Source organism: Eimeria tenella, genomic scaffold (genome assembly GCF_000499545.2).
Source record: "Eimeria tenella Houghton genomic scaffold, Eth_scaff13, whole genome shotgun sequence".
Lineage (NCBI taxonomy): Eukaryota > Apicomplexa > Conoidasida > Eucoccidiorida > Eimeriidae > Eimeria > Eimeria tenella.
In genome coordinates this window covers 41,161-103,147 of record NW_013541502.1, presented here as the reverse complement: position 1 = coordinate 103,147, position 61,987 = coordinate 41,161, and the positions used below count along the sequence as shown (strand labels likewise).

The 61,987-nt window shown below is 54.3% G+C and overlaps 7 protein-coding genes across 7 annotated transcripts; 3 read left to right on the top strand and 4 right to left on the bottom strand.

The window, feature by feature from the left end:
• Window positions 1-1,457: 1,457 nt before the first annotated feature.
• ETH_00001085 (uncharacterized protein) lies at window positions 1,458-2,897 on the bottom strand (the record flags this gene model as incomplete). Its single annotated transcript, XM_013373290.1, has 1 exon — window positions 1,458-2,897. One exon carries the CDS (start codon window positions 2,895-2,897, stop codon window positions 1,458-1,460), a length of 1,440 nt encoding a protein of 479 aa, XP_013228744.1.
• Window positions 2,898-7,968: 5,071 nt separating this feature from the next.
• On the bottom strand, window positions 7,969-8,535 carry ETH_00001080 (60S ribosomal protein L7a, putative; the record flags this gene model as incomplete). Its single annotated transcript, XM_013373289.1, has 1 exon — window positions 7,969-8,535. One exon carries the CDS (start codon window positions 8,533-8,535, stop codon window positions 7,969-7,971), a length of 567 nt encoding a protein of 188 aa, XP_013228743.1.
• Window positions 8,536-9,361: 826 nt separating this feature from the next.
• On the top strand, window positions 9,362-14,306 carry ETH_00001075 (regulator of chromosome condensation domain-containing protein, putative; the record flags this gene model as incomplete). The annotated part of the gene is made up of 9 exons (XM_013373288.1): window positions 9,362-9,475; window positions 9,630-9,672; window positions 9,783-10,309; window positions 10,887-11,001; window positions 11,534-11,581; window positions 11,927-12,138; window positions 12,667-12,742; window positions 12,859-12,995; window positions 13,728-14,306. The coding sequence occupies 9 exons, from the start codon at window positions 9,362-9,364 to the stop codon at window positions 14,304-14,306; spliced, it is 1,851 nt and encodes a 616-aa protein (XP_013228742.1).
• A 2,924-nt stretch (window positions 14,307-17,230) lies between these two features.
• ETH_00001070 (iron-sulfur cluster assembly accessory protein, putative) lies at window positions 17,231-18,577 on the top strand (the record flags this gene model as incomplete). The annotated part of the gene is made up of 1 exon (XM_013373287.1): window positions 17,231-18,577. The coding sequence occupies one exon, from the start codon at window positions 17,231-17,233 to the stop codon at window positions 18,575-18,577; it is 1,347 nt and encodes a 448-aa protein (XP_013228741.1).
• A 223-nt stretch (window positions 18,578-18,800) lies between these two features.
• Window positions 18,801-20,879, bottom strand: ETH_00001065 (nucleoside diphosphate kinase 7, putative; the record flags this gene model as incomplete). Its single annotated transcript, XM_013373286.1, has 4 exons — window positions 18,801-18,976; window positions 19,291-19,375; window positions 19,667-20,144; window positions 20,359-20,879. The coding sequence occupies 4 exons, from the start codon at window positions 20,877-20,879 to the stop codon at window positions 18,801-18,803; spliced, it is 1,260 nt and encodes a 419-aa protein (XP_013228740.1).
• Window positions 20,880-23,402: 2,523 nt separating this feature from the next.
• ETH_00001060 (Midasin, related) lies at window positions 23,403-52,939 on the top strand (the record flags this gene model as incomplete). Its single annotated transcript, XM_013373285.1, has 21 exons — window positions 23,403-23,934; window positions 24,307-27,123; window positions 27,394-27,753; window positions 27,960-28,261; window positions 28,528-32,159; window positions 32,380-33,292; window positions 33,600-34,119; window positions 34,395-40,453; window positions 40,596-41,035; window positions 41,237-42,335; window positions 42,505-44,120; window positions 44,320-46,792; window positions 47,049-47,444; window positions 47,577-48,255; window positions 49,112-49,226; window positions 49,381-49,872; window positions 50,169-50,215; window positions 50,361-50,753; window positions 51,103-51,219; window positions 51,496-51,704; window positions 52,337-52,939. The coding sequence occupies 21 exons, from the start codon at window positions 23,403-23,405 to the stop codon at window positions 52,937-52,939; spliced, it is 23,814 nt and encodes a 7,937-aa protein (XP_013228739.1).
• A 928-nt stretch (window positions 52,940-53,867) lies between these two features.
• On the bottom strand, window positions 53,868-60,909 carry ETH_00001055 (uncharacterized protein; the record flags this gene model as incomplete). The annotated part of the gene is made up of 7 exons (XM_013373284.1): window positions 53,868-54,048; window positions 54,205-54,642; window positions 54,867-55,114; window positions 55,490-56,822; window positions 57,073-57,140; window positions 57,289-58,641; window positions 58,882-60,909. The coding sequence occupies 7 exons, from the start codon at window positions 60,907-60,909 to the stop codon at window positions 53,868-53,870; spliced, it is 5,649 nt and encodes a 1,882-aa protein (XP_013228738.1).
• Window positions 60,910-61,987: the final 1,078 nt, after the last annotated feature.

The window sequence follows — 61,987 nt, the reverse complement described above, 5'->3', positions numbered from 1 at the left end:
TGACCTTGTTTTTTTCTATATCCAGGGAAGAGGGGCAGTGTGTCATTTCTCGTTCACATACTTCCATCTCTCATTTTTACTTTTGCCTTGGTTTTGCTTCATTTTCTGTGCTTGAGGTTCCACCTACTTTTTGGTTCTCGTGCCTCTATGGAGAGGAATGTGTTGGAAGTTGTCGTTTCCTTACCGGTTCAGCTTTCCGCATTCAGTTTTTCTGCATTATACTTTATGCCTTTCAACTTGTGTGCTCCCATTTGTGCTATCTCTGCTGCATAAGTTTTCGGTGCGTATATCCGCATACTTCATCTGCTTTTTCGTGACTTCTCCCTCACAGCAGAACATAAAATGTAACAAGCCTTCTATTGGTGCTTTTCCTCCTGTTGCTGCAGCAATTGGTGTTATTGTTGCTGACACCCACTGCGCCCTTGGTAATTGCGACTGCACGAAAACCGTTATTTCGGCCCACCAAATTAATTTACTTCTTACGAGTTGAAGAAACGAATGCGCCTCCTGAGTACCTCTCTTCCTGTCCCTCATTCAGCAAAGCAGTAAATAATGCGCCTTTAGCTGGTCCGGCCGCCGTTTCGGTTTTTGTTGCACTTGCCTCTCTTGCTGTGTTGATGTGGTTGGGGTTTTGACATATTACGCAGAATTGTTGCCGATAGAACAAAAGACGGAATGTTTTTTGCCCTGCTTAATTACTTTATCCATATGACTTTGAGAAGGATCCGATTTTCTGCCGGAACAGGGCCCTTCTTTGTTATCAACCCTCTATGTGACTCTTAGAGGAAGTGAACGTAGGCGCACGCCCGTGCATTTTGGTGCAAGGACCGAACCAACAGCCTCAAGAGTAAACATTACTAGATGAAACACATGCAGCAATTAGCCAAAGTGGAGTGTGCTCGTTGCTCGTGAGAAACACTACTTGTCCTGGACAGCGTCCATGCGCACACAGCAGAGGATTGCAAAGTTCGTCCGGCGGCCTCCCATGAGAATGAGTAGCCATGACTAGCTAGTGGAGCGCTGGCGTGCTCTTTCGGGCTCCCGAGTGTACAAAGTAGCAGAGCGCAAGCTCAGGAGGCCAAATACAGGCGTTTACGGTGGATGAACAGTGAAAGTAACCAGGCAGCTGCGTCTGCGCGGCACCCCTGATAGCACCATTCACATGAGGGGAAGCCTCCGCCTGTTCCTATCCTTCAATGCCTGTTGCTCTTTCAGCGTGTACATCTGCAGCCTTTCCTGTCTAGAATTATATCTACTCTTCAACTTTCACGTCCGTACAGCATCGTGCATTTTTTCTCGTCGTTGCGTGCATATCTATGTCTGGCTGTGCGTTCATGCTTGTATCTGTTCATCTCTCTCTGCGCATTTGTATCTCTATGTTTGTAAGTCTCCGTTCTTCACCAGAAAAAACGTCTTCCCCGCACTGCATATGTGTGTCTGGTTGATGAATGCGGCCGTCACTGCCCTTCCAGAAAAGCTTGGTCATCATTTCTCCAAGGATTGTATGGGCTGTCGGTGAATGGCTTGGGGGCTAAAGGGGAACAAAACAGCAATCGCTTTATTTCGATGACCTCAGGTAAAGGTGGGCGATTTCCTTGCTTATAGATGTCGATCACTCTAAGCAGCCGATTCGCTAGCTGTGTGTTGAAGTTACGGAGCCGGGGGCGGCGAAGGCCAGATCCCTTGAAACTGTAATTTGTCCTGAAGGCACTCGCAAATTTCTCCCACCACATATGCAGGCGCATCTCATCTCTGAATAGCTGTATGGCGCACACAATGAAATCCAGCGCCAGGAAGTCCCGCCCCAGTGCGGACACAGCCAAAGCTGGCCGAATCTGCCGGGCCCTGCAGCTCGTCTGGGTCCACGCAACATCTGCTAAATCTTCTATCGCATCCATAATGGCATCTGCGCTTCCTTTGTCAAGCGATCTTCGCAAAAACAGCTCTCTCAAAGTGCTGAAATAGGCATAGGCGGATACATTGGTGCGCTGGTGCAGAAAAAGCCGGGAGGGTCGAAGCTTTCGCGGCGAGACTCCAGCCTCCACAGACGGCAAACGCACAAAAGGATGCATAGGCAAGCGCCATGCTTCTAAAAAAACCATATCCAAGTAAAGGAACTGCTGCGTACCCAGAGATGGGCCGGTTAGCGAACTATCCGCCCTCGGTTCCATGCCCATCGCTCCGGTCGGTGTGGCAGTGTGCAGAAATCCGCTGTGTTCGCGCTGTAGAGAACCTTTAACATACTCACCTCCCTCTGCATGCGTCAGTGAATAAGGGAAACTCGAACTCCCGCCCTCATTGTCGGATAGATTTGCAAACGAACCGTTAAGCGCTGGATTGGCAGAGTCCTCAGAAGAGGGATACATAATAACTTGGGGCCCACTTAGACACTCCGTTCCTTCCGTACGTTGCTGCTCGTGGGCCTCTGCCGCTTCCTGCAACATGGCCACAAGGCTTTCTATCATTGATGCGGATTCTGCGCCAGCAGTGGCTTGTGCCGGTGGCTGAGCTATACCCATGTCTGCTTCCAGCTCCAGGCAGTGTTCCGCTATCTGGCAAAGTTCAGCACTTTCGTCTGGTAGCCAGCCAGAGGCCAGACGGCGAGGTGTTGATCCTGGCTGCCTCTGCGGAACCTCTCGGGCAGCTTTGCAGATGACCCCAATGACCAGAATGGACAGGATTAAAGCCGTAGCAGCTAGAAACCGCGGCAATGAGTTTCTGCGCCGATCTTGGAAGCGGCGTTGTGGATGACCTGAGGTGGACCGAAGAGGCCCATGTGCTAGGCTAAGATGTGGAAGAGAAAACACTGTTGTCTTATCATCACCTAGAACTCGGTAGTCCTGCGCGTCACCCCACTGCTGTCGCTGCTCCTTGTGAGCAGCAGTTGAAGCCACCATTGGGCTTTTAGGAAGCTAAATAAAAAGACTTCAGCAGCGGTGAGGGAAGAACAGTAAGCCTGTCTGTAACTGCGCACGCTGCAGCCCGACGACAGACACTTGTTAACTTTGAAAAAAAACGGCAGTGTTTCCGTAAACAGTGAGTGCCCCGTGAGTCCAGAAAGGTTGTGAACAGCATCAAAACGTAACTTATCTGGTATGTGTCGATCGCGTGGCAAATCAGCGCTCGGCGACGGTCTTGACCACGCCAGATGGGCGGAGGCGCATCAAGGATGTCATCAGGACGCCAAATAGAAACCCCCCAATGCAATGAGCTTGCAGATACCCCCAATTGACTCGAGAATCTGCTAAAAAATAAAAGCGATACGAAAAGAGACAGGTAAGTGTATGTTTATGCGGACCGTTCAGCTGCATTGAGGTAGCATCGCCATAGTGGGTGCTCCTAGAGCCCGAGGGCACAAAAAGGGACGAAATGAGACGTGAACGACACCAGCTGATATTTGCATTGTATGCCAAGCTAAGCTAAGACGCCGGCATCTCATCGAGCCTCTTCCGGCCCACTGTCGAGAGAGATCGTGGACACCGGACAGAGAAAGGCTCCGCTGATTTCGAACCAGTGCCCGAGTTTTGCCCCTCTACATGGTGCTTGTGGCTGGATCACGTGAGACTCAGTTCCGAAACGGACAAAATAAGACACATTTCATCCAAAACAAAGAAAAATCGGAGAAAGGCGTGAATTTAAAGCGACGACAAGACATAAGAAAAGCGCTGGAAAAACGAGACGAAACAGAAGGAGGTAAATTGTAGGCTTCTGCAGCGCTCATGAACGCTAAAACGTACTCATTGCTTGAGCAACTATAAAACAAGATAAAAGAGATCATCTGTGATTAGATTTAGAATATTTCTCGGTACAGAGGATTTGGTGCCCACATCAGTTTTTAGATTGCGGATCTTGGTGTAGTGAACAGTGCTCCCCGCTGCTATTATGTAACTTCCTTCGGCGAGGTGCACCTCTAACGAATTCTCTACGTTCCGCACATATCTCATGAAACAGCATCAAATAATAAATAACCAGTCATCCCTCAAGTCTGCCAACCACATAATCCAAAAATCATATTTCTGGGTCAGTGCCTCGTCGCAGTGCCGGCGTCACCGCCAGCGCCAGGTTTTGGATATCAGCAAACACTCCCAGTCTGCACATACTATCTCGCATATAAATTGCCTTGTTTCATTACTGGTAATAAGCTATCTGTGTTATTTGGGGATGCTAACCTCTAGAGGTCACCAGCAAGCTCTATTATATTATAATGCCTGCGCACTACTACAACTGGGTTGCTGAGGGGTTCGGTGCTACAGTGAGGCACGCACGTTGCTCTAAGAAACCTAATACGGCAGCCTGATCGCATCTACCCAACAGATGCACGGTATTAAAAAAGGAAAGATTTACCTTTTGCAGTGGCATCTAAACCGCGAATGCTCCAGTTGCAAGACCCACGGCTACGCACTAGTTCTAGAGTAGCATTGTCTTTGTGGAAGCTGTTTAATCAGATGTTGGAAACACAATCTGGCTCTTCGTTTCTACTTTCTAGAGTTTGTGACTATTCAAAATAGTGTGCGTTTGTCGTGTATTCAAGGAATGATGGTAATTTTGCATGTTGCAGGGAAATGCGCAAACTGTTGGATGGCTGGCGACACTAGGGGGCTTTCCTGAGTGCTGAACCCGCCATTAAAGGCATACTGCATATGTAGCGTGGCAAGTAGCAATCTTGGTAAATACTCCATTGCACTCGGGATCGTGAAATATTAAGTACAGTGCTGCATACTACACTCCAGCGCGAAAGCGGTCTTGGGACAACATACAAATCACAACTGGCAAGCCCAAGAAGCAAATCAGCTATATTGTTTGACAGAGATGAAGATGGCTAAACCATGCATGCTCTGATGAGAGACGCCGATTTGGATCTGCTATCGACACTGTAATGTTTAGGGAATCTGTGGATGCCGCAATGTCACAGTCAAAAACAAAACCCCTCCCTGCCCGGGTCTTTTGAAAGTATCTTTCTTCTCTCTAAGAATTTACGAGAGTTGCGCGTGGTATTGGGCGTATTTTTAGGACGTGTAAATAGCCACAGAATATGACAATATAGCGCTTTGCACTCGACAACTGACGGCTACTCTTGAGATATGTGAGCTGCCCCCCATACGCCACATAAGAATCCTACCTCACACTTGAAACACACCAGGAGGTCTCGCAAGAGTTATGCATCAGCATCCGTCGCCAACACGATAGCAGATGCTGGCTCAGTACTCAATGTGTGTGAAGGATGACTAGCTACGGAGAGGAAGCTGGACGCTGCTAGGTTACGCGCAGTGGAGAAGCCTTATTCTCTTAATCGGGGCAAAACATGGCGCGTCGCTTCCAGTTTTGAAAACCTTCTCTCTTGGAAGGAACTGTGTCATGACATACGGCATTCAGGATAAATATGACAGCTTCGGTACATGCTGCGACAGGGCTTCGTAACTGGCTTGCTCACACTTGGTGCGGGCCAAATTCAGCATTATAGTGGAGCGACGGAGCGCGTACGACGTGCTAGAGGGGTTATAAGTATTTCCAATATCCTACGGTTTTGTAGGATTGGGCGTACTATCACGCCCTTCAGTAGCTAGGTACCCTGAAGAGTGTCCACGAAACGCCATACAGGCCTCGCCACCAGTAGTAGCTCCAAAGAGGCTTATCTCATTCCACTTTACCGGGAGCAGAATATTAAGAACATTCAATGTCTGCCAGAAAAGCTTGGCTAGACATAGAAGACTTTGCTGTGTCTCGATGTTTCCTAAATATTTCCTTCCGTTATGGTCCTACGGGTCATGAATAGGAAATCTGAGGACTGAACGGACCGAACGCCGCATCGGCCAGGCCGCCGAAAGTGACATAGCGCCGCTAATAACCGTCGGAATTTCACTGAAAATATGTTTGGGGCTGGTTAAGGAGCCACCTGTTTTTCTGACTTCCTTGGGCCCACCTGTTGTCACCGAAGGCACCTCTTGGGCAAACACACCTGGTGTGTCTTGCCTGCAGGTCGTGCTCCATTTATTAAGGCAGACCCTCGATCTTGTGTGCCGGCTATAAAATGAGGGGAAATAAGACGTAAACGCGGCCGCTGCGGCCGCGTTTACGTTTTATTTTCCCTCGGCCTGTGTTTAAAAAAGTCCTAGCGGAGGAGGGGCAGGGTGCTTGGTGGCCTGGAACAGGGGCCACTTGAGCTCAACGAGAGGCTGTTATGCTGCCCTAGGCACTTACTAATGCCGTAAAGCATACTGTTGCCATTTTAGGGCGAAGCATTGCCATAATTGGACAGATCAGAAGAACGCCCGTTTCGTGGCCTGTAAAACTCCCATACTGTAGACCTGGCCCGGATGAAGAGAAGCGATATTTGAGTTAGTCCCTGTAATTGATTATAGAGTTTGTGAATAACAACTTAGACGAGTAATTGTGCTTTTGATGCTCGAAAATACGCATTCCTTGTCAAGTCGCGCTACTACACTCACAACTACACGCTCAGCTCAGCAAGAACGGGGCTCGAATACAACACACAAACATCCCTAAACGGTGGAATGACAGAGCCGTCGAAGCCCGCATCGAGATTGCTGCTTCATGGCATCCACAAACGTCCCTCCCACCTTTACCTACTGGAAAACCTATAAAACTGCCTGTCTAGTGTGCCTGCTAGCGCGAACCTATATATTAGTTCTTATGAATCCTAACAGTGTTGGATTCAGAGGTGTCTGTAGACTTCATAGCCGGCAGCCCAACGTCATGAGTACTTGAGATAGACCAATACACAATCTGCGTTCTTGACTCGATGTGTCTCCGCATGCCTTTTTGTTTGTCTCGTTCGCTTTCCTCTATATTATCCATTTGCTGTTTTGATTCTTACTCACTTCAGTTTGTTTCCGTCCCTTCCCTTCTTTGCGTTCTTGTGTCTCAGACCACGCTTCAACATTACTAGCGCCATCTGCCTGCCAATCTGTTGTCCTTATTTGCTTGTTTTTGCCGCATTGCGCCTTTCTGTGTTCACACAGGTCTGTATTTATCCACACTTGTTAGACTGTTTCCTTATGACGTGTTATTCGATGTCTTTACTTCCTTTTGCCTTTTTTCGTCTTTTCCTGCGCGAGTTTGTTTCCACTTGCCTCCGTTTGTGCGATCGCGCCGTTTCTTGTGACTACACCTCTTGGCTGATCTCATTTTCCTTTTTCCCGTATTTACCCCCTCCAGACTCTTCCCGTGTGCCTGCGATTCACTTTGTTTGCAAGTTTTTTCGCCTCTGCTCGTCGCCCAACGGTTCTTCTGCAATTTTTCGCTCGTGGGTTTTTGGTATCATTTTATGCTTTATTATGGACCTTCCTATTGCTTTTTCTCACCCCTTTCTCTATCCCTCCCCATTGTTATCAGGTTACTCGATCAAATGTTCTTCATTTTCCAATTTGTTCACTCTACTTCACCCCTGCATGCACCGGATATATGTGTTCAACGCCGTACATGCTTTATCTGTTTCTTCTTAGTTTCCCGCTTTTCGCGGCTCCCTTTACAGTGCCTAGTGGCATTCACTTCCCCCTTGTCTACTACTCTCTCCATTTCGTAGCGACAACACAATGATAGTAGTTCTACATTTCCTGCGGTTTCTGCTACCGCCGTCTTTTTCCCCTGAACACTTAAAACAAAAGACAAGACCGTTTTGTCCACTTTGTTGCCTCCTTGAAGACAGAAGTACACTGTGGGACAACCCACCTCCCACGACGAGCTGTACAGACACCTCGGCAAGTGAGCCGCAGCCTGGCCAGGGTCCCTGTTTGTTGCAGTTTTATTGAGCGCGACAAACAAATAAACCCGGAAATATGTACTTAGCATATATATATTATACATATGCATATACATATTACTCAAACACGCGCGAATGCATATGCAACCTGCCTGTCTTTGTCTCGTGTCTCTGTGTAGGCAAACAGTAACGACGTGGATGAAGATGCATGCGCATATATGAACTAGAAATAGCGCTATTATGTTTAATCAAAGATAGGGGTGATTTTTGCGAATTGTCTTCTCGAGTTTGCTGTAGGCCTCCTGCAGATCCTCTTCCTCCGCTTCGTTTGTTTCATCGTCATCTCTATTTTTGCCGCTGTTGGGAGGCGGCGGGGCTAGCATGATAACACTGGCTGGCCTCTTTGAATTGAAGGCGTGGCCTAGAGTCTTTTTCGGCCCCAGGTAAGCGTAGGCAATGTTCTTGTCTTCGCACAAAATAGGTATGTGTGCTGTTATCTCTACTGGGTAAACATCAGAAGCAATGAACACAAGGCCAGACTCTCCCTTTCTCAAGCTTTTAGTCACCTCGTGAACCCCTCTTCGCAGCAGCTTCAGAGACTTACGTTTAGTCCCGCTGCTGCCGCTGCTGGAGCTGCTGCCGCTACTGGAGCTGCTGCCGCTGCGGCTGCTGCGGCTCTGCCGCTCTGCTGCTGCTACTGAACGGATCAAACGCACAGAACGACGGTATGCCTTGCCCTCAAGCAGCGGCACCGCGCAGGGAGACACGTAGGCAGCAGCAACAGGAGCTGCTCCTGCTGAAGATTCTCCCTCCATTTCACAAGGCCCTTCTGTTGCTGCCGGTGCTGCGGTTGTTGTTGCAGCGGCAACTACTGTTGATTTTAAAATCAGAAAGCCTCAATCGATACTGAGAGGCCAGAGAAAAGAACAGCCAGCGAAGAGGGCCCCGCAACAACGGCAGCAGCAGCAGCTGCAGTGCGGGGAAGGCGTGTTCGCTTGCCCCAGAGGCCTTCCTGGGCACTCAGTGATTTGTGAGGCAAGTTAAAAACGAGAAGATGGCAGAAGGTAAAGAACATCAGCAAAAATAAGGCCTCTAGAGACACTGCCACCCGGCGTTTCAAGAGAGATGGTACACCACGTTCAGCTGCTGCTCCTGCTGCAGCCGCTACAGCCAGCCTGTTGCAGGTTCTCGACAGCATGCTGCGGTGAAAGCGCAGTTAAAGCTCAACAGCTACTAAAGCAGTCAAAATTAATGATAAAAAATAATTAATTAACTATAGTTTTTCGAGATCCACCTAGCGTTTGCCACTGTAGCCTTAGGTGCATGCGATACGAGGGGCCCCAGCACCAGTTGCACTTCGGGTGTAGATACACCCGGGCTCTCTCTAATAAAAGGCCCATCAGACCCCCACACATTCCCCTGAAGTGACCAGGGCCTCACGACTTGCACTCTATCCCGCAGCAAATCAGGCGTACACGCAGCAGCAGCAGCAGCGACAGCAGCAACGGCATCAGCAGCGCAAGCTGTCACTGCACAGGCTTCAGACGATCACGATTTTCTCTCTCGGTAGTGCCGCATCAGCGGAGACAGGGCTGCCCCAGTTGGTGCAGCAGCAGCAGCTCCTGCTGCTGCTGTTCCCTGATGGCGGCCTTCCACCAGGAACTTGTACTGAGACGGAGAGCGTCTGCCCGAGAAGCTCTTCTCAGGCAGCAGAAGCAGCAACTGCAGCAGCAGCAGCACAAGGGGCAAGACACAGTAGGCAGCGCCCAGTGTCCATCCAGCAGAGCCACGAGGGGCCCCTGGCCTGAGGCCTGGAGTCAGCGAACACAAGGCAGCCGAGAACAGTGAGAAAGGATAATAGGAAACAATAATAAAGAGGATTTTCTTGTTTTTCCTCTTGTTTCTGCAGCCTCTGAGCGGGGACTGCGTGCCTGTCATTTCCACCGATGCGCGTAAGCTGCAGGGGTTTAGGGTTCGGGGTTTAAGGTTTGGCGCGTGGCATCAGTAGCCCTAGGGTTTGTGGCTGAGGGTTTAGGGTTTGGCTTGTTCTTTTGCGCCGCAGTTGTGGAGCCAACATACAGAGACACCCGCACAGTAATATATATATGGGGCCGCCGTCTTGTACGGGAGGAAGCCGAGGGGGGGCCCTTGCAGGATCTGGGGGCCCCCAGTGGCAGTTCCCCCAGCAGCAGCGCGCCGGGGGCCCCATATGGGGGCCCCCCAGCTGCCTTTTCAAGAGGGACCTCTGGCGAGCCGTTTGTGGGTTCGTCTGGAGACCTTTCTGGGTCTTTTCCCCACTCCTACCTTAGCAGCAGCAGCAGCAGCAGCAGCAGCACCAGCTTGTGCCAGCCTGTGGTGCTCCGGTGTCTCTACGACACAAGGGTGACAGAGGTTGCTGCAGGAGAAACACATGCGCTGTTTTTATCTGACAAGGGGATTGTGCATGCGTACGGCACTGGGGTGTACGGACAGCTCGGCCTGGGGCCCGTTCTACTCACAGCCAAACAGCCACAAAAGATCCATGGACTAGGAGGGCCTGTAGTTCAAGTTGCTGCTGGGGAATACCATTCTGTGGCTCTTACAGAAGACGTAGGCCTGGATTGCGTTATTGTGGTTGTTTCTTTTCGCCTGTTTCTATCCCTTTCTTCTTCTTGTCCTGTTCTAGTTACCCTCCTTCTCCCATCATTTCAGGTTTCTTTGTGAGCTCTCTGCTTCTGTTTGCTCTTTCTTCTTTTTTCGTCTTTGCGTTTTCTTTGCTCATATTTGCCGCGCCTGGACGCCGCTGTTCCTTGGCTACGTCCTATCGCGTTTTCTGCCTTTCGCTTGCATTTGCACGTCGTCAGTTTCTGTTTAATCTAGAGCTGTTTGCTTCTTTTGTTCAAATAAAGATCTACTTTTCTTGTTTTTCTTTGATGCTCATATCCGCCTTCATGTGTTAATTCGCCTCTCAGAGTTTGTGTCTTGTTATCCGCTGTTTGTTTTATTTTTCATTTATCCCCAATGTGCATGAGGAGCGCATGCATTTGCGACTGCACACATATCTGTGCACCTCTCTGGGAGTTTCAATCGTTATAGCATTTATTATTACCAACTAATGGAACGGGACTTGAATGGACAAGTAAATGCAATGCTAGAGTGATGAATTTCTCTTTTTTTGCCTCTGTAGGGCTCGGTATACTCGTGGGGTGCTGGGGACTCTGTGGGCGACGGCAGCGGCAGCTGCGCATACAGCCCCAAGGAGCTGCTGCTGCTGGAGTCGCTGCAGGCCTCCCATTCTCCAGGTGTATGTACACCTGTTTGCCGCCGCATCGCTGCTGCCTACGGCCAGTCTCTGGCCCTCATGGCCGGGGGCCAGTTGCTCGGCTGGGGAAGGCTCTTGCATGCGCGTTTCTCGCTATTTCCCCGGCTCATATTTTTCTTCAATCACATGCAAAGAATCAACCAAATAGCCATCGGAGTAGCATTTGTACTAGCTCTCACAGGCAAGTAGGCGCGTTGTGCTGCTGCTACTGTTGCTGCTTGGTGCTGCTGCTGCTGATGGTTGTAGTTGTGGCGTTGCTGCTGCTTTGGCTGGGTTGGGGCGTATTGATGCAGCGGCACTGCTGTTGCTGTTGTAGGAGCTGTTGCTGCTGCTGCTGCGGGATATGCGTGGGACTGCGAGACATGTTAAGGGTTCGAGTATATGACATACACAGCTTTTCGCATACATTTCTGTACTGTCTAATAATATACATTCATATATACAGGAAAATGGTTTTTAGATGCACACTGGTTCGGTTGATTCATCGTTTTTGTTTATTCCTGGGTCTGCAGACAGAGGGCAGGTGTTGGCATGGGGCGACGGCACTTACGGGGAGCTAGGTGAGTCCATCGCCTCTAAGGTGTACATACACTGCGTCCCTTGCAGCAGCAGAAATTGCTGCTGCTGCTTCTGCCGTTGCTGCTGTATTTGCTATTTCTGGTGCTGGCCGTGGTGTACCCGCAGTGTCTGCTGAGCTCAGTTGCAGTTCCCCCTAAGGGTCACGTAAACCATTGATGAATCTTTGCCCCCTTCCTCCGGTCTACATTTACGTTGAAAAGCCTGACCCATACTTAACATATTTATCGCCACCTGACTTTCGAAGCATATATGGCTTTTCTCCTAGCTGCATATATACTAGCACACAAATAAAAACGTAAACGCTTTAATTTGGGATGTACGTACAGCTGGGAACCCGTTCGACATCGCCTCTTCTGCTTTTACCCCCTTGACCCTTAAAGACGCCGGCGGGCAGTTGCTGCCTCCTATCATTTCTGTTGCTGCTGGAAAGAGGCACGCGCTGCTGCTGACTCAGGATTTGCGACTATGGGCCTTCGGGGACAACCTGGCAGGGCAGTGCGGCCTGCCCGGGCACCAAGGCAAGCTGGTGACCCCCAAGGTAATCTTATTTTTAAACATAAGGCGGCTAGTTTCTTTTTGTTCAGCTTTGCGACTTATATTCAAACAAATAATTCACGGGTCTTCTCACATAGTTTCCCCAGTTAACAATGGACCAGTCAGTGCTTGTAGGCAGGAGCAGTAACGCTTAGATGCCCAATGGATCATCTTACCAGTTTTTGCTCTAAGCCGGAATTCAGGGTATTGATTGCGGCTGCCGAGCTGCTTACTTGTGCTGACTTGTATGTTGCTCTTCATATGTTGGTCGGTCCGTCTCGGTATTCAAGAGTTGAATTGGCTTGATCATGATATCTGATGATCTATTTATCACTATATTAGGATAGATCTATTTATATATTTACAGACTCATTGTTTTCTACTTGACTGGTTAAGGTTGGGGAAGTGATAGCCAGACTTACACGTGCTTCTTCGTGGCGTTTGCTCACATATTCATCAGTTGTGTACGTCGATAATATATAAACATATATTTATTGATATATTCACCGGCTTATTATTCCTTTGTGCTTAGCTAATTAAAGTTGGGGAAATGAGAGCCAGAGTCGCCAGAGTCGCCTGCGGCCACAGACACTCGGGGTGCATTACACGTAAGCAGCTTATCTTTTTTCGAATCACCACTGCATTTACGATTAATTCAGCCAATTGTTTCTCATTTTGCGCATTTTCCACTTTTTCTTTGTTCTCTGCTGCATTTGATTCTCAGCAAATCACCAGTTGTATCTGTGGGGCCACTCGTCAGATCACAAATTGATTTTCACAGCAGCGACAGAGGCTCTGGTGGCTGGAGAGACTCAAGCAGGAGTAGCCCTGAAGTCGGGTTTGAAGAATGCTTGCTGCAGGGTGAGATGCAATCCAAAACATTCTTTCTTTTTCTAGTTTGCGTTACTTTTTGTTTTTGTTTGTTCGCTTTGAACGGCTGTTTCTGCTTTTCTCATTTGCCTCGTGTGCGTGTCTTCCTCCTCATGCTAATGCTTCAGTTTGTTTGGCTCGCTTGTCTTTGTGGCTGTTCATTGTCTATTTGCGTTTTCGCTCATTTGGTTTTACTCTGTCTCGGGATTGCATGCATATCTCTGCTGGTTAGAGCAATCTTGTAACTTTGCAGCTGTATTGGTTAGCTAATATATTGTTTCTGACCTCGCCGTTTGCTTCCTTTTGCCATTCGTCCCTTCAATCCAAATTGCATTTTACCTGCCTATCTCTTAGGCTATCTCTCAGTTTCATCACAATTCTCTGTTACTCCTTGCCGTTTTCTTCCCTTGATCAGTAAAAGGCGAAATAAGATTAATGGTCATTTTATTTTGCCTTTTACTGGAATTTGTATTCGCATACATGTTTGTCCTTTGATCTCATCGTGTGTATGTTTAGTTGTCTGCTAATGTCTGGGTCCTATCTTTTTTTGTGTTCTCATGGGCTTGTTTACTTGTTGCTGTGTAGGTTGCTCGTCTCTTTTTGTTCATTTGTGTATTTATTAGCATGGCCTGACATCTGCCTTTTCTTTTACCTGTCCTTATGTTCGTTTTTGTAGTGTATTAACCCCCTCTCTTGATCTTTTTGCCTTTGCCTGCGTCTCAGCCTCGCCTGATATATTCGTTGCTGCACGAAAAGGTGACATGTTTATGTTTGGGCTCTTCCTTCACAATAGTAGTTACGGGAGACGGGGAAAAAGAAAAGCAAAAGTCTTTTCTAGACAGCAACCAAACGACCCCCGTTTCCTTTAGCTGCTGTCTAAACTCGCCCCACATAGTCACTGCAGCAGATCTGAAAATCAACACAAACACTGCAAACGAAGAACCTGCAGACACACAAGCTGCCATGTCAGGGGATCTAGAAGAGCCTTTTCAAGAAGAGGCGCAGAAAATGCCCGAAGAAGGCCCCCACAGGTTTTCTCAAGCAAATCCAGAGGCTCAAGAGGCACATGGACACAGCGAGTCACAAGAATTGCCAGAGACACAGAGGCCCCTAGGGGGCCCTCCAAAGCTACAAGGACCCACAGATCCACAGCGGACCCCACGAGAATCCTCACAGGCCCCCCTAAAAGGGTCTCTACAGGGGCCCCAGGGTCCTCGTCTGACTTCCGGTTGTGTGCCGGTTGCTGCTCCTTCTCCTTCTCTGCCAATATGGGCAGAACACGTCAATGATGGGGGCGCGTAAGGCATGCTGCTGCTGCTGCTGCAGCTTGTTGCTGATGCACCTTGCTGCTATTTCTGTACTGCCTGCTTTTCATCAGGGACGTCAATTGTGTCTGTCTTTTAACTGTGCCTGTAAGGCGTAGAGCTTTGAGCCCTAAACCCTTGTCTGGGCCTCATTTAAGTCACTGAGTCACTTCAGGATTCCAGGTTTCGAGTTTCAGGTCTTGATTAGAAATAAAGTTTGCGTTTTCCGCTAAAGGGCTTTGACGCCTGTCAAGTTTCGCGCCAACCTCTTAGACTGTTTGGTGCCTGTAAACTGTAGCGTACGCTATTCAAGAGTTAAGATTGAGGGCTCAGCTCTTAGACGTATGGTTTTAGGATTTAGGGCTAAGCACACAAAATTTAATGGCAGTCATTGTTCTTCTGTTCTTTAAGGATAGACGCAAATGAAACTGCAAATAGATGAAAGCAGAAGACAAGGGCAACTGGAAACGACGAACTGCTGGAGAAGGGAGGCAGGAGCTGTCCGTTACTGCTGAATGGAAGAGTTTCAGTGTCGAGATTTTCGACTGCAGCCTCTACTGCAGCAACAGCAGCGCCCGCTGCGACTGGTGTCGTCTTGCCTGCCTTTGCTGCAGCAGCGGCACCTACGACGTGCAGCGGGAATCGCGGCTGCTGCAATAACTGCAGGTGCGGCTGCACGTATCTTTGCCGCTGCAACAGCCGATGCAAGCGTCAGAGGTGTTCCAGCTGCAGCAGCAACAGCTTCAGCAGCTGCATGAGGTTCCCTAAGTGTTTCTAGCGTGCGTTGCCGGTCTCAATGCCGTGCATACGTGTATGTCTTCTTACACTTTGGAACAAAACCAGGAGAAACCGCATGTTAGAAACATACAAGCACAAAGTAGGCAAACGCTAGACAAGTAGATGTAGGTACGATCTAAGGGGCTTTATATGCTTTGAACGGTGGTAATTTCTGCACATCAAGGTGTGTTGAAACACATAAGTGTAACTGTGTGGGCGAATGCACGTGAATACATGTATAGGTGCATAATTGCATAAAGCACAGACATGAGTTTTGGGTTTTGGGGCTATGAATCCGGGGGGTAGAGGTAAGCGTTGCCTTCCATCCACTGGCTTGCTTAGCACAGCTGCGCAAGTTGAGGCGGCGCTTCTGCCTACGAATTTGCATACCGTGGCTAGTTGGGACCTCTTTCTAGCTACATACGTTTTCTAGCTGCCACTAATTTTACCCAGCCACAGCCAACTGCAGCTTGCAGCAGCAATCTACTTGTAGCAGAGGTACGTACCCATTGACCATGGCCGTGGAGTAAAACTACTGAAGATCCATTGGCCACAATTTACTCCTTTCAAGTAATCTACCTAGAGCTACCTACAAGTGGCTGTGGCCAGCTGCAGCCAGCCGCCACCAGTTTGATGTGCTGTGCCTGACTTATGCGTTGGGCGTCTGTGTCTTCTTGGATGGCAATAACGTGAACAAATAACAGCAAGATCAGTACGTGGAGACGAAAAATAAGGTAGTCCTTAATTCAGCACCATTTACATGAGTGCGAGTAATAAATTGATGCGAATAGAACGAAATGCATTCACATGAAAGGAGCACTTCAAACTCCAGCAGTTCAGATTCTTCTGGAAAGCGGGGTGAGCGAGGTTCTTTGCACACACTGAGCATACTTCTTGTAACATGAACATGATCGAATTAATTTGAATAAAACAATGATTGGAAAAGATGCAATGAAACGGGCTTATGCATTCGAAGACTGCCTGTCGCTGCTTGAAGGATGACAATGGGCTCAGAGTCAATGTTCCCAACCACCAGCAATGCGCAGCCCTGGCCATAATCTCTGGGCTCTAAGGCCTACACCATCAGCTTGTGATTTAGCAATACATAAATTAAAGTTTACGAAGAGCCAAAGCAAGCAAAGTTGCTGGCTTAGACCCTGGACGGCAAACTCCTAGAAAAGCCAAGGAGCTTGGCCACCTTGCAGGCCCGCGCTGCGCCATAGATTCCAAGCGCGTTTCAAGCTGGCGCGCACTGACTTATCATTAGTTTGTTGAGTGAGCATTTAAGGAATACTAGTACTTCAAGGAATAGGAAGAATGCGTTGTTGCAATAGTTGAAATTCCGTTGCGCTGCTTCTGGGGCTGTGTGGGACTGGCAACACTGTTTTGCACTTGCCTTTTGTGTCTCACTTTTTGCGAAATTTCTCATCCTTTGAAACTTGACAAACTTTATCGTCTCGGCGCCGTTTTTGGCTGTTTAAACATTTTCGCGTTTCATCACCATTTCCTCCCCCTTTTCGTTGCGTTGCTTCCCGCCACCTGTCTCCTGATTATCGGGGCCCCTTAAGCCTTCTAGAAGCCCCAGGTGGCATCTCTCACTGAGTTGCACCGTACAGAGGCCAAGGGGGGCCCCCTTGTCTTTCACGATTCTGCATCTCAGAGGGTCCCGTAGAGCTGCTATCTGCTGTTCGAGGGGGCCCCCAGCCCCTTCATGGCCTTCCCTCCGCCCTGTGGCTAGCGCTGCTTCAGCAGCAGCAGCAGCAGCGGCGGATTCTGCATGCTTCTGCTGCTAATTAGCCCAACTGTGCTCTTCCTTTGCTGCTGCAGGGCCAGGCCTTAAGTCGTTGCCCGGAATTCTAGACTTCGAGCCCTGCCCATGGCTCACACTTTCAGTCGGAAAAAAGGAAATAAAGGAACACGCAAACAGTAAACGGAAAAGCAAGAAAATAAAAAAGGAAATAAACAGCCAAGTGAAGAAGAGAAGAAGTGAATGTCGAAATGTACGCAGTTTTCTGAAGCACACTGCCGCAGGCTGGGGAATTGTGTTTGTCTTCCATTTTTTTGTGTTATCTCGTCTTGTCTATCTTGCTTTCTTTACTTTGCTGCTTTTTATTTGCATGGCTTTTATATATATGGGTCTTCACGATGCTTGGCGGCAAGGGCTTTGCTGCAGTTGCTGCTAGGAGCTGCTGCCTCTGCAGCAGCCCCCAGGCGCAACAGCGCCCAGCAGCAGCAGCGACAGCAGCAGCAGCAACAGCAGCAGCAGCAGACCCCTACAGCTGTGTGTCGTGGAGGAGAGGCACCAGGTGCTTTGCGAGGGCATGTGGCGACCAGACGCGGCGCTTGCACCTCGCAGGTAGCCCCGCTGGAGCAGCAGCAGCAGCAGCAGCAGCGAAAGCTGCAGCAGCAGCAGCACCTACAGCAGCAAGAATAGCAGCAGCCCTTGGCAGCTGCCCAGGGAAAGCCCGCAGGCTTGCGGCTTCGCCTCTCTACAGCAAACTGCCGTGGCCTGCTGCACCCGCCCCAGAGGCCCAATATGCCTCTTCTGCATTTCAAGTTATTTCTACTAAGTCCAGAGACGGGCAGTTAAATAGACAAATGAGGGCCATGCATGGGCCCCCAGCAGGTGATAGCCCACAGGGGGCCCCCGAGGAGCGGCCAGTGCCGGGGCACAGCAGCAGCAGCAGCAGCAGCGGGAACAGCAGCACCAGCATGGACAGCAGCAGCAGCAGGGACAGCAGCAGCAGCAGGGACAGCAGCAGCAGCAGGGACAGCAGCAGCAGCAGGGATAGCAGCAGCAGCGGTGGGGCTGCCTTAGACTTTGCCGAGGTGTATATGCCTCGGCGTTCTCCTGGGGAGCAGTCAGCAGCAGCAGCAGCAGCAGCAGCAAAGCTGGCTTTGTACCCTACCTCGGGGCGTGGGGTGTCTAGACAGGCCACACAGAGCGAAGGCGCAGCAGCAGATTCGGGGGGCCCCAGGGGCCCCCGAGATCGCCAGAGGCCCCCACTTTTGTCTGCAACAGATGCTGCTGTTGCTCGCATCAAGGAACTGGTGCAGCAGTACAACGAGCAGCTGCAGCAGCAGCAGAAACAGGGGGCCCCTTTGCCCAAGGCTTCGGGGATCCGCATTGCTCTGCGGCGCCAGGGCTGCAGCGGAATGGCCTATGATGTCACACTCTACACAGAGGGGCCCCCCTTGAGCAGCAGCAGCAGCAGCCCCAGCAGCGCAGCTGGTGCTGCAGGCGCTGCTGAGGGGCCCCCGGTGGCCCCCCGGGCTGCTGCGGGGGGCCCCCGCTCCCGCAAGGGCAAGGACTGGGGGAAAGACGAAGTGGTTAAAGTTGGGGGAGTTGAAATTCGAGTTGCTGCTGATGCAGTTATGATGCTGGTGGGGACTCAGGTTGATTTCGTTGATGAAGATGTACAGACTGGCTTTGTTTTCAACAACCCCAACCAGAAACAGTCTTGCGGCTGCGGGAAGAGCTTCATGGTATAGCCTGCAGCCGCTGCTGCTGCAGCCGCTGCAGCTGCGGGCGCAGCAGCAGCAGCAGCAGCAGCAGTAGCAGTTTGCTCTCCGGGCCAGGCCTGGGCACAGGCCTGGCGGGGCCAAGCACCGGCGAACGCATGCATTCCTGTTTGGGGCTTTTGGAATTTTGCATGTTGCTGTTTTGTTTTTTTTCATTTTTAAAATTTTGTCTGTCTCCAGGTGCTGCAGCTTCTCACGCCTCGGCCTGGGGGGCCCCCGCTGCCATCAATTCGAAGAAGTAACTGCACTCGAGGGCCCCATCTTCCTTCAGGTCTGTACAGTGGAGGCCATTGCGGGGGACGTCGGTGCCCAGTTTGGCTCGCAGGGTGGAGGGGTGCAGGTAGCGGCAGATTTCGGGGTCGTGGGGCCCTGAACACGCATATGTGCATGCATGCATGCATGCGTGCATGCGTGCATGCGTGCATGCATGCAGGCGTGCATGCGTGTATGTGTGTGAATGTACGTACGTGTTCATTTATATGTGTATATATTCAGCTGTACGTACACCTCGACAATCAAGGCAAAGAGCGCAAGACCTAGGGAGCCGCAGTGTGGTATGTCTGAGCTGCTTTGCTGAAGAAGCTTTGTCACGAACAAAAGAGGCACAAAGCTGCTGCTGCAGCTGCTGCTGCAGCTGCTGCTGCTGGCGGTGACCCTGCTGGCCGGCAGTGTGTTGTTCTCACCCGCTAAGCGTCTGAGCCTGGCCACTGCGTCAGGTCCTTCGAGCTGCAGCGCCACGACAGTTCCGTTTGTCATTTCCTCAACAATCTGCAAAAAAGGAACACAAGGCGAAGTAAAAGGCCAACTCCAAACTTCAAGTTCAGAGCTGCTGCAGCAGCTGCTGCAGCTGCAGCAGCTGCAGCAGCTGCAGCAGCTTAGCTGCCGCACGAAGAAGTGACAAAAACGGGAGACATTGCCCTTTCCGACTTTGCGGGGATAGCCTCTTGAGGGTCTTTTTTAGGGGCCCCTAGGAGTCCTTCTAAAAGGGCCTTTTATGAAGGTTTTGCTGACGTGTTTAAACGCTACCCTGGAGGCTCCCGGGACCCACAGGGGCCCTACCTGTGGGTATTCCTTCAGCACTGTTCTGTAGATCTCGAGGAACTCTTGGGCTGCTAAATTGGTCAGGCGAAATGACTGCATGTTGGAAATTGCAAAATTCGCATTTATTATTTCTTCAAGTATGGCGCCAGTTTGCTGTATGGCATGGGGCTTCACGACGCAGCAAGTGACCTCAGGCACTGCAGTGGCCCCAAGGGCCCCCACCCCAAAAGGGGCTTCAGGGGCCCCAGCAGGGGCCCCAACAGGGGCCCCAGCAGGGGCCCCTGCAAGGGTCCCAGCAAAGGCTCCACCAGGCGCCCCGACAGGGGCCCCCGCAAGGGTCGCAGCAGGGGCCCCCGCAAGGGTCGCAGCAGGGGCCCCTGCAGGGGCCCGTGCGCGGGGCGTAACCCTCTCACAGAGCTCTGCAGCCAAATCCTCGATGGCAGCAGCGGGGGTGTCCGCACTTGGGTGTAGCGACTGAGGGGCGAGAGTGGCAACCCTGCGGAGGGGAGAAGAGCAAAGAGAAGACAAAGAAAACAGGTTAAGGGGCCCCCCGGGATTTCTAATGAGGCATTTTTGTTTCCAGAGAGCTTGTGAGCAGCTGCAGCGACTGCGGGGAAGCGGATTTAGATGGGCAAAGCTGAGCTGCGAAAACAACCAGAAAGATCTGCTAATGGCACTCCAGAGTTGCGGATTAAGAGAGAAGTGCCCACTTATTTGCTGCGTCTCTTCCAAGTAAAGTGAAAGCCACAATGGCAGAGGAAGATAAGACAGAAAGGTCCCCCTGCATGCATGTATTCGGCGAATGGAGGGCCAGCAGATCAGCCAAAGAAGCCTCTAAGGCCAGCTCTCTGCAGCTGGCCAGCGTGAGCCCAGAGTCAAGCAGGCCCTGAAGAGCTCGAGGGTAAACGTGGGTGTCAGTTGCGCGCCAGATACAGAGGGCAGGCTGCATGCACAGTGCGAGGTAAGCAGCAGTCTGGTGGTTGGCTGGCTCGAGGATTCTTAAATGTCGGGAAAGAAGAACAAGCTGCGCCCCTTGATACAATTTCTGAATCGTGGCGTTGGGAACCAAAACCCGTTTCAAGTTCGTGCTGCTGCTGCTGCTGCTGCTGCTGCTTCTTTTGAGTTCTACTGTGCTGTCGCCGGTGTAGTACACCAGTATCAGTTCCTTTGTGTCACCAGCACCCGACGCGTCCCACGACGCGTAGAAAGCAAGTCGGGGAGGGGTGTCCATTTGAAATATATTTTTAGTAAATTAATTTCAATTGAAGTTTATTAACGAGCGACGATTGCCGCTTCACTGCTGTAACCGCACAGCGCGCGCGTATAGATCTGAACAGTCGGCTGCAGGCCACTGCAGCAAGAACGACAGAGGGCCAGAAGGATGCCATCCAGGGCTCTAGTCGAAGAATTTAATGCAAAAAGAAATCCTTTTAAAAATATTTTCACTAAAAGTGAATTGTTTTTAGAGTTCCGGAAGGGGTGCGCATGCTAGCAGGTGTCTTGTGGCTCATCGGCTCGGTATGCATCTGCTTCTCAGTTCTGTAGCCTTCACTTCGAAAGATTATTGTTGAATAAATTTCCCTAAGTCGATCCAGTTGATCTGTGTTTAGTTTGAAGGGGAGAAGAGGCAGGTTTCCCGTAGACTGCTCGAAAGTGGAACATGCAAAAAGTCGATTCAAAACTTGAACGGAAGAGCAGCGGGAACTGTATCAGCAGGTTGGGTCCAAATGCGAAACAATATATCTATTTTTCTTATTATTTAACTTATAAATCAGTTTAAATGCAAAATTAGGCAATTTAACCTTATTTCTCTGTCCTCTTCAGTCCCATCAGTCAAGGATTGCGAGTTTCTGAAGAGGAATACAGGGCCTGGACCTCGGAGTCATTGAAGATCGGGTATACCTGGTTGACTTCCCTCAGTTTGTAGGCGACCTGAAGGAAATAGTTTTAGCCCGTATTACATTTGAAGCAATTTAGAATACTTTGCAGTGCAAGAAAGACAGACATTTATTAGTTCCTGCATCATGGCCTGCAGCCTGGTGTCCGGGCTTGCGGCCCTGTCCTGGTTGCAGATTCTGCAGTCTCGCATTTCCAAAAACTACATTTGATATTTGTACTTTCTGTTCCTTTTCAAGTGCCGCCTTCGCCACGGCGTCTTCGGCGTTTTCCTGCGGGGCGGCCGTTGCTGCGCAGTCTCCAGAAAATGTTGAACAGGAGTTAAAGCCTCACTTCAGCAATCTCAGCGTCCTCAGCTAAGTCTCGGGCGTGCTCTAGTTTGCGTTCAAGCTGGTTATCTCTGAAACTCGTGGTGAAACTGAAACGCTATTGTTGCACAGCAGTGGCACCTCTCTGTCTGCTCCTCGAGCTCATCCGCAACCTTATTCACGTCATCTTCCCTTTCTTCTTCCTGTAGTCCCGTAAATTTTAATTTCGTGTTTGCTGATCGAACCCCAGAACCCAAGGCTTACGCTTAACTCCTCGCCTTCCTCACCCTCCGCTTGCAACAGCCGCAGAGCTGTGCAGGATGAGCTTTCGCTGCATAAGGAGACGAGGAGGGAGGACAAAGCTAGGGACAAAGGCACAAAAAAAATCCTCATGATTTGATGATATGAAAATACTGTTTCAGGTTTGATTGCTGCCAAAGCCATAAATCTCTGAAGTCACTATCGGGTGCTTGAATGTGCATTCCTGACACCTGCGTATACACCAGAAATCTTAATTCTGACATTCACTCCAAAAGCATCAGTAACAAAATAAACCAATACTTGTTGGTCAGGTAACTGTTTTGATATTAATTTAGTTCAAGACTTGAAGAAGAACCACTTTCGATTCATGAGTTTACATGTACACGGGATGTCACAATCCTTAGCGCCACTGGACTCCAAGCTGTTTAGACCACCGAAGGCTACGGAGAACAATGCTTCCGTAATTTAACTACAAACTCGTGTACGTGTCGTGAATTCAAGATTTACGGGTGGCCTGGGCCGCAGCCGAATGCGACATGGCGCAGCAGAAGGAACTGTGGCTGATTCAGCGTCACTCTGGGTGACCGTAAGGGCAGGATTAAATCTGTGTGCGGCGCCATATGGATTAAAAGTATAATTTAAATATCAAAAGAAGCCCGTATTAAGTATCACACGAAATCGAAGCATCGTGAGACTGGGGCCCCACTGTGCCCCACAAACTCCCAGCGCCAGTTACCAGCGCGAGGCGACGCAGCCATCTACGCAATATTCCCCTGCCTAAACCCGTCTTTTCAAATTAGTTGCATTTAAATTAATCTTTTCTTTTAATTGGGAGAAGCACAGTGCGCGGAAGCGCGTCTAAAGCCCCCGGCGCGCTGCCGTGTGGGCCACCCACGCAAGCCAGTTGCTATTTCTCTGCCTCTGGGGATCCTGAGTGGAATGAATCATTGAGAGTCTTTTAATTGTTTTGAATGTACAAAGTCTTGTCACTAGATTAATTTTAAGTTCCTTTTTTATTGACTCAGGGGGCTCTCTGTGAGTCGATGCTGCTGTCCTTGGGAGCCTCGCAAGTGCAGAGGACTCTGGGGAAGCAGCAGCAGTTCTGTGTCCCTTCCCAGGCTTAGCTGCTGCATCTTGGCACTACTCCATCCTAGGGCGGCTGCGCCGAAGAAGTCCCTGCTTTTGCTGCTGCTGCTGCTGCTGCTGCTGCAGCCGCTGTGCTGCTGGACCCTTCTGGTACGCAACAGACTCTGCAGCAGCAGCAGAAAACTGAATTTTGGGCGGAGAGGATGCAGAGGGAAGGCAGCAGTGCGCCCAAGCGCTCCCGGCGGTCCCGGCGGCGGGCGAAGTCCAGCAACGAGGCCTCAGCAGCAGCAGCAGCAGCAGCAGCGTCGTCTGCTGCAGCAGCGGGCCCCGCGGCAGCTGGACACACGGCGTCCACAGGAGCAGCAGGAGCAGCAGGAGCAGCAGCAGCAGCAGCAGCGCCGTCTCTGACACTGGCGGCCCCCGCAGCCGCCCCTCCTCCCAGCTCGGGGGCCCCCGAGGCCCCGAAGCCGGAAGAAGCTGTGGGGAGAGAAAGTGCTGCTGCTGCTTCGAGTTTGCTGCCGCTGGTGGCGACGCCGCTGGCGCGGCGTTTGCTGCAGAAGCTGCAGTGGGCCTACGAGGCGCAGCGGGGCGGCGTGAGGCCCCCCGTGCTGCTGCACGGATTTCCGGGCAGCGGCAAAAGCTCTTATGTTCGCTGGCTGGCCCAAATGGCTGGCATCAAGGAGCCCCCCGTGAGTTTATTTCTGGACCAGCAGACGGAAGCAAAGGACCTCGTTGGTGAGCCCCCAGCGCCCCTCGCAGCAGCGTGCTGCTGCTGCCGCCGCCGCTGCTGCTGCTGCAGCTGCTGCCGCTGCTGCTGCTGCAGCGGCTGCTGCAGCGCCAGCTGCTCCCACTGCTGCAGCTGCCGCTGCTCCTGCACCGCCGGCTGCTCCCGCTGCTGCAGCTGCCGCTGCTGCTGCAGCTGCCGCCACCGCTGCTGCGGCTGCGGCAGGGAGAGCGCTGCAGCGGGCTGCCTGTAGCGACACGGACCCATTCTTTGTGTCTTCTGCGGCGAGCGATCTGCTGCTGAAGAGCTGCTGCAGGCGGCCGGCGGGGTTTTAATTACTGTTCTTTAATTGTTTTCTTTTATTTTCTTTTTATTTGCGTCAGGGTCTTGGGTCTGCGGCCGCCGCGCGGGGGAGTTTGAGTGGCAAGAGGGCATTTTGCTGCGCTGCGTGCGCGAGGGGCGTTGGGTGGTAATAGAGCAGCTGCAGCAGCTGGCGCAGGACGTGCATGCGCTGCTGCATGCGTTGGCAGCAACGGGAGTTCTAACAGTTCACGAGCAGCAGCAGCAAATCAAAGCTCACCCGAACTTCGCCCTCTTCGCAACGCTCGCTGCAGCGCCGCCTGTGCTGCGCCCGCGAGCTGGCCGCGCAGCAGCAGCAGCAGCAGCAGAAGCGGCAGCAGCAGCTGCAACGGAGGAGACGCTGGACGTCTCCTTGACAGCGCCGCCCCCCCGCCTGCCGCCGCTGCTGGCCTCTTGGGTGCTGCTGCATGTGCCTTCTCCCTCAGCAGCAGATGTTATGCAAATAGTGAAGACTGTGTTTCCCTTTGTTTCCCCCGCTGCCCACACGCTGCAGCGGGCCTTCCGTGCTGCAGCAGCAGCAGCAGCAGCAGGCCTCTCACGGCCGGGACAGCCGCCGCCCAGGGCCGTGCGGCTCCCGCAGCTGCGGGACTTCCTGAAGCTCTGCAGACGCCTCGACAAGCTCGCGAGAAGCAGCAGCAGCAGCAGCAGCAGCATTTTTGAGGGCTACTTGACGGACGGTCTGAAGCTGCGCATTGTGGAAGAAGGCGCAACTGTGCTGCTGGGTCACCTGAGTGACCGGCTGCTGCGGCTGCGTGCTGCTGCTGCCTTTGGCCGCGAGTGGGGTGTCAGTGAAGAACAAGTGGGGGCCCTTTTGTTTGGCCAGAGGCCCGCAGTCACTGACACGCCGGAGGCCCTAAGTGTGGGGCCTTACCTGTTGCCCAAGCTGCGCAGGCCGGAGCCCGCGGCCTGTGCAGCCCCCGAGGACGTCTTCGCCACAGCAGCGGCAGAGCCAGCAGCAGCAGCAGCAGCGGGGGAGCGCGCTGCTGCTGCTGCTGGCATGGGAGGCTCGGGCTGGCTCACGGGGCAGCAGCTGCGGCTGGTGCAGCAGGCTGCGGGGGCCCTGCTGGCTGGAGAGCCGCTGCTGCTGGTGGGCGACACCGGCGCAGGCAAGACCTTCATAGTGTCTTACTTGGCGCAGCAGCTGGGGGTGGGGTTGGTGGTGATTAATCTGCACCAGCAAAGTGAAGGGGAGGACTTGCTGGGCCGCTGGGTCCCCAGGCACCCCCCACAGGAGGCTACTGGGCTTTGGCGGCAGCTGCTGCACATTGGCGAGCTCATGCTGGGGCCCCTGGGCCAAGAAGGGCCCCCGCAGGGGCCCGAAGCAGGTGCAGCAGCAGCAGCAGCTGCTGCTGCTGCTGCTTCAGCTGCAGGTCGAAAAACAGGGAGGGATGAGGAGGGGGATGGCCCTCAGGCGAAAAGGCGAAAGCAACAAACTGAAACGGGCAACAGCATTATAGATGCATCTAGGCAAATGCTGCTGCAGGCACGGAAAATTGGTTCGCGGCTGCTGCAGCGGGAGGCATATGTGGCGCTGCTGCGGCTGGCAGCAGCAGCAAACACTGCCCTGCTGCAGCTGCTTAGGAAGCGAGGTGATATGCTGCCTGTCGTGCGGACTCCCCAGAAGCAGCAGCAGCTGCAGCAGCGTGTGACAGCAGGGGAGCTGCTGGCGAGCTGCACTGAGCTGCAAACTTCTGTGTCAGATCTACTAGAAGATCCAGCCCTGGCGGACTGCAGCGCAGCGACGCCTCGCAAGTTTGAGTCTTTGTTGGATACATGCGGGTTGAGGGGCTTCTTGCCCCAGAGCGGGGGCTGCGGAGCAGCAGCAGCACAGGGAGCAGCAGAAGAAGCAGCAGCAGCAGCCGGCGCAGAAGCAGCAGCAGCACACCCGAAACGCCGCTGTCAGCTGCACTTCGCCTTCACAGAGGGGCCACTTGTTGAAGCCGTGAGAACGGGGAAATGGCTGCTGCTTGATGAAATCAACTTGGCTCCTCCCGACTTGCTGCAGCGGCTGCTGGGGCTGCTGGACGAGCCTGAGGAGCCGCTGCTGGTGCTGGAGGGCGGCAAGCCGCGCCGGGTGTACAGACACCCCAACTTCCGTGTCTTCGCCTGCATGAACCCGCCCACCCTCGCGCCCCCTCTCCGACTCGCAGAACACAAGCTGGAGTTCGAAGACGAGAACGAACCGCCCTCTGCAGACGGCCCCGACCACCAGCAGCAGCAGCAGCACCAGCAGCAGAGGGGTAAGGCGGCGTCTGCAGAAGGGTCTGCGGCTGTGGGCAAGCGGGAGCTTCCGGCTGAAGTGCGGCAGCGGTTCACAGAGCTGTTTGTGGATGACACAGACGGGCTAGAAGACATAACCACAATAGTGGATGCGCACTTGCGGCAGTTGAGCGCCGACCCTCCCTCTCGCCTTGTGGCTGAGGTGTACATACACCTGAGGTACTTGGCCGAGGCAGGGCAGATCCTAGATGGCAACAACAAAACTCCTTGCTACTCTCTGAGAACCCTGTCTAGAGCTTTACAGCACGCAGCAGCCGTGGCCCAGCGCCGGCTGCGCCCCCTGCAGCTACGTGCTGCACTAAAGGAGGGCTTTGCTGCTCTCTTCGGCTCTTCCCTGAGCCCCCACAGCGCCTCCAGGGTCGAAGAAGTCCTAGCCAAAGCGCTGAAGGAGCCGCGGCTGCAGAGGCTTGCAGGGGGTGCTTCATGCAGTGTGGAGAGGGCAGCCTCACAAGCCGCAGGAGGTGTGGGAGCTGCTGCTCCGCCCCTGGATCTGCAGCTGCTGCCCACGCCGTCTGACGAGCACCCACATGTGTCCATCGAGGGCTTTATTGTGCGCAGGGGTGAGCCAAAGGGCGCTTCTGCATGCAGGCAGCAGCGGGCTCTCCCCTCTGCTGCTTTCTGTTGTGGTGCTCTGCTCGAGTTGAATAAAGAAGCACAAAAACGGTTCAGAGGCATAGTGCCATTTGGGAACTCAGCGTTCTTCTATCTGCTGCAGGCTATGCCTATCTTTGTTCGTATTTGCTGCTACTGCATTTGTTTGTTTACTGTACATTTGTATAGTCGTTTATCATTGCTGCTGCGGCATCTGCCTGTGCATTTGTGCTTCCTAGGTAACGAGCCGATAGCTGTAGAGACACTGAAGAAGAGTTTCGTAATGACGCCGCGTTCTGCGGTGTACGTACGCCGTGTGGCTCGGCTGCTGAGCGGCAGCCGCTGTGCGTTGCTGCTGGAGGGCCCCACATCTTGCGGGAAGACATCTTTGGTGTCTTTTCTGGCTGCTGCTACTGGGCATAAATGCGTGAGAATAAACAATCACGAAAATACTGACATTCAGGAGTACGTTGGAAGCTACGCCCCAGACCAACACGGCAGACTTGTCTTCACAGAGGGGCTGCTGACTCTGGCGGTGCGCCACGGCTGGTGGGTTCTGATTGACGAGCTGAACCTCGCGCCCTCCGAAGTCCTAGAGGGTAGGACCCGTTGCTGCAGCAGCAGCAGCAGCAGCAACAGCACCTGCCACAGCAGCAGCACCAGCAGCAACAGCAGCAGGAGCAGGGAATAGGCTGGGTTGCACTTTGTTTGAGCCTCGCTGCCAGCTGCATTTCACAAAAAAGAACAGAAGCAGCGGGGTTGTAGTGCGTAGCTCTGCTGCTGTTGCTTGTTTCTGTTGCTGCAGCTCTCAACCGTCTCTTAGACAACAACCGCGAGCTGGTCTTGCCCACAACTGGCGAAGTCATAAAAGCCCACAGCGACTTCCAGCTGTTCGGGACTCAGAATCCAGCGGGCATTGGGGTTTACGGGGGCCGCAAGATGCTGAGCAAAGCTTTAGCCAATCGTTTTTTGCAGCTGGAGATTGAGGAGTTGGGCGAAGACGACCTCCGCCTCATTCTCATGAACAAATGCAAACTCCCCTCTTCCAGGGCAGAGCCCATGCTGCGCGTATACAGGGACCTGCAGCAAAGAAGAGCCAACAGCTCAGTAAGCCACGAGCTGTTCTCGCTGCTGCTGCAGCTTTGCCGGCTTTTGTTTTGTTCCCGCTTAGCTAGTTTGCATGCTGTCGCGGTGCTGTTTGTGTGATCGTTTTCTAGTGTTGGACACAACTTTTTCATCTTTGTCGACTTCCTTCCCTCTTTCTCAATGCTTCTTCTCTCTAAGTGTCTTTTTGCTTTCTTTTCCCCTGAATTTTGTTTTCTCGCTCATGACTCTGCCGTTTTCCGTGATTTTTGTGCAATTTTTTTGTTTAGGTGTTTTTCGGCTCTCATGGTTTCATGACCATCCGCGACTTAATTAGGTGGGGACGGCGCGTCGGGAACTCTCCTTTCCAGGAGCTCCTTCATAACCAACAGCAAAACCAGAAGCAGCAGCAGGAGCAGGAGACTCGTGAGTACGCACCCACGTCGCTTGAGGAGGTCGCGCTGGAGGGGTGGCTGCTTGTGGGTGAGCGGCTGCGCACTGAGGAAGAGAGGGCCACAGTGCGCCAGTCTTTAGAAAAACACTGTCTCAATTCAACTCCAGCAAAGCCTAAACAGTTGCTTGTGGATTATGCAAGGGATCCATATGTTGCTGCCTTCCGCCGGCTGCTGGACAGAAAGATTGAGTGCTGCATGCAGCAGCAGGCTGCGGCTGCTGCAGCTGCTGCGGAAGCAGCAGCTGCAGCACAGAGAGCGGCTGCGCTTGACGCTGGCCCGGAAAGGGAACTATTGGAAGCCGAGGCTGCTGCAGCTGCCACAGAAGCAGCAGCTGCAGCAGCAGCTGCAGAGCTTCCCCCTTTCCTTCCGTTTTCCTTCAATAATGCCTCCTTCAGGTTGTTGGCCCTTACGCTGAGGGCCCTTGCAGCCTCTGAAAGTCTTCTTTTGATTGGAGACACAGGGGCAGGCAAAACTGCCGTGTGCGAGTTAGTGGCGTGGACCCTGCGGCAGCAGCAGCAACCGCCGCAGCAGCAAGACCAGCAGCAGCAGCAGGAGGGCCAAGAGCTAGAAGACTTGCTTCGACAGCGTTTGTATCCAAGTGGTATGTATGTCTACAACTGCCACTTGCAGATGGAGGCATCGGAGCTGTTGGGTTGTATGACTCCGGTTCACCAAGGCGAGCTGCAGCAGCAGCAACAGCTTGCTGCTATGGTGCAGACAGAGGTTCTTCGTATGCTGGAACAGCCACCAGACCCAGACGAGCTGCTTCCTGACTGGAAGCAACGCGAGCAATCTGCAGCAGCAGCAGCTGCTGGAGGTGCAGCCGCAACAGGGACATCTGAAGCAGCAGGAGCAGACGAGAGGGACAGCTCGTCGCGTGAGCTGCTGCTGCGGTTCTATGAACTGCTGCAGTCGGAAGCAGCAGATGTGCTGATCTGCTTGAGGGCCGAAAGATACCGTAAAGATGACAGTGCTGCAGCGGATGAAGAAGATGCCAGCCTTTTCTCGAGGGCCCTCAGCAGGGCCACCAAGAACGCTCAACAGCAGCTACTTAAAGAGACACAGGAAGCAGCAGCGGCAGCAGCTGAGAAAGAAACAGAACTGAGGGAGCAGCTTCAAACAGCTCAGCAAAAACTGCAGCAAAGGCAATGCCTGCAGCAACACCAGCAACAGCTGCAGCAGCAGCAAGATCAGCTGCAACGTGAGGAGCAGCAAAAGACCACGGACGACGGCGATGCCAGCGAGACTATGCAGCAGGAGCAGCAACAGCAGCTGCAGCAAGGGGGTACAGCAGCACGAAAACGACAACGCAAAGGGGTCAGAAATCGTGCAGCAAAGGAAGCAGCTGGCGTTGCTGCTGCTGACTCTGAGCAAGTTGCAGAAGCAGCACAAAAGAGACGCCGAAAGGCAACAGAAAATGTAGAGACCGCAGCAGCTTCAGCATCAGTGGAGGCAGGAGAAGCACGAACAAATTATGTGGACAAGCAGCCTGCTGAGCCTGCAGCAGCAGCTCATGCTGCTTCTGCCAGCGACGCTGGTGGTGAAGGAGCCGCCGCAGAGGCAGCAGCAGCAGCAGCAGTAAGTGCGGCGGAGGAAGAAGTATCGTTGCGTGCATCAGCCTGCGGTTCTGCTGCAGCAGCGCTCGCAGCTCGCGCTGCTGCTAGCGAGACTGCTGCTGCACTAGTAAACCGATTCTGCGAGCTGCTGCGGCAGCGCTGTGCTGCGTGGCTGGCAGCATGCAAGGGGACCCGCCGCCTGTTCTGCTGGCGAGATGGACCATTGGTCAGGGCCATGCGCGAGGGGGCCCTTTTTCTTCTTGATGAGGCCTCCCTAGGCCAAGACGCAGTTTTAGAGCGACTGAATTCAGTGCTCGAGGATGGGCGGCACCTGCTGCTGACAGAACAGGGGGCAGCAGGCGCAGCAGCAACGGGCGGAACAGCTGATCGCGACGCAGAAGCAGCAACAGGGGCACCTGCAGAAGCAGCATCGGCGGGGGTAGGCGTAGAAGCAGCTGCAGGCTTCCGCTTCATTGCAACAATGAACCCTGGAGGGGACTATGGCAAGCGCGAGCTGTCTCCGGCATTGCGCAACCGCCTGACGGAGGTGTATGTACCTGCCTTCAGCTTCCAGGCCCCAGACGCTGTGCTGCTGCTGCTGCAGCGCCTCCAGCACACGTGTGTCCGCGGCCTGTGTCTGCCGCACGCAGCAGCAGCAGCTGCGGAAACCAGCGAAAAGAAGACGGGGGGTGTGACCCAAATGCAGCAAGAAATCACGTTGTTGTTGGAACAGCAGCAGCAGCAACAACAACGAGAAGGCAGCGCCGAGGACTTGCCTCTCAACTTACTGGCTGCGCGCCTGCTGCTGGTGCTGCGGTGGGTGAGACAGTACATTAAGCAGCCGCTCTCGATTCGTGATGCATTTTGCTGGATTTGTTTTATCCACAGGTTTGTAGCTTCCAATCTGCGGCAACCAGCAGCAGCAGCAGCACGACCTGCTCCCGCAGCTGTAGCAGCAGCTGCTGCTCGGTGGGTGGTGCAGGGTTTCATACATGGGGGGTGCTTGCTGCTGCTGGATGGCCTAGGTGTGGGGGCAGAGCTGCAGTTATCGCAGCAGCAGCTTCAGGAGTTAGCGGATGACTATGTAAATGCTGAGACAGACCTCAGCAATGCGCATGCTCCGCATGCACCCCAGCAGCAGCAGCAGCAAGTGCAACAGCGGCTTCAGCTGCTCCAGAAACAACTGCAGCAGCAGCTCGAGGAAGCTGCGACGCAGCCACAGAGAAGGCCACATATAGGCATTTTGCTGCTTCTAAAGGCGCATGCTTGCCGCCTTTACCGCGATCTTGGCCTCTACAGATACAACGAACTGCCTCAGCAGCAGCAGCAACCCCAGCAGCAAGATATGACAGGCCCTTTTTGGGAGACGACGTGTTCTTCATTTGATGAAGACGGGTTTGCATGGGTCTCTGCTGCTCTGACTGATGAGAAACTAAGTGAAAAAGAAGCAGAGGCAGCGCTGGAAGTGGGTCCTTTCAGCCTTGCCGCTTTCAAGCAGGTGCAGCAGCAGCAAAAGCTGCGGCAGCAGCAGCCAAACGAGGAGGAGCTCCCGGAAGTCGTGAAGTCGCCGTCTGTAAGGAAGTCTCTAGGAAGGCTGCTGCGTTGCTTGCTGCTAATCCAGCAGCAGCAGCAGCAGCAGTGCAAGCTGGCGTCAGGACTAGGAGGCCTCGGCAGCAGCTCCGGGCGGCACGCGGTGCTGTTGGAGGGACCCCCAGGGGCCGGCAAAACGTTTGTAGTGGGCCTTCTGGCCCGGCTGTGTGGACGGCGTCTTGTGCGAATCAATTTGAGTGAAGACACGGAGCTTGCAGACCTTTTAGGAGCTGTCGTCCCTAGCGCAGAAGTAGAAGAAAGCTGCGGGTCTGAGGGCTCCGCAGAGGCCGCCACGCAGCGACAGAAAAAGCCTCCTTTTGTGTAAGTCAGTGCACTGAGCAGCGGCTTAACCCGCCCCTCCTCAAGGCAAGGGCTGTGTTAGCTTTTTGTGTCCCACGTGTTCAACGGTAGCCGCCAGCAGCCTGAAAATTGAGATCAGCACTTGTATGCGTGCACGCATTCGTGCATGCATGCGTGTCCATCTTAATAAATTTTGCTTGGGATGTGTGTGCACTCGCTGGGCAATGTTGGGGCTTCTTAGGTGGACTGATGGAGTGCTGACCCGCAACCTGCGTGCGGGCAATTGGATTTTGCTGGACGAGTTGAATTTGGCGCCGCAGCAGACGCTGGAGGGCCTAAACCCGCTGCTGGACCACAGGCGCTGTGTGTACTTGCCGACCCCAGAGGATCCTCTCAGTACCAAGAACAGAGACGCAGCAAACAAAGACGCAGCAGCAAAAGCTGGAGGGACAGAAGCAGCAGTAGCTGGAGGGGAAGCAAACAAGGGAGCTGCTGTCTATGCACCTCCAGGATTTGTTCTCTTCGCCACGCAGAACCCTCACGCGACAACAGCAGCTGCTGGCGTTCAGACAAGACGGACAAGTGCAAGTAACAACAAATGCGTTATGGAAGATGATGAGGAAGAGACTGTTGCAGATTTGTTGCGTCTCCTTGGACTGCCGGAGAGCCTCGACGGCACAGCCTTTAAACGGCACAGCAGCAGCAGCGGCAGCAGCAGCAGTGGCGGCAGCAGCAGGCCCTGCAGCAAAGCTGTGGAAGGCAGGAAAGGCCTTCCTCAGTCACTTTTAAATCGCTTTTGTAGAGTGCGCGTCGATGAAATGCTCGAGTCGGACATGATCGCCATTGCTCACAAGCTCCTAACCTGTCTGCAGAGCAAACGGGAGCAGCAGGAAGAGCGGCAGCAACATCAGGGACAGCAACAGCTTCGGCAGAAGCAACGGGAGGAACAGCAACAGCTTCCAAAGGAAGGGACGCGTGAATCGGCTCTGGCTCTTGCTAAGGAGCCCCAGCTGGGGCTGCTGCTAAGTACATGCTTTGTGCGCTGTGTTCGTTTATTGGGGCAGCTGGCCTTAGAAAGACCTTTTCAGGGCCTGGGCGATTCCGTCTTCAACTTGAGAGACGTTATGCGGGTTGTCAGGCTTTTCGCAAATAAAGTAAATTGTGCCGCTGTTGCTGGTGTTGCTGTGGATGCTGCTGCTGCTGGTGTTACTGTGGGTGCTGCTGCTGTTGCTGCCGCTCTTGCATGGTACAGGTGGCCTGTGTATTGAAGATTCCAAAATGCTAGTTAGGGGTTTGGCAGCTCAGAGACCCGTGGGGTAGGAAATACAGCGGCTGAAGAAAGCTAGAATGGAACAGAGCTTGAAAGGAAAGAGACATGGATTTGCTAAGACCACTATATCAAATCATCTACGTAGCTTGCGGGCATTTGTGTAAACTTGCTGCTGATGTGCATGCCCTCAGCTGCCCTCAGCAGACCCGCGGTCTGCTGCGGCTGTGGCGTTGCTCTCGCGATTGAGGATTTCAGACAATGTGCAAGCAGCGGCTTCTGTGCTGCTGCTCTGCTTCCCGCCGCGGCTGATGGAGCTGCTGCAGGCGCGCAGGCAGCAGCAACAGCAACAGCAACAGGAGGAGTTCCCCATAGACGCTGTTGCTGCGCTGCTGTGCCCAGCAGTGGCGCCCGTAGCCGTGCTGCGCTCAGTGCAGCCGCAGCTGCTGACAGCTAGCAACAAGCTTTCACATCTGGCCGGAGGGCAGCAGCCTCTTGATTTATTCGTAAGAGGTGCAACTGTTTCTCTTGGAAACATGGTGCTGACTCAGCTCTCCCAGCCTGCTGAAGATCCGCAGCAGCAGCAGCAGCACCCGAAGCAGCACAAGTTAGCCAGCGGGCTGCTGCTGCACTCACAAAGATCTTGCGTGTCAGCAGTGGCAACAGCCTTGGCAGCTAACTTTCCAGTGCTGCTGACTGGAGAGAGAGGCGGAGGTAGGAGCCTGTGTCTTTGTGCCTTCCAGCTCGCTAACGCCCTTTTTCTCCCCTTTTGCCTCCGTTTTTTCCTTTGGTTCTTCTCTTTGCGTTTAACATCGCCTGTGCGCCTGCGTTTACCGCTGCAGCAGTTTCCGTTTCTGACTCTGTCTTGTCGCTGTTTCTCTGTGCATGACTGAGTCTTGCATTTTGCTGCTGCTGTCAACATCCCCTCCGCATCTTCTATTGTCTCCTTGCGCATGCTTTGCGTGCCTTTGTCTTTGTTTGTGCTTCAGGGAAAAGCAGCATTGTGCGGTGGCTGGCTGCAGCATGGGGCTCTGAGCTGTGCGAGGTGCAGCTGGCGCCTTCAGTAGACACTTCAGACTTGCTTGGAGTGTACAGACAGATACAGCCGAAGCACAGACTTCTTCAGGCAGCTCGAGCAGCAGACGAAGTAGCAGAGGCGCTTCAACGACAGCTATGCCGAAACACGGTATCGACACGAATGCAACAGCAGCAGCAACAACGGGGGCAGGAGCAGCAGTGCAGGAATGGCAGTGGTGGAGATCTGGCGAAGCAACTTGAAGATCTTCGAGCTGCTGCTGCTGCTGCAAAAGAGAAACTGGTGGAGGCAGTGGACGCAGAGGCTGCTGCCTGTACCACAGAGGACGCGCCAAGAGCAGCTCCTGAAGCACAGCAGCAGCAGCAGCAACTGCAACAGCGGCTTGCTGAGGAGACTGCAGCACTGCTGAAAGCGTGCGAAAAGGCTGCGACCACTCTCTGCAGTGGGCTGTCTGGTGACAACTCACCAGCAGCAGCAACGACGGCAGACTTTGCTGCTGTACAGCGGCGTCGCCAGCAGCGAGCTTGGCGGCTTCTCTTTCAGGGCTGCACCCTCGCCGGCTTGGCGCACGTTTTGGAATCGGTTTCCTCATCCTCTGCTGCCGCTGCTGCTGCTGCTGCTGCATGTTCCCAAGAAGAAATGAGTCAGTTTGAGTGGGTGGACAGCGCCCTGGTTGCTGCTGTTCGTAAGGGGCAGTGGCTGCTGCTGCGAGATGCCCACCTGTGCAGTGCCTCTGTCCTGGACAGGCTCAATGCGCTGCTAGAGGACGGGGGGTCCCTTCTGTTGACTGAAGGTGGAGCTCCAAGAGAAGTCAAAAGGCACCCCAACTTCCGCATTCTGCTGACAGCAGAGGCAGCCAACACGCACCTCTTATCTGCAGCACTGAGAAACAGGTGCTGCGAGATCTACGTCCATCCCCCAGGCACAGCAGCAGCAGGAGCTCCTGCTGCTGTGGCTGCAGAGCTGCAGTCCCGAGCTGCGTCCGCGGCCACAGCAAAAAGCAGTGGAGCAAAAGATAGACCAGGCGAGGCGACAGAGTTGAGCGCAGCAGCAGTGCCAGGGGCACGGCAGCCGCTGCTTCTCCAGGGGCTGACTGAGCAACTTCTGCAGAACCTTGCAGCTCTTCTGAAGGGCTGCGGGACTCCAAAAGCAGCAGAATCAAGTGAAAAATGTGCCCTTCACTTGCTGCTTTCTCGATGGTCTTATGCATTGTTTGACTCAGAGCTAACTGCAGATGGAGTGGAGGATACAGAGGTTACAAAAGCTGCTGCAACTCTGCAGGTCGCAGGAGCGTTCGTGTCATTTTGTCTCAACAGCGCCCAACTTCCCGCCAGCACCGGCGTGAGCAGCACTGAGAGTACTTATAGCAGCAGAAGCTTCAACCCAAGGCTCTGTCCGCTTCTGCTGCAGGACAGCTATCGTCTTATTCTGGCAGGAGATGCAGGGTACCTTCCCGCGGCTGCTGCAGAAGTGATGGCCCTGCAGCACACAGCAATGCAGCTGCTGCTGCAGCTGCTTGGTGACGAAGCTGCATTGTCGCTTTTTGCACAGCGTCTCCAGAGCTTTTTGTCTGACAATCCGCAACCCCACCAAGCGGATGCGGAGAACCAGCAGCAGCAGGAGCTGAAGCAGCGACTGCAGCAGCAAGTTGTCAAGGATCTGCAGAGCCTTAAAGACACTTTGGGGGCTGATGCTGTTGCTGTCGGATTTGCAGGGCTGCAGCGCCTCGCACGCGGAGTCGCAGCAAAGAGCGGCAAAGATGCAACAGCAGCAGCGGCAGCAAGCTGGAGATGCCTGCAAGGATGGGGCAGCGCCTACGCTGCTTCCCAAGCCCAAACTGCTTCTAATAGAAAGCCTGAAGCAGCAGCAGCAGCCGCACAGCTAGGATCAGCGCGGGACCGTGAAATATGCTTAGACAACCTGTTTCAGTGTTTCCTGTGGCAGTACACGGCAGCTCTCGACTCCTCAGCCACCTGGCGGTTGTTGCTGCTGCACATGCTTGCCGCATGCTGCTGCTGCTGTTCGCCTTCTGCCTCTGAGGAAGCAGTCCGGTCATCATGCGCAATTCAGGAGATAAAACACCGCAGCAGCAGATGCGGACACAAGGGGCTGTTGCAGAGCAGCGACTGGGAGATCCTGCGCGGGGCCGTAGAACGACACCTGCTGCACCAGCAGTGCAGCGGCCACAGCTGCAACAGCATTGGCGGTGCAATCTTATGGGCATCCGTTGCATGCGAAGTTTCTTTCGTGGAAAGTGTGTTTGCTGTTTGTGCTGAGAAGGCCGATGAAGGGCTGCTGCTGCTGGCTGCTGCTCTGCGCCTCTTTTTGTGGGGAGCAACTGACGACAAGGATCTCTTGCAGCGTGTGCAAGTACTCGAGCAGATGCAGAAGCAGCAGCAGCGGGGTGGGCCTGCTGCGCAGTATCTTGAAGCTGCATGCAGCGCCTTACATGACGTTGCAGAGGAGCCTGTTCTTCTGCCTGCAGCGGCGGCAGACGCAGCAGCAGCAGAAGCAGCAGAAACAGGCGGTAGTGCTGTTGCCCATCTCCATGGTCAGTCTCTGCTATATGCAGCGGGGCGCCTGCTAGAAACAAACTGGGCCCCTATCCGGTCTACGCGATTCCTCATAAAGGACAGTAGTGATGTGCAAGAGCAGCAACAGCAGCAGCTGCGCCAGTTATTGCTCCAGGATCTCATATATTTGCAGCGCGTGGAGTGCATGGCTATGCTGCTGCCTCGGCGGTTGCTGCTGCTGAATACGCGAGTGAGCAGCAGCACGGCTGCAGCAAGGAAGTGCCCGTGCTGCAGTTTGAAAGGACTGGAGGCTTCTTGGTGTCTTTTATTTGCATGCGTCGGCTCGGCAGATCAGGAGGAGGCGTTAATGCAATCTGAAGAAGCCAACGCAACTGCTGCAAAGGTAATGCGCCATCTGTTTGACGGCCTTAGGCAACTGGCAAGCCCCACTTTGACAGCAGCAGCCGGCATCCTGCGTGCGCGGCTGGCCACTGCAGCAGAACCTGCTGATGCTGCTACCGTGGCTCTGTTTAGTGGGCTAAAGGAACAGTGCAGACATCTTGCGCGCTGTTTCAGCGCCTGGGTGGCTCTTCTCCAGTTGTTCTCCCTTCCGCTCTGTGGGCGGTGCCAGCATATAGGCGAAGCAACGCCGCATAGCACCAGCAGCAGTAACAGCAGCGACGGCAGCAAATGGAGACCGCTGCCTGGGCCTCGCGATAAGATGCGGAAGCTGCTGGAGGCTCTTGGAGCGTCAGTGTCTCTCCGGATTGATATGTTCGTAGAGAGCCTGCATGCATTTGTGGCGGCAAATGACTCTGCTTCTTCCGCAATTAGAGACCTCAGGGGACACCAGGACTTAAAGTCAGCTGCGGCCGCAGAAGCAACGGCAGAGTTTATTGCTGCTGAACTTATTTCGCCTTTACAGCTTATGCAGGGAAAATTCACCTGTGCAAGCGGCTCTATAGGCCTGCCGGTTTTGGCAGAGGAAGCAGAAAATGATTTGTTGCAGCCGTTTGAGAAACAGCCGCAGCAGCTTTCACTGCAGCAGCAAGGCCCCGTAAAGGTGCGAGCACCAGGTGGGCTATGGGGCACAGACTTGCAAGGTGCTACTTGGCCCAGCAGCAGGTGGAAGTGTCTGGTGCCTGTCCAGCTGGGGCAGCACGAGGCCCGAACTGTTCAGGGTTGGCTGCTGCGCGAGTTGCTCAATGCAGCAGTTCTTCGCTTTTCTTTATCTGTGGATTCCGCAACAGCAGCGGCAGAGGCAGCAAGCCTAGCAGCTGCAGAAGCAGCCGGTTCGACAAGTCAGAGTATGTCCGTGATAACTGGAGAGCAGCAAGGAGCTTTGCTGTTTCGCCGGTTTACATGCACAGCCCCTTCTTTAGGCCTAGCTGTCGACTTGCTGTTGCACACAGGAAGCCCTTCAGAAGGCGGCATCGTTCAGGACGCCTCAGAAGAAGAGCAGCTGCAGCAGCAGCAGCGGCTGCCACAGCCGCGTGCGCTCCTGCTGCATGCGTCTGCGCTGCACGCGCTGCTGCTGAGCAGCTCCTTACTGCGAGCTGAAGGCCGCACGGAGGCAGCAGAGCGACTAGAGACTCGAGTCTGTGATGCGCTGTTACCTTCGTACGAGCCAAAGACAGCAGTGACTGCTGCTGCTGCTGCTGCTGCTTCGCCTTTGCTGGTGACCAAGAGACAACGCAGAGCCGCAGCTCTGCGTGCAGCAGCTGCTGCATTGGGGCTGCTTGACAGCCGTCATCATCACTGGGCTTGTCTTAGCAGCACGTCCATGGTCTCAGTCAGTCTGCTGCAGGCGGAGTTAGCAGCTGCTGGCGCAGTTCTGCTGGGGCTGCAGCAAGCAGGGGAGTTGCTGCTTCTGCATCTGTGTATGTCCTCAAACGCTCATAGTAATGACGCTTCTATTGCTGCTGAGCTCCCTAGCCATGTTGCTGCTGCAGCGCTGGGCTCGGCGTTGCAAAATGCTGTGCAGATGCAGCTACAGCAGCAGCAGCAGGAGCTTCTGCCTGTTTTTTCTATTCCAGCTGCGGCCATCTCGGCTCTACATTTTGGAGATGCGTCAGGTGCATGCAGCAACTCTTCTATGGCAGTACCGGTACCTCCGTCTCTACTGGAAGCACCCGCCGTCTTCACAGCCAGCGTCTGGGAGCAGCAGCAGCAGCAGCGAGTGCCCACGAAGCAGCAATCCGGTGACAGCATGCAGCAGCATGCCTCTCATTTTATTGCATGCGCCGCTGTAGAGGTTCTGTCTTTGATGTGGCGGACGGAACTGGACATGCAGTGCAACGATGCATTCGGCCTGAGACGTGTGCTGCACCTGCAGCAGCAGCTTCAAGATCTGAGTCCAGCTGGGAAAGAAGCAGCAACTGGGCTAAATGCAGCAGCAGCGGCAGCACTAGCGACAGGTGCAGGGTTAGAACATTCCGTGGCTTTGCTGCCCTCGCAGGCTTTGGCTCGTCTTGCAGAAGTAGCTGGCGGAATGCGGGGTGCAGCAGCTGCAGCAGCAGCAGATGCCCATCGCGCTGCCTCGGGACCCCGGGTAGGGCGCAGGCACCTGCGAGTGGGTCTTCTTGAGACGATGGCTGGGGAGAGCGCTTGCACGTGCACTGCACGAATTGTTCTTGAAGTGCAAGAGCACGCGACTGTCTCTTCAGCAGCAGGTTGTTTCGTTGTGCTGCAGCGGCTGCGGCGGCAGCTACAGCGCAGAGACAGGCATAGCAGAGGCACAGACAGGCTACTGTCGGTAGGTGCCTCAAACGAGACATTGAAAGAACTAGACAAGAAAGAGCTGGCACTGGATATTAGAAAGGATTGTCCTGCAGCAGCAACGGCAGCTGCTGCTGCGCAGTGGGCAGCAGTGTTCGGTTTCGCTGCAGCGCTTTGGTCATTCTGTTCCTGCTTTAGCAGCAGCGGAGACGCTAGGGAAAGAAACATCGGGAAGAAACTGTCTAGGGAGGCAAAACAGGAACCTGAGGACAGCAGCGGAGATAGTGAAGACACAAAGGCTGCTTTGCATGCAATTAGAGAAGCTTGGTGTGGACTTGCGGGGTTGCTGAGGGGCGGGGCGGCTGTGGATGTTTCAGCGGCAGCAGCAAGCTCGAAAGCCGCTGCAGCAAAGCTGCGCGCAGTCGTTAAGCGTATGAATGATAGATTGGAGACTGCAACAGAGGGACCATCATCTGCTCTTGCCACTGCTGAGCAAAGAGAAGCAGCAACAAGAGCGCGCAGCTTGGATGCCGGTCGAAGCGCGCTTGCCGCTCTGCTGCTTCTTGTGCAGCTGCTAGAGGACTGCGCAGCAGCAAAAGACCCCTTGGTGCTGCTGCAGGGCAGCGCTGGCAAACGTCGGCGGGGCCTGCTGCTGCTGGTGCTTGGCAGGTGGGCAGTGCTCACTGCAGCAGCAACCGCTGCAGACCTTCTGCAGCAGCGACGGGACGTTGTCGCGTGGCGCAGCGCTGTTGAGGCAGAATCTGAAAACTATGAGCTGGAGGTAAGATAACATAAAGTAGCCGTGTGTCATTTCAAATTCTCATGAGCATTGACCACAATAAATGAGTCGGTTCAAACTATATTGCCCTTTGTCTTAAACTCACTGCTGCATTTGGTGCCACTGTGGCTTCTGTGTACTGCAGAGAGAGGCGCTGCTTCTGCGGGCCGCGGCACTGGATGGCAACGTTGACTTGCCCTTGGGCATAGGGGGAGGTACCTCCGTTTCTATAGCTCTTGCTGCTGAGGCGGAAACGCATGTTGCTGCACTTCAGCAGCTGCTGCAGCAGTCTAGCAATGCAGATAGTTTGCTACAGCAAATATCGCGCTTGCTGCCCGTCCATGCTTCAGATATCCCAGCAGACGTCGCCCGGCGCCTGACGTCACAGCTGCTGCCGTCAGCAGCAGCTGCAGCCGCAGCAGCAGACGCAGAAGCAGTCGAAAGTGACAAAACAGCTGCTGCACAGCAGCAGGCGCTGGAGCGCATTAGCCGCAAGTGTGTAGTGGAAGTGCCACCCGAGGTAGCACTAGCCAGCTGGCTCGAGGACCTTCTTGAATTCGTGCGAAGCACGCTGGAGGCAAAAACGTGCGTTTACAGACGCATCAAACTAGCAGCAGCAGCAGCACGGGAAAGAAATGCATCAGTGTGACTGAATGCAGCAACAGCAGCAGCAGCAGCAGCAGTTGCTCTGAAAGGGGTTAGCTTCCAGGCGTGTGGCTCATGCCGGCGCTGCCTCTCCATTCCTCTTCCAAAATTTTGCGTGTCTATTTTTGCCTTGTGTTGCAGCTTGATCTCCCTGCTGCCTGAGTTGGAGCCGCTGCTGCGTGAGGAGGACTGCGCCGGGGCAAATGGCAGGGCCGAAGTGTCTTCTGCTGCATCAGCTTTAAGGACAGCAGCAGAAGCAGCTGCTGCGTGCAGCAGCAGACTCGCTGCATCACACCCCTTCCTCATTGCTCCTGCTGTTCGAACAGCAACGACGGGTCTCTGGGCAGTTGCGAAGGGCTTTTTAGACACTGCAGTGGCTACAGAGGAGCTACCCCCGCCACAGCATGCAGAGCAACAGCAGCTAAAAGTGCAGCAACAGCTGCTGCCGTTGCCTGCTGTGGCTGAGCTGCTACAGCGAACAGCCGCGTTTCCAGCTATGCCTTTTGCTGCGATGACGGCGGCCAGTGTCAGTGAGGGGACGAGCGTACTGCAACCGATGCAGCGAGCTCAGTGGCTTCTTTTGTGGTTGTGTGCCGAAGCAGCAGGAGCTGCAGCAGGAGCTGCAGCAGGAGCTGCAGCGGGAGATGCAGGAGCCACGAAGAAAGCCGTAAAAACAACAGCAAGCACCAGCAATAATCTCTCATTGTGCTTCGCCGCTGCACGCGGGTCCCTCGCGCTGTTGCTGCAAGAGATATCACAGCGGCACTTGGCCTGGAGGCGGCAGCAGGAGATCGCTGCAGATGAAACAGCCACGCTGCTGCAGCGCCTTGAGGGCCTCGTGATTGACCGTGCAGCAGCAGCAGCAGCAGGTAAGAGCAGAGGCGATGCAGAGGCGGCACAGGAACTTTTCCCCTGCAGCGCAGAATGGAGGAGAAATGAGCAGCAGCAAGACCAGCTAGAGCTGCAGCAAGAGGAAACGGACCAAGATCGCACGCAGTACACGTCATGGTGTAGTCAGAACGTCGCTTACAGAGAGGAAGAAGGAAGTCTAAGGGAGAAGCAGCAGCAGCAGCTCGCGCTGCAGCAGCTGGAGGGCCTTACCGAGGCGGACCTGCTGCATCTGTGGGGCCGCGCTGTTGAAACAGCCTTTGCCTGGAGTGGCAGCAGCAGCAGCAGCAGCGGCCCACGAGAAGTCGACGGCGAGCTTGCAGCAACAACAGCATACCGCGAGGCACTGACTGTGGGTCGTGCTTTGTTTCGGATTTACCTCTAGTGACTCAATTTGAATTGAGCTCTGCGCAAGTCAAATTGAGTCACCATTAGACACTCCAGAAAAAGCTGTGGTGTACGTACAGTGAAACTGCTGCACAACCGTAATGCCTCAGTATGCTGCCGTTGTGTCTTTTCAGGGCTCGTTCTGCACTTTGCTGCATCTATACAACGCGGGAGCAGCCGCAATTCCCGCGAGAGGCCCCGAAGCTTATACAAAAGCAGGCCAAGTGGCGGCGCCCCCGGAGCTAGATGGGCTCTGCGCGCCTTATATGCATGCGCTTTTGTCGCAAACTGCTGCGTACCTCATAGGTGCCTCGCCACGTCAGCAGCAGCAGCAGGAACAGCAGCTGAAGCAGCTGCTGCTGCAGGATGAAGAGGCAACATCGGAAGCGCAGCAGCAGAGTGAAGACCCAGAGGCTTCCGAGAAAAGCGAAGAGGCGAATGACGTCGAGCAGCAGTTGCAGCAGGAAAGGCTACAGCAGCAACGGGAGCGCGCCCGCAAAATGCGTTTCGCGCAGTTGTGCCGCAGCATTACATCGGCAAGTGGCAGCAGCAGCAAGAGCGGGAGCACTGCGGCTGCAGCAAGCTCGTTTTATGCTCCCGGGAACCCTGTGCTGCTGCAGCCTATGAGTCGTGCTGTGCAGCAGTTCCAGGAAGCGTCTGTCGCTTTCACTGCAGTAGTAGAAGACCACCCTGTTTTGCAGGGGGTGCTGCTGATATCGCAGCGGGTTGCTTCTCTGAGCCTCCTAAACACTTCTCCCGCCGACGCGCTGGCGGCCCTCGAGGGCCTCCTAGACAGAGCCACAGCCTGGCAGAAGGCCATAGACAGGCACCACTTGGCCCACCTCATAGCTGTGCATCTGCGGCTGCCTGCTACTGCTGAGGCGACGACGGAGCCGCTGCAGGGAGCGCCGCAGGAGGGAGTCGCGGGGGATGATTCGAAATGTGAGGCCCAGAGCGGGGGCCAGAGGAGCAAAGAGCTTTCAAGCGCCCGTGCGGCGTTTCAGCAGCAGCAGCGGGCAGCAATGCAAGAAGCAGAGAGGCTGCTGCAGCGATTTGACCTCGCAGTGCTGGCTGTGGAGAGACAGGTGCTGCTGCTGCGTCGCCGCCAGCTGCTGGAGTGGCGCTTCTTGAGAGAATTCAGGGAACAGCGCATGCTACAGCAGAGTCTCCACTTCGCGCCGTTCTTATGGAGTTTGCTGCCAGATGATGGAGACCCTGCTCAGCCACCTCGCGAGGCACAAGCAGCAGCAGCAGCAAAAGCTGCCGCTGCTTTTGCTGCAGGTGCAGTCCCTGGGGGTGACCCAGGCTCACAGAGTCTGGCTGGTGCTGTCATGCTGCAGTTAATCCACAGCGCTCCCACAGCTGTAACAGATGTGCTAGTACAATTTTTGCGGACTTCTCCTTTGGGGCAGTTTGAGGGACGACTGAGATGCCTCGAAGCGGCTAGTTGTTGCAGACGCTTGCTGCAGCATCAGCAGCAGCAGCAGCAAGGGGCCACTACTGGTTCGGGACCTATAAGCAAAATGAGAGAGGCAGACATACTGCAGGGTGAAGCTGCCTCTAGAGAGTCATGTGGAGCAGAGGTGGTGACTGTCGCTATGGCTGCTGTTGCTAGGTTTGCTGTTGCTTCGGGGTGGCGGCGCGCAGTGCAGCAGCAGCTGCAGGAAGGCCGGAAGGAGATGGACACTGCGATGAGCACTTTGGCATCTCTTGCGCGCTGGGACATTTCCAACAGAGCCACAATGAAAGAGTCCGTCGTTTATAGTCGCTGGTGCCATGCGTTTTGCTGCTGCTGCCCGGATTCCAACAAGGTGGCCCATTACGGGAGGGTTAAGAAAGTGGTTTGGTGCTGCCAAGTGCATGCACAAGTGCCTAGGGCAATTGTTTAGTCTTTGAAGCTTCTGTGTGCTTTTCTCTTGTGCTGCTGAAACTTTTTCTGCTGCATTCAGATCCGTCCATAGGACTCACGTACAGCTTGCCAAACATATTCGCAACTTTGACAGCTGCCTACAACAGTTGATGCAGGCAGCCACAGGACCTTCTCAAGCCCGTTTGCAGACACAGCTCGTTTCTGCTGTGCTGTCCTTGCCTGTGGAGTCACCCTTGACTGCTGCGCGGCTGGCGGCGGAGAAGAAAGCAGGTCTTCCAAGCAAAAGCAGCGCGCAGTCTGCTTCTTCACCAGCAGCAGTGTCATCATCAGCAGCAGCAGAGGGAGCAGCAGCAGCCGCAGCAGCAGCAGTTGTGCAGGTATTCTTAAAAAGCTGTTTGGGTCTGACTGATACGGATGCTGTGGAGGCAGCACCGGTGCGAGATCTGCATGCATTCAGCAGCGAATCGTCAAGTGCAGCAGAAGTGGCGCTTGACGTGCAAGCGTTTTGCCAGGAGTTTGCTGCTTCTATAAAGGAGGCTCATGCAGCATCTACAGCAGCAGCAGCCTCGGAGCAGCAAGAAGGTCAGCCCCAGTCTGAGGCTCCAGCAGCAACCTCATCAAAACCAAAAAAGATCACACGACAGCAAATGCTTAGACAGTTTACATACTTCCGGTCGATGCTGCGCAACGACCTTAAGTTGCCATGTCTCCCAATGTGCGGGAACGCGCGGGGCCTCTTCGCTGCAGCCCTGAACGACGACAGCGGCCTGCCGGGCCCCCCGGGCGCCCCCCATCCGCTGCAGCACGCAGCTTCTCTGCAGCAACACGACACGGCGGCCCGGGCAGCAGCAACATTAAAGCGCGTGAAAGGGGGCGAGGCAGGCATGGCTAGCTGGTCAGCAAAAGCCGAGACTGCAGCGGGCACTCCGAAATCTGTCGGAGACCTCCTAGGCGACACATGGTCATCTGCTGCGCAGCAGTGGTATTTGACGTTGCAGACGCTGCTGCAGTGTCAGGAGCATTCTTCACCACACAAGGACGTGGCGGCTTACCGTGACTGCTTATTGGGTTTTGCTGCTGCGCTGCTATTGCATGCGCTGCAACAGCGGAGACGCTGCTGGCAGGCCGCGGCGGAGTTTCAGGAGCTGGCGGATGCCGCCGCTGTCTCATTGGCGGCTCCTTCTGTCTCAGTCCCTGCTGATGCAGCTGCTGCTCTACTGGAAGCAGCAGAGACGCTGAAGGAGGGTCTAAGGCAGGCCCGTGCAGTACTGCCAACTGTACACGAAGCAGCCGTGCAGAATGACGCGCTTGAAATTGCCTTCGCCGTTCCCGACGCCTCTGCAGCTACTTCGGGCATTCGTGGGGCTGCTGCAGGCGCCCTCGGAGTTCCTGGTGAAGCTGGTGCCGCTGCAGCTTCAGCTGTTGCTGCTGCAGCAGTGGAAGCAGACGAGAAGCGGACACTGCGGCATGACGTGGAGCATGTACGCAGGGCGAGAAACGTAATGACCAAGGCACTGCAGGAGTTGGAGAAGCTACAGCAGCTGCTACGGGACACTCCCGAGGCGAGGCGTCTTGCTGTAACTCGAAGAGATACTTCACCAGAGGAGCTGCAGCCCTCAAGTGCGCTTATGCGCGTGCGAGTCCAGTGGCTGGAGGGCATTAGGGCTGCATGCACTGCGGCAGTGGAGCCCGTGAAATCAGCGGCGGGCCTGAAAGGCAAGGGGGAAGATGCCGATGTGCTATCAGATATACTGCCATCACATGCAGCAGCAGGTCTTCGAAAGGCATGTACTGCGCTGCAGGCGAGGCATGCTGCTCTTGCTGACGCAGCTGCACTAGCTGCTTCTCAGGAAAAAACAAAAAGCAAAAACAGGAGGCTGGCTGCAACGCTTGAAGCACTTCGCAAGTCCCTTAAACGATGCGGAGGACAGGCCTCGCAGGGCCAGCAAATCGACAGTCTTATCCAAATTCGCAGCAGAAGTGCTGGAGACATGCTGCCGTTGTATCAAGACGAGAAAGAGTTGCAGCAGCCTGTGTTTGATAGCCTGCCCTTGCCCCCCCTCGATTGTCTGTTTCCCTTCAAAACCTGCACTGCTGCAGTTGATGCATTCGGCACTGCAGCGCCGGCGTATCTCTCTTGCCCGCTGCTGCAGCGTGGGGCTGCTGCTGGCGCTGCAGCAGCAGCAACTACAGCGGCGGCTGCCAGAGGCGTCGCGTTGCAGATGCTGCAGCGGGCTGCTGCTGTCCTGTTGTCCGCCTTCGATGCTCTGGAAGGAACAACTCGGCTATGCCTGAGTTTTGTGCAGCTGCTACTAGTGCTGCTGGATATTGGATTTGGGCGTTTGAGTAACGAAGAGGAGGCAGCAGCATCTGAAGCAGCAAGGCCACAGAAGCAAAAGAATGTATTGGAATCAGGTACAGGACTGGGGGAGGGAGATGCACTCCGGGACGCTGAAGAACCTCCCCAAGATGAGTGGCAATTCGACGGTCTTAAAGATGAAAAGGCAGACCCTCACCAGAAACCTCCCGAAAAGCCGAAGACAGACGAGGAGGTAATAAACCACAAACATCCCCGCCAATACCTTAAACCCTGGGAGCTAAGCCTCAACTTCAGAACCGTCAGCGCAGTTTGCTGGGGAGCTTCGCTGCGAAGCCCTAGAACGTAGACCTCAAGTCCCAGAGCCTATACTGAACCCCACGGCTCTGCCCATACACCCCTTACCGCGAAGTCCCATTTCCCATTCTAGGGCGTCTGGCCCGGGACTTAGTTTGTCTCATCTGCTGCTGCTCTGCTCCGTGTGCATGCAGGACAAGGCGCTGGAGGTCTCGATGGACTTCGAAGGAGAGTTGGAGACCCTGCCGCCGAAACAAGACGGAGATAAGGAGCAGGAACAGAAGCAGGGGGAGGAGCAAGTGGAATCGGTTGCGGGGCACGTGGACTTGGAAGAAGGGGGCAAGCTGGAAGACAAGAGATGGATGGGAGAGGACAATTCGGATGACGAAGCAGATGGAGACAAAGACAAAAACACGCCACAGAAAGAAAAAATAAAGACTGAAGGAGGAACAGGGCTAGGGGAAACTGAATTGGAGGCTGCGGAGGACCCCACCGACGAGTCCGCCAGCAATGACACAGACCCAACAGACAACCAACAAAAGAAGCAGCAGCAGCAGCAGCAAGAGGGAGACGATGGAGGTGAATTGGTGGTGAGTCTAGCAAACTTTAATGTGGATGCCTCTTGCTGCTTTTGTGCTTATAGAGACTTAATTATTTGCCTTATTGGCCGGTCAGAAGTTGTGTGCTGTTTCTTGCTGCATGCGCTGCTGCTGCTGCCGCAGGACCCCACAGCAGACGCGAAAAAGGAAGAAGAGCAGCAGAAGCAACCTGTTTACCACCAGAAGCTGCGAGGCCGCGATCTTGGGACAGAAGAGGAGTTAGATGGTGATGCGGAGGAGGAGGGGGCTGGAGATGAACCCACGGAAGAGACACAAGACACAGGTGACGCAGCCGATGAAGACGGGTGCGACCAGGACGAGCAGCAGCAAGAGCAGCAGAAGGTCACGGGGGAAGGCGCTGCAGAGGGATGGGGAGATGACATGCAACTTGACGAAGGGACCCTTGACGAGGAAGGTGAAGAGGGGGAAAACGGTGGTGACTCTCCTGGGGAGGATATGGGGACCCAAGAGGAAACAGGTGATGCAGCAAACCAGGAAGATAGTGCTGCAGCTGATGCAGCAGAAGGCAGCAGCAGCACGGGGGATGACGCAGCGGCCAATGACGAGGCAGCAACAGACCAGCCGGAGGCACAAGAGCAGCAGACAAGGGACCCACAGCAGCAGCAACAGGAAAACTTAGACGACGAAAATGCTCCAGAGGGAGAAGACAACAAGGATGCTCCCGACGCAGGCACGTCGGAGGTACCTGAAACAACTGAGGACACAGAGGATATGGAGACAGGAGAAGCAGAAGAGAAAGGAGGAGACGGAGAGGGGCCTCAGCATGATCCATCAAAAGAGGGTATGCTTTTGTGTACATCGCGACTGAAACTTTTTGCTTTTTTTTCTACGCCTGTTGGCTCTTAATCGTGCGCTGCTGTATGCATTGCATGCATGCAGCAATATGCCACGGGATGGCTGCACAGTGTTGCTTGCTTATGACCATATAATACACGATTTTACGTTCAAGATAAAACAGAGCAACTTATGCAGTGGCGCTTTTGTAGAAATGTGGCAGAGACGGGGTCTTTGATCTTTGCGGGTCAAACAGTGGGGGAGGGGCGCTGCCGATGATGATACTAAAAGGCCTCTGCAGCATTTCCTTTGGTGCCTGTAAAGGCCCAAGGAGAAGCTAGAGATGAAACCGAGCCAGAGAGGGAAGACAGAGATGCTGATACGTCTCTGTCTTGCAAGTGCTGAGGCCGCTCTTCTCCCCCATGCGTTTCGCGTTGATTAAGTTTCTTTGTAGCATGAAATGACCTAATGAGCTTACGGGGCACATAAGCTAAGCCGCGTCTGTCCTAAAGTGTGTGGCCGTTGCTCTTTGCTCTGCTTAACGAATTGCTCATTAGTGATGGACCCTGGGAATGGCCGATAGTCGGGGCTTCAATTAACATATTTTTAAATGTCCACTTGTTGATCATTGTTGCAAATTCGGCGACGCCTCTCGCTGCATCTAAATCGTTAGTGCACAAATTGTTTTGCTTACCGTTCTTTTTGATGCTGTTGCTTGTGCTCTCGCTGGTGCATATTTCTCCTTGCTGGGGCGGCGTGTACTTTGCATTTGCACTGCCCCTTTGGTATTCAATCTCTGTGGCTGCTGCAGCAAACTCCGCTATCACACGGTTGCTACGTATGTATATTTGCTGCTGCCGCAGGTCTTGCTGCGCCTCTAGAAGCGGAGCCGCCAGCAGATTCTTCAGAGCCCCAAAAGCCACCGAAGCCAGAACAGGACAAAGAGCGGATGGCCTTCGGTATAGAAGGCGAAGGCAGGTGAGCGGATTGGGAGTGCTAGTGGTTCTTTTAGCCTGGCCTGTCCTTGGTATGGCTCCCACAGATATGCGTACATGCATGCATGCATGCATGCATGCAAAGCAGCCTAAATATACTTGTGGGGCTTGGTACGTCCTGCGCTGTGCGCACGCAGCCTTGTGCAGCGCGAAGCAATGAAAGAGGATGAAGACAACGGATTCGATGTTGGGAACAATGCTGAGGACAACTGGGATCGTGGAGGAGCAGCGGATGCTGCTGCTGCAGGAGCAGCAGGCGGCTCCTTGAGTCGCAGCAGTGCAGCCGACGGTCTGCAACGACAAGAAAAGTCGCAGGCAGCACGCGAGCAGCCCAGTATGATGCCAAACAACCCTCTGAATGACGACAGCGCAGTGGAGCGGTGGCTCCAGCAAGTGCATTTGCTGCAGCAGCAAGAGCACGAGCAGCAAGGGGAGGAGGAAGGAGAGGCGCCTGTGAGCCTCGAGGGCGATGCAGCAGAAGAGAAAGCGCAGATCGAAAATGATTTGCGGCGGGGACAGCTCTGTGCTCAAGACAACGCCGCGGGGACCCATGAGGCCTTTGCAGAGACAACAGAAACACAAGCAAACCAGCAGCCGCCCGAAGCCAAACTGGCAGAAACGGACAGCAAGTGAGAAGCAGGCAGATTGCAACAAGTGGCTGTTGCTGCCACAAAAAGCAGACTATATAAATGCTATCAAAGGAGCAAGGTGAAGATGTCTTGGCCCTGCATTTCCTTTTGTCGGGGAATCCTTCGCACTTGTAACTGGCCGATGCGCCTCAGCACGTGCAGCGAGCTGCTGCTTCTTTGTCTCTGGGGCTGCGATAGAGTTCGGATATTTTTGCCTTTTCAGGGGCCCCCTTCTGCCTAAGTGCTATGATTTTGATCTGCGACAATTTGTTCATCTTTGTTGCGCTGCGGCACAGGGAAGAGGAAGAGGGCAGAGAGAAAAATCTAGACGAAATGGAGCACGGTGAGCTGGGATGGTTTCAATGCATTGCCTGCAAGATCATGGGCCGCGTGTTCAGTAACCTTTGCTCAAATATTGTCTTTTCTTGCAAACGTCACGTTCTACGGTCTAGGGTTTAGGATTTAGTCTGTGTCTTTTTTTGCTGCAGGTGAGAAGCTGCTGTCTACAACTGCCACGGCTGATCCGCTAAAGACCCAGCAGGAGGAAAAGCCCGAAGAGCTGCCTGTGCAGCCTGAGGGGGACAACGCCGAAGCAATGGAGACAGACAACTTGGACACAACGGAGACAGATTCCCAAGGGGAGGCTTCTGAAGAACTGTTTCAGCGACTTAGTGGTCCGCCGCAGACAGACAGCGCAACAGATGGCGCCTGGGAGCAGCAGCAGCAGCAGCAGACACAGCCGCCGCAGGGCCAGCAGCGACAGGGTCACGAGGCTGAAGAGGATGAGGAGAAGAGATTGGAAAAAATGGAGACCGATTTCAATGGGAGACTGTCTCTTGATAATGTTGGAAAGGAGGGACTCTCTCCTGAGCATGCAGCAGGTGAGCAGGCTTGCGATTTTGCATGCAAGATTATGTTTGGGCTTGCATGCTCACCCATGTTTTTTTGCGGTGGCCTTCTCGTCATATTCATATTCCTGCATAGACTCCTGAGTGCAAATTTGCATACATTTGTGCATCTGGCACACAGATGCATGCTTCCATACAGAATTATGCGTGCTTCTCTGGAGATAAGCACATAGATTTAATCTATCGTGTTGTTACTCACAAATACGTGAGCTTCCTCTTCATTTATGTGATTAGGATCTCTGAACTTCTTTTGTTATTTCCTTTCTATTGATGTTTCGAACTGTTTGCATGCGTGCCTCGGGGCCTTGCTCTTTTGCTTCAGCTCTTTGGCATCTACTGGAGCGCCGCACAGCGACTGCTGCTGTGGCCCTCAGCGAGTCGCTGCGTCTCGTACTGCAGCCCACAGCAAATGGGGCCTGGGAGGGGGGCTACAGAACAGGTACAACTCATTGCAAGTAATGCTGTTGCTGCTGCTGCGGCGGCGGCCTGTGTTCCGTGTTATCCGTTTTAATTCTTAGCCAGAAGAAGCTATACAATTCACCCTACTAGCTATCGCAACTTCGGCAGAAAGTTCAGTTTAACTGAGAAAGGGCCAGCCCATTCCCCAGACAAAGAGAGTGTCCCAACGTATTAAATCCTTGACCCAGATAAAAATGATCAGATTAAGATCTATTTCTTGGCTTCTGGTTTGTTTGATTTGTCAATTTGCGTTCAGGCAAAAAACTGAGCCTAAGGCGGGTGCTGGCTTACATCGCCTCCTCGCAGCGCGACGACAGGCTGTGGCTAAGACGCAGGCGGCCAAGGGGCCTCCGCTACCGTGTCCTTGTGGGTATTGACTGCAGCAGATCTATGCAGCAGCTGCAAGCAGCAGGAAGCGCATTGGAAGCCATTGTGCTGCTCTCACAGGCGTTCAACCACCTACAGGTACAGGCCCTCTCGCTGTTTCTGTCGCTGCTGATGTTTTTGTTTCTGCACTTGTTGCTGCTGGTGATGGGCGCCGCCCTACTGTCAGTGCAAGTTTCTTACGGCTACTTGTAATTATCCAAACACATATACGCATGTGCGTGTGAATTCAATTCGGCAGTTGTTCGTTCTCTTTGGTTTTCTGTTTGGACTTACATTGCTGCGCGACTATTGTCGGCTCTTGCTGCTACATCACGCAGCATAGATACACCGTGGACGTTACATGCTCTTTGAACGTGTCGAGTACTTTCTTGTATGATTGTCTGGCCGGTTTCCTTTTTTCTCAAGAAACTTTTATATATTTTTATCTGACGAGGAAGACACAAAAATGGAGAGGGAGAGTCAGGCGTGCCATCGCCCCTCCCTATGAGCCTTTAGAATTGTAGTTTTCAATCCGAGTCCGAAAGAACAAAATGACAGCGTGTATTAAGTGGTGCATGCGTGCATGTTGCAGTTGTGTTGTCCATGCAAGCATGTTCTACCGTGTGCCTGCGCTGCATGCGTGCACATCGTTACTGCGTAGATGCTTGGACGTGTAAAACATAATGTTAATTGTCCCTCGCGAGGCTTTGTCTGTTGACAATTTTCCTCAGATCGGCACTGTTAGTGTCTGCACTTTCGGGGGACCCAAGCCCGAGGTCTGCATTCACCCTACCTCACAGGTCTCTGCAGCAGACGGCCAGCGGCTGCTGCAGTCCTGCAGCTTCAGGGAGGAGTCACACAAAAGCCACGAAGTGGCCATCTCTGACTTGCTGCAGCTGGCTATCCATGAACTGGAGCAAGACAGCAGCAACAGCAGCAGCAGCAATAGCAGCATGGTCCTCATTCTGTCAGATGGAAGATTCAACAAGGAGCAAACCAGGCCTTGGGTAAGCGCAGCGATTGCGAGGCGCTGCATTCCTCTGCTGCTTATATTGGATCCCCAGAAACAGCAAAAGCAGGATGAGATGCGGCTTCCTTGGAGTATAGGGGCTTCAGGAACCCCGGGGGTGCCAAGTGCAGCATCTGGGTACAGCACCAGCATATTCGACCTAAAGCAGGTCCAGCACCAGCCAGGGGGAGGCTTGGAAATAACGCCTTACTTGCAAGACTTCCCTTTCCCCTACTATGCTGTTGTAAGAGACACAGCACAACTGCCAAGTGTTCTCAGCGATATCATCAGACAGTGGGTAGAAGCCGCTGCCAGCGGATGGTAGCCAGGCCCCGCTGTTTGTGTGTTTCGGCCCTCTTTTCGTATTCAAGATCTGTATTAATAATGCAGCATGTTCAAGATCCGCATTAGTAATACAGCCTGTTCAAGATCTCGATTAATAGTGCAGCTTATTCAAGATCTGCATTGATAATGCGGCCCATTCAAGACCTGCATCCGTGATGCAGCGTATTCAAGTTCAGTGTTTAAAATGCAGCCTATTCAAGATATACATTAATAATGTAGCCTCCGGGTTGTAAACGCGTCAGAGTGAAGTCGCTTCTTCACTGACCTGTTGAAGGCCAACAGACAGCGCGCGTCATGCAATGAATGTATATTCTGCGAAACCTGGTATAAACTTGTTGAGGAGCAGCTGAAATAATGCACATTTATGCATGTATATATATGTAGTCGCACGCCGCATGTGTTATGTCCGCGGCCTTCAGCGTGCTTTCCATTTTCTCGAATTGCCCATAACTCGCCGGCCAGCGCTGACATCACTGCAGCGAATCCTCGGGGGCGTTTGGCGCTTTCGTTTTTGCAGAACTTTATTCAGGTGCCTCTAAGGAAACCCTTTTTAAATCCTTTACTCTGGAGCCAGATCTGGAAGCACTTGCTGTGCCCCGCAACCGTCTTGGGCAACATTTTGGCAACTGGCTGGCCAGTTAATTCGCTAGCGCCGCTCTCTCCAGATAACAGCTAGCTACAGGGTGACGGAGATATCTGACAAGTGCAACTATGATTGGGCGCTATTGAGTGCTCAGCTAGCTAGCGCCTTTGTTAGCCAGGTAGCACTGAATGGGCATCTAGCTCTGTATCCAGCTAGCTGGCCGGTCAGCCAGCTAGCCATTGAGGTACTGCCAATTCGCTGTGGCAACGGACACATAAAGAAGCTCCGAATCTGTCTTCTGCATATGTGGAAAGCGAAAAACATGTTACGGTGAAGCCAAAGCTGCTACGGGATCTCCCCAGAAGTAAAGACCCCGCTGCAGCGCATCATCCAGGAGCAAGACGGAGTCCTCTGCTGCTGCTGCTCCCCCCATTAGGGCTCTTTCTGCTGCAGCTCCCTCCTGCCGCCGACGCACGAGCAGCAGATGCAGCAGCAGCATCCACATCCTGACGGAATAGCAAATGACCGGGACAGCCAAAAAGCCAAACAATGGAAACTTTCCTTTCAGCCACACAACCTGCTGCAAAGGGATATTTATAAGAAAGAAGCAAGACGGAAGTCGCTTCATGGGTCTTTTCTAGAAAGGACAAGAGCCTTCTTACCTTTTTGAGAAGGGGCACTGAGAAACCGACTGCAGCAAACGTTCTTCCATCGCCTGCGCTTGCTGCTGCAGCTCATCTTCCTGCTGCTGCTTTTCTTCTTCATCCTCTTTCTGCTCCGTTAGAGACTCCCTAGGGCCAGCTCGCTGCTGCTGCTGCTGTGGATTCCACAGCCTCTCGCAGAGCCTCGCAATGGCCGTTCCGTCAAGGGACGCCTGCAGTGCAGCGGCGCTGCAGGAACTGCTGCTGCTGCTGCTGTTGCTGCTGCTGTTGCTGCTGCTGCTGAGAAGCAACGCTTGCAGGTAAACCCAAAACTGCTGCTCCCGCTGCAGCGCTGCCGTCCCGCAGGGCAGGCTATTGGGGGACCCCGGTAGCCGCTGCAGCAGCACAAATGGAAGAGCTGTGCTCCTAGTGGCGAACTGTGCATATCGTTCGAGCTGCCTGCAGCCGCAGCAACAGCAGCAGTAGCAAAACACACACGCAATACCAGCAGCGAGTTGTAAGAGGGCGATGCCTTCGCGGGGTAGCGCAGACTCACACAAACAGCCACGACTTCCGCTGCTGCAGCTACCTCTACAAAGGCTTGTCTACTGGGAACTTGCTGCTGCCTCTGCTTTTGCTGCCGTGGCTCCGCTGCTGCTGCTGCCGGCACTGCAGCACCACACCTTTGAGAAACAGCTTTCGCAGATTGGCTCGCAAGGAGCCACTCCGCCATAAATGCGCATTCGAGTGTTGCAGCAGAAGGCCACCAGTGCAGCGGCTGCGCCTTGCCTTCGGCTGTTGTTGCTGCTGCAGTTGGTGCTGCTGCAGGAGCTGCAGCTGCTGCAGCTGGAAGCCCAGTAGGTCCCAGCATCATCTCCTTATAGAGAGCCCGCACAGCGCCGCGTCCCCCTCTGTCTAAGCGCAAGACAAGCTAAGCCCAAAGCAGCAGCAGCAGCAACAGCAGCAACGGTATTCATGTCCAGCTTCAGCAGATGGCCACAGCAAGAAAGCAGTACGAAGGAGGCGCCCACGTAAAACTCATGCAGCAGAAATAGCAGCAGCAGCAACCAGTCTGCAAACTGCAGCAGAAACAGCAGCAGCAGCAACCAGTCTCTGCTGCTGCTGCTGCTGTTGCTGCCGCTCCTGCTGCTGGTGGGACTAGAGTCAGCTAGCCACTAAGGAGCAGAGAGAAACAACAGGGGCTACTTGCTGTTGCTTTTGCTGCTGCTTTTAATGCTGCTTTTGCTGCTGCTTCTGCTGCTGCTCTTGCCGAAAGGTAAACGCTTTGAAGTGCATGTGTGCTAACCTGTGTGTGCACCGCAAGGAAGAAAGGATTTGACGGGAAGCGCTGCAGCATCCAATGTGAAGCGCGCCGCAAAACAGAAGCATCATCTGCCTCTGTTGCTGCTGCTGCTGCTGCCGCTACCTCTCCATTTGCAGCGACTCTGGCTGCTGCTGATGTGCCACTCACAGCCAGCAGCAGCACTAAGACGAGAGACAGCGCCAACTCCTCACACCGCGCTGCTTCTGCGTTGCTGCAAAGACCCCATCGAGCTAGCGAAGCTGTGCTGCTGCAGCAGCTGCTGCTGCTGTTGCTGCTGGGGCCATTGCTGCTGCTCCGGGAGGCTGCATCCTGGCCAGCACTACTACTGGTCAAAGTGCAGCCACAGCAGCAGACGCAGCAACTCCTGCCGCCATTCGCTGCCTCAGCTGTGGCAGCAGCTGCTGCTGCTGCTGCGCAACGGTGCTGCTCAAACAAAGCCCAAACAGCAGATGCCGACTGCGATAAGCCTGCATGCAGCACCAGGGCAAGAAAGAGGTTAGCCCACGGAGGAGAGACGAGAAGAGGGAAAGCGCTGGCATTGGCTGCAGCAACTGCAGCAGCAGCAGAGGCAGCTATGCGTGAGCGCTGCAGCAGCACAGCGCAGCAAGCCGTCACATGCGATCGAGCAAACGGGAGAGCTGAAGATTCCTCATCTTCCTGCGCTGCGCTACCCTCTTCCTGCAGTTGCTGCAGCTGCTGCTTCACTTGCTGCTGCTCCTGCTGCTGCTGAACGTGCTGCTGCTGCTGCTGCTGTGGCTGCAGAGCAAAGCCGGGCGAAGCAGGGTCCAGCGAAGCAAATGAGCGATCAGAAGAGCACACTGCAACATGAAGGGCTGCTGCAGTAACTCCCCTGCCTTCGAAAGGCAACATATTGACCTGCTGCTGCTGCTGCTGCTGGCTAGAAGCACCACTGAGGCTTCCTAGCCAAGAGGCCCAAGGCCAACCAAATTCTAGCAGCGGGGAAAGCTGCGGCTGCTGCTCCCCCAGCTCCCGCTTCGACGCAGCAGATCGTGTCTCTGCAGCAGCTGCAGCAGCAGCAGTAGTAAGCTCAAGAAAAGCCCACGAGGCTGCCAGAGGCGCGTGGGTTGCAAAGGCGCTGCAGCAAGTCAGCAGAACTTTCCGTCCCTGCAGCAACAACGCTTGTGGCGAGTTATTCTTCACCTCACCACTGCTACTGCTGCTGCTGCTGCTGCTGTTGGAGGATGCAGCAGCACCACTGCTGGCGGCTGCAGCAGCCTGGAAAAAGAGAGAAGAGGCAAAGGTAAGCCACAGAGCTGGCTCTGCCTCGTTCCGCTTGAGCACCAGCCGGAAGGTCCTGCAGCAGCAGCACCAGCAGCAGCAAAAGAAAAGCAGCATGAGAGGCTGGGGCAGCAAGACAGCAAAGAATCGCGGGGGCATGCAGGAGCAGGGGCAGCAGCACGAAGCCCTCCAGCGTCTACCCTAGTAACAGCAACACTTACAACAGCAGCAACACCCACAGCAGCAGAAGGCCCTCCAGCCTCTGCCCTAGCAACAGCAGCACTAGCAACAGCAGCAGCAGATGCAGCAGCAGCGCAGCAGCTGACTTGGGGGATGGGCAGAGACACAACGCGCAGTAAAGCAGCAGGCGGTCGTCAGGAAACGCCAAAAGGGCCTAATGGAGGTAGAGAAGGCACGCAGCAACGTTTTGCTGCTTTTGCTGCTGGCACCCTATGCAGCCGTAGGAGCAGCAGCAAAGGCAGCAGCAAAAGCAGCACGAAAAGCAACGAGGCAGCAAAGGAAAGGCAGGAATCCTGGGTCACCTGTGAGCATATGAGGGCAGCCAAGGCCTGAGGAGTTGTGGCCTCTCCGACTGCTGCATCTAACAACCCCGGATCGGCTTGCTGCTGCTGCTGCTGCTGCTGTTGCTGCTGCTGCTGCTCATTCTGCAGAACTGCCCACCGCAGCAGCCCCTGAGTAGATAGCCAGCTAGTGGCGTTTCGCGTTTGCTGCTTCAGCAGCGTGGCCTCTGCAGCAGGCACCAAAGAAGGTAGCGGCCACCAAAACGAAAAGGGGACACCCCCATTGTTCCTGCTGCTGCTGCTGCTGCTGCTGCTGGGCAGTGAGTCTGCGGCCGCGAAGCGCGCCTGTTGCTGCAGCCGGAGTACAAGGGCCCTAAGCATGGCTGCATCCATTGCTGCTGCAGCTGCTGTGTCTCCCCGCTGCATGCGCGGGTGGCCTGAAGGAAACCTGTGCAAAGTGGGGGAGCACAGGGAGTCTAAAGCTCCAAGGATAATGCTGTAAGCGGGACCTGCTGCTGCTGCTGCTGCTGAAGCTGCGGATCTGACGGCTATGCGGACGCCTGGCCCTGTTCTGCTGCAGCACGAGACGCTGCGGGCAGCTGCAAAAGAGAGCACAGCATCTGCTGCAGCAAGAACTGGCTGCAGCAGCTCCCACTGCTTTGATGGCTGCATGCGGTCCCCTGAGGCGCAGTACGGCGAAGGCATCCGGAGGTCTGCTGCTGCTGCTGCTGAGGCAGCAGTTCTTGCTTCAAGGGCGGACTTCGTTGCTACTTGCGCTGCCGCAGCAGCAGCAGCTGCAGCACGCCTCATGGCTTCCATGGCAGTGAACGATGGGTCTGTCGCTGCTGCTGACGCTGCAGCACTGGCTGCTGCTGCTGCTTCTCCCACTTTTGCTGCGTCTTTAGCCGCTGCAATGGCTGCATCTGCTGCAGTCTTACCTGCAGCAGCTGCCTCTGCTTCAGCTGCTGCTGCTGCTGCTGCTGCTGCCTCGGATGTTACACAGCTCCCCGCAGTGCGGCTTCTCCACGAGCAATTAGCAACAGCAAAGTCAGCGGCAAAGTAGGCAGCGAATCCCTGCAGCTCCCCTTCCTGACTGTGGCTTGTGCTGCTGCTGCTGCTGCTGCTGCTGCTGTTGCTGCTGCTGTGGCTGCCAGCAGCTAAGCGGTCTCCTGCCGCCTGCAGCAGCTCTTCTTGCGCATCTTTTTGAGCCTCATGCAGCGACGCCACGGCTGTGTCAACAAGTTCACAGAGCTGCAGATAAACCTTAGTGACTGTGCTGCTGCCCGACAGCTGCTGCTGCTGCTGCTGCTGGAGCCTACACCCAATTTCCCCAGCACGAGACCCCTGAGATCCTTCTACTGCTGTCCAGATTTGCTGCACGACAAGCAGAAGACACAGCAAATTGAACTGCTGCAGCAGCGGCAGCAGCAACGCAGGGGTAGCCCAAGCAGCAGCAGCAGAAGCATAAGCCGCAGCAGCGTACGCTGCAGCTACATAATCATTTGCCGTCACTGAAATAGCAGCAAACGCAGCGGCGAATGTCGCGGCAGCAGCAGCAGCAGCAGCAGCAGCCCATCACAACCAAAGATGGAAGCAACAAAGAGCCATTCATACCTTTAACTGCTCTATGATTGATTCATTCGGGCGCTGGTGCTGCTGTTCCTGCTGCTGCTGCTGCTGCAGCACATGCAGCAGCGCTAACTGGACGACTGCCTGCAACGTGGCTGCTGCAACAGCCACACGGCCTGCTTTTACTTCGAGGGGCAAAATGAAGCTAAAGAGGACTTCTTGGAGCAGCGCTAAACAAGTGCGATAGTTATCTGCTGCTGGTGCTTCTGCTGCTGCAGCTGCAGATCCCGCTGCTGCCGATGACCCTGCTGCTGATGATGATCCTCTCAGAGCTTCTGCAGCAGCATGCAGCAAATCGGCAAACAGCAAGCGTGTCGAAGCCTCTGAGTACTGCGAGGAGGCAGCGGCTGCGCTGCAGAGACACCGTGCAAGCGAAAGCGTGGTCTGCGTGCTGCTGCTGCTGCTGCTGCTGCTGCTGGGGTTCAGCGAAGCATTAAGCTTCCCAATTAGTGCTGCTGTTCTCCGCCACGCCGGAGCTGTCAAGGGGGTCTTTGTCTGCAGCAGCAGCAGCAGCCGTCTGAGCACAACCACGGGCGGTGCTGCTGCTGCTGCTGCTGCTGCTGCACCCTTCTCTCGGCCGCAGGCCATGTCAAGAACATCCTGCTGCCGAAGCAGAAGCTGCTCAGGATCTGCAGCTGAGAGCAGCAGCAGCTGCTGCTGCTGCAGTAGCTGCTGCTGCAGCGCCACCAGCTGCACCCACAGCGTCACATCTTGTGGCTTTTGCCTGCAGAGCATCAGCAGCCTGTCTTGCTGCTGCAGCAGCAGCAACTCCTCTTCCTGTTGCTGCAGCAGCCTCCTTTCTTCGCGCTTCTCTGCATCCCCACTCCCCTCCTCGTCGCTGCTGCTGCTGCTGCTGTCCGCTGCAGCATGTGTCTGTGCTGCAGCATCAGCAGAAAACAGCAGCGGCTGGTCCAGTCCTTCAACATACACTGAAAACTCAGTCCCTCTCTTTCCTGTGTTGTCAGCAGCAGCAGCAGCAACTGCAGCAGCAGAAGCTGCTGCTGCTGCCTCTACTGCCTTCTTTCGGCGTCGATGCTCTACCGGGAAGGACGTGGCGGCCCCCGCGTCTGCTGCTACTGCGCTGCTGCTGGTGCTGCTGGTGCTGCCGCTGCCAGCCGCTGCTGCCTGCTGCTGCTGGGCAGCTCGCGCTGCTGCTGCTGCTGCTGCTGCCGCCTTCCTCTTGGGCCTAGCAGCTAAAAGAGGCCTCGCAGCAGCAGCACCGCTTGCATGCATGCGCTCAGAGTCCCAAATAGTTTGGGGCTTTTCGGACTTTTCCTCCAAAGCCTTCAGCTCCCTGAGAGAAAGGTGGGGCCCCCTATCAGCTGCTGCTGCAGCAAGCTGCCACCTGCTGCTGCTGCTGCTGGTGCTGCTGATGCTTGTGATGGAATCAGGACAGCTGCTGCTGCCCAAAGCTGCAGGCGGGTCGATGAGAATGACGCTGTCGTCTGAGCTGCTGCTGCTGCTGCTGCTGCTGCTGCGCCGTCTCTGCTTTGCTGCTGTTGCTGCTGGCAGCAGTTGTTTTTGTTCACGTTTCTGCTGCTGCTGCTGCTGCTTCTGCAGCCTGCGTCTCTCCCTGTATCGCCTGTAGGCCTCTGCCTCCTCCTGTTCCTGCTGCTGCTGCTGCTGTCTCTGCTGCTGCAGCAGCTGCTGCAGCTTCAGCTGCCGCCGGTGCTCTCTTTCATCTCTCTCAAGACAGATTTCTCCCCCCACTAATGCAGCTTCTGCTCTGCTGAGCTCCTCTTTTGCTGCTGCTTCCGCTTCATACTCCTGCAGCAGCAGCGGCTTCTGCTGCTGCTGCTGCAGCAGCAGCAAGTCCTCGGGCAAGCCCAAGCGCAGCAGCGCCTCCTCAGGGCGATAAGATGTGCCGCACGAAAGTCCCGACACATCTGGACCATTTTCTTGCTGTTGCTGCTGCTGCTGCTGCTGCTGCTGCTGCTGCTGCTGCTGCTGTTGCTGCTGCAGGTAATCGTCCACATAATCTGGGAAAAGGGGCCCCTCTCCGTGTCGCTTCATTGAGACAGATGCTGTGCCAACAGGAGGGGGCCCTTATACTTGGGAGCCCACAGTGCCTAAGCTGCTGCTGCTGCTGCTGCTGCTGCTGCTAGACATGAAAATGGGCCAATTGAGATTCGGGTTAAGGGGCCCCTCTGGGCGCCCTACGTGCTGCCTCGCTGCAGCACAGGCAGCCGCATAGAAGGCCTTAAGCTCTGTTGCTGGAATTGCTGCTGCCGGGGCTGCTGCGCGCCCACTCTATGTGCTGCTGACCTCGCTACTACAGCAGCGGCTGCTGCTGCTGCTGCTGCAGCGGCTGCAGTTCCCCGCACATTTAGACGAGGCGCAGCAACGGGATGGCCCATGCCGCAGCAGCAGCTACTGTTGTTTCTTGCTGCCTTGGCGAAACAGCAACGAGACCAGCAGCAGCAAACGCAGCAGCAGCAGCAGCAGCAGGTGATTCTCCTGCCTCCCTGCGGCTCAGCTCCACCGGCCCTAATTACACTATTTGTTTTACCTTTATTCTTAATTTCTGAATCAACTTTCGAAGCAGCAGTTAATACCCTTAGTAAAAGCAACTTTAGGGGCCCCTCCCGCTGCTGTGTCTGAGGGCCCCAAGAACCTGGTCAAGGGGCCCCCCCTGGGGCCTCTCAAATCCATGCTATACTTGTCCTGGTTTATTGTTTATCTTTTTGAGCATTTAAAATTAATTTTTCAGTATTTTACTTCTTTATTTTTTTAATGTTTGCACTTCTGGCTTCAATGTCAGGCTACCGGTTGCCAAGCGCAGCCTCGCCTGCAAAACTTGGAATGATTCAAGTTTTGAATTCAATGCGTAGTTACGAAATGCCTACATACAAAGTCCATCAGAATTAAAATATTTATTTTTAAATGTCACATGGACACCCGCAGAGTTCATCTGAACTAATATTTGAACTAAACTTAAATGGCCACTCCCTACACAGTCCACCCGAAATAATAAGTCCTTTGAAGTTGGTTGAAGTCTACTGGTTCTTATTGAAGTCAGCGGAGGCCCACTGCCGCAGAACAACGCGCGGAGGCCTCCATAAATGCACTTAGTGCCGCTAAAAGAACAAAA